General features: G+C 33.5%; 1 long non-coding RNA gene across 2 annotated transcripts; it reads right to left on the bottom strand.

Moving 5' to 3' along the window:
* Window positions 1–33,456: 33,456 nt before the first annotated feature.
* Window positions 33,457–65,975, bottom strand: LOC140700322 (uncharacterized). 2 transcript variants are annotated; one of them, XR_012078742.1, is made up of 8 exons: window positions 50,754–50,897; window positions 49,631–49,690; window positions 48,928–48,975; window positions 43,781–43,873; window positions 38,452–38,659; window positions 37,007–37,107; window positions 35,050–35,165; window positions 33,457–33,745 (listed from the first exon to the last, which is right to left on the bottom strand). It is a non-coding gene; the product is annotated as an uncharacterized lncRNA (long non-coding RNA). The 2 variants fall into 2 exon arrangements; XR_012078743.1 differs by lacking the exons at window positions 48,928–48,975; window positions 49,631–49,690; window positions 50,754–50,897 and adding an exon at window positions 65,889–65,975.
* Between the last annotated feature and the right edge of the window lie 6,114 nt (window positions 65,976–72,089).

Here is a 72,089-nt window from a genome sequence, read left to right as displayed (position 1 = left end):
AAATAAGGGTGAGTAAAGATTATTGTTTCTGCAAAGATCAAAACCAAGCAAAACTAATCATCATATTGTTAGACATTCTTAAATATGAGCTAAGCTATTTTCAAAATAAAGGAATAATAAAAATTAAAGGTGTGAGGGCAGTGTTGTAAGATCAGAAGAGTATTATCAGAGAGCAGCAGAGCATTCTCCTCAATGAAATGAGCAATTTGGGCAGAAGTTGCACAAGTATGGAAACTTGTGTTGCCCATAGCCACTACCTGCACCCAGATATTTAAACAGCCACATTTAAATGTTTATTAGCTACATGTGTCTAGTGGTCATTATATTGGACAGAACATTGATGACAGAACATTGTCATCATTGCAGAAAGTTGTATTAGACAACAATGTTTGCTGTAACTTACATGTCCATTAATATATTTTTCTATATCCAGTATTGCACAAATGTTTTAAATATACTATCTTTTAGCTTAATAATTCATTTATTTGAATGTACTATGAAAAAATACTCTGAAATACAGATAAATGTTTTTTGCACAAACATGATAATTGCAGTATTATTTAATTTTGAGAAAAGAAAAAAAGACCTAAGTATCTAACCAAAGACAATTTTGATTCCTTAAAAATCATTACTTGTAATAAATAAAAAGCTTTTTGAATGACTTGAGAGAAGTTTTGAAATAAATGCTAAGTTAAAAGTAAGGATACAGCTATGTAAAAGATAAAACACATTGGGAGAAAAAACAACAACAAAAATTATACAAATAATAGCATGAAAACAAACATCATAAACCTTGTTCCAATTGCTTTATAAAAATTAAATCCTATATTCCTCATATGAGCCCAATTTCATAGTTACTATTTATTCCCTTTTTCAGGTAAAGAAGGGAAGCAGATCAGTTATATAACTTGCCTCAAGTCACAAGGTAATGTGTTAGAGATGGGGTGCAAGTTAAGGCACTTTGGCTAGCAACTTCAGAAGGTTAAAACTGATACTAAGATTTATTGTGATTTTACTTTACTTTCTACTTTGCCATTGTGTGTGTGTGTATGTGTGTGGATGCGTGTGTAGTTTATGTAATCTACACAAATAATTTAGAAGTCTAGTAAGATTACAGAATAGTTGTAGTGTAGCAACTGAAGTGGAGACAATGGCCATATTAGAGGGACAATAAAGCACTGAGAATCCCGATGTAGAATTCAAGGCAATAAAACAACGTCAGACAAACCCGGAGCCTGTGAGGGCAGCCTAGCAGGGAGGTTAATGATGGGAGATTGGTTTCGGTCTATCAGGCAAGCAATCCAAGCTGATAGAAAGACAAGGCACATTTTAAAGATACAGACATCGTTAAGTTATGAATCAGTGGCTGAAATGACAAATTTCACATATGTTACATACGGAACCTTTGTTATGTCTTTGTACCAACAAGTGTGCATAACAGAATAACTGCAACAACAACAAAAATGACAATAAGAATTCTTTTAAGTGAAATAAGAATGTTGGAGTAAAGTAGCCATGATTTGTCACTGGAGATATTTCTCTTGCTCTTCCAATTGCTGCTGTTTAACTGAAATATTACAGAATTCTGTTCTTACTAAAGAAGAAAAATGTATATTAGAGAACTAGGAAATTTTAATTTCAAACCTAAACAAAATAATTTAATAATTACCTGTAATGTATAATTCACATACGTTTATTATTTTTTTGTTTCCCTTTTTAAGATTTTTTGTGAGTGCATATACATTTTCAAATGCTTCTTTTTACCTTCGAGTTCAAGAACCTGTGTTTTATCCTTTCTACACGGTTACAGTTAGTCACTCTGTATTCTGTTTTCTCTTTGAATTTTTATGGAAACAATATACTACTGAAAAGTGCAAAAATCATGTCAGCATAATTACAGTTCATAAATGGTGCATGCTATGTGACTACAAACCTGAGCAAAACAAAAAAAATCAGCATGTAAGGGACTCTCTCTCAGATACTACTCACCCTTCACTTATAGGTACTAACTATCATATATTCATCATGTATATATTTTAAATTTATATGAATAGAATCATGTAGTATATACATTTTTGTGTCTGGCTAATTTTGTTTAATATACTGCTTGTTAACAATCAATCATATTCTTGCATATAATATCAGTTCATTTATTCTGATTTCTTTATAGAATTATATAGCGTGAATACACAACCATTTATCTATTCTAGCTTTGATGGTTATTTGGGTAGTATCCAATTTTTTACTATTACAAGGAACACTGTTATGAAAATTTATGAACATGATTCTGGAGATCAGTTGTATGCATTTTGTTGAATATAATCCTTGGAGTAGAATTCCATATTCATAGGATATGCATATGTTTAGCTTCAGTAAATACTGACAGATCCAGGTATCCAAAGGAATGATAATGGTTTGAATTCCTACCAGTAGTGAATGATAGTTGCAAATGGTCCACATTTTGCCAACTTGTGGTATTGCTTTGTGTTTTATGTTGCATTTTCCTAAACCCAATAAAGTTGAACACTTTTCAATATATTTATCACTCACTTGGATATTCTTGTTTAAAGAAATGCTTAATTAAGAGTTTTTCTTTTGCTTTTTCAATTAGATTTTTCAGTCTTTTTGATATTGTTTAGTAGCTATTTTATTTATATGTTGGATATGTGTTCTTCATCAGCTGTATTAATATAGACATCTTCTACTTTGTATTGTTTTTTCACTGTCCTTGTGTTATCCTTTTATAAATATGAGTTCTTACTATAACTATAGTCTAATTTTAAAAAAATATCTTGTCTTCTTCATGGTCAATAATTTGCCCTCATGAGTTTCTTCTAAAATTTTCCTGTTCCTCTATTCAAATTTAGATTTGAAATTCATCTGGAAGAAATTTTCTCTTATAATACAAGTCTTATTGATCACAATACTCTTGGCTTTTATTCATTTGAAAATGTCTTTGTTTCACTTTCATTGTAAAAGACCATCTTTACTGGCTATAAACTTCTAGGTTTGCAGTTATATTCTCTCAGCAATTTTATAATGCATTCCATGCTTTACGGCTTTCATAGTTTTTGGTGAAAAAAAATTATCCCTTACTCTTCTTATTTCTCCTCCCAGAATATATTGTCTTTTTCTCTGGCTACTTTTAAGATTTTCACTTTGCCCTTATTCTTCAGTAGTTCACCTAGAATATAGCCAGATATGGTTTTCTTTGTATTAATTACGCATAAGCTTTGCTGAGCTTCCTGAATTTGTGATTTGGCGTCTTTTTTATGTTTTGAAAATTCTCAGACATTACAAGTTCAAATATTGCTTTTACCCGAATCTCTCCTTTGCTTATGTAACTCTGGTTACCTGTTACATTGTCAGTGTGCCCTAATTTCTTCTCATGCACCCATTTTATTTTTCTTTCTTATCTATTTCTGTGCTTCAATTTAGTATTTCCTATTAATGTGATTTCCAAGGTACTAAATTGTATTTTATTGTGACTAATCTGTGTAATGGACACAAAAATACCAACTTATCCTTCAAGCAATGACTTGTTGCCCCATATGTCAACAGACAGCTTACTATCAGTGCCCTTTGGCTTGACTCAGCTGCAAAGCTCTGCCATGCCCAAGAGAACACTCCTCTTGGGGCAGCATACAATCAGTGTCTGATGCGGGAGGTATAATGGCCCAGGCCATATTTTTCTGGGCCTGCATGGGCAAGTTGCTTTCTCACCATTCACAATCCTGCTTTTACCCCTCCATTTTACATGTGTGGATACCTAATAAATATTTGGTGTGCAAATGACTATCTCAGCATCTCCTTCTTGAGAAATCAATCTATGACCAGTGATACTGGGAGTGTTCAGAGAAAGCAGGTTATTAAGATGGGTTGGAGATGGATTGCTTGCTGTCAACCTGGCAATGAGGATTCCATTGATGGTAGTAGATGGAACATGGGAAGCCCCTGGAATAATAAAGCAGCCCCATTGTTAAAAACCACTCGTGGTGAATCAGGATGGCATACTCAATAGTAGAGAATACATTAGTTGTTGTAACTTACTGGGAGTTTGAAAAATACAGGGTGAATAATAATTATACAGATGGTGATCTTGGATGGATATTTCTAAACATTAATACTCTGGAAAAGATAATAAAATGGTAAGGAAACTAATAGATTATTGAGAGCTGAGTGTAAAAGCCAGAGGAACTTTCTAGCAAGTTGAAAAGAGGCTCTCATTTCTTACAATGGAGGAGGAAGAACTGAAGACTTATCCCAGGACTTAATAGAGTGATGGGATATGACAGAAGGTTAAACAAGATGGTCTCTCTCTATGGATCAAGGCTCAGTTTTGGAAGGAAAAAAAGTGAGGCAGGTGGGATGGGACATCTGGTGAATTTTATGGAATATTGTAATTCTCCCAGATCTCTTTTAATTTGATCCTGCTGAAGTGGCCCACTTCTTCCTATTAGAAGCGAGCACTGCCAGTTTTCTTGAAGACAGTGCAGAGACCTCTCACCTGCACGGTAACTTGTGATTTTCTCAGGATATGTCCATCACTCCCCTTCCAGAAACTAAACTAACCTATAAATAGGGTTAATTCACAGCATAACTCAGCCAAGCTCATGCTGAACTTAATAAGAGGGAAAAAGAGATTACACCTCAAATGAGCTGAGGATTCGGCTAGAATATGGTCTAAGGAACTGGGAAGGTCCTTAGTGTGTGAATAGATTCCAAAGGTTCCTGAACAAAGGAATAGAACCTAAGTTTGGATAAGGAAGAATTTATTGGTTTGGAAACACTTAATTAAGATATGTTTTAACACCATGGTAAGGACCTCAGAAGATGGTCCAAACCAGCTACTGAAATGGCTGGATCATAGAACCTAAAAAGAGAGATGACTCTGTTGAGCAAAAATGAAATGCCAGCACTGCTGTGGCAGACAGTGGACAAAGAGATCAAAGGCTCTGGGAAGTAGGCACACTGGAGTATATATACAATATAGGCCAAAACACCCAATAGATTGTGTTCCTTACTGGATTAGTAAGGCTCGGAGGCTACACTTTACCAAGGCCATAAATTATGTGCTGGTGAGAGGAGTATCAACATTTACTAAAACACTCAGTGATGAGTGACTGTTTTGAGGTCAGAGCTGAAGGAAAGATAAGCTGTTACATGACTAAGGTTACTGTCAGTAAGAGTAGTGACAGAGATGATAGGACCCTGAAAAACAGAGAACAGGTGGTGGTACCCAACTGCCTAGAACCAATATTCATGACTTACAGGATCAGATGGCATCTGAGGGAAACTGACCCACAGAGATGGTTAATACAAGGTAGTATCACAAAGGCCAGCCAATAAGGGTAGTGCTCAGCTTTTACCATCCAAGAATATCAAGGATAAAGGACTAAGGGCAGTTGTCCCCAGTTAGAAAGTCATATCCCTTGCCCATGTCCAGATCTGAGTCAGTTTTCAGTCTGGAAAATCCATATGCTAAAGAAGAAACTGGGATTTCCAGTAAGCATAGTGGACAACTTTTTACATGACTGTATGCAATGATCAAAATTCATAGATCACTGTGCCTGAAATGGGTGCATTGTATTGTGTATAAATTATATCACAATGCAACTTAAGAACACAGAAAATAATTCAAAGTATGCCCTACCCTCCTCCTACCATTCTTTTTAAACTCCTCCAGGGCTACACATTATTTTTAATGTATTCAACTGCTTTCTCTAGACTCTGCTTTACTCTTTTAGCCAATCTTGTGCCATTCTTCCCCTTGTGCTTTGGGTTACTGTCACTTTGACTCTTCAAATAGCCTGACCTTCATTATAGGGTTTATGTACTTGCTAATTAACTACCACACATCTAGAACATATCAATTTAATCATCGCAAATTTTAAAGAAACATTTTCTAAATTCTAAAATTTAAGTAAGTTTCTTTGTTACTAGGTTTCAGTGAATCATTCATCTTTGATGCAGAGCATTTATCTCAGTATATACTTAAATATTCGTAAGTACAATTATAGGATTGATACTTTTCTCCCCACAGTAATCCATCAAATTACTTAGAGCAGGGGTTCCATTTGCATTTCTACTCCATTTGATCTCAAAGACTTAGCACAAAGTCTGGAATGTACCATCTGTTGAGTAAATACATTTCAAATTATAGGATAAATAAATATGTTGGTCTATGATTGTCTATCTTCATTCTTAAAATGTATTAGGGATTTTTCCTTTATGTATTCATTCCATTATGCGTATTTCCATGGGCATTTTAACAGTTAGTATCAAATTTGCTGGATACTCCTGTATCTTATTGTGTTAAACAGTCAGTAAAAATGATTTTTAAACTAAATTCCTTTACAATAATCATAAATACCCTTTTGCACTTATTCTATAAGAATTGTTGAGTCAAATGAAATGTTAACATGATGTCCTATATAATTTGAGTCTTAAAGTACTACAAATATCAACTCTAAGTAGTTATCATTTAAAATATCTATTAAACTTTACATGTGGAATAATTGACATTTAAAAATCTGTATGGAATTAGCTATGGCCAACCTACGTAGTTTGGGGAAAGAATTAGATGGCTTAGATAAATGTGAAACACTAGTAAATAGCATTTCCTGCAAAGAAGCCATTGTTTATGTTTTCAGACCCTTCACTTGGTTTAGTAGATTTCTCATCTTATATGTTTCTCACAGCATAAAATCTAGATGGTTCAGTCATCTGCTACATTCCATTAATTTTTTTAAGTCTACTGTTATCTCTACCCCTGCATATATGGGTGTGTTTCTATTGTAACAAATAAAATATTCTGATTTTCTTCTCATATGAACCTTAAATATTACCAAGTAAAGCAAGGCAGCTTATAAAAGGCAAAATGGAACTAAACATCACAGTGAACTAATGATTGGTTACCAAAATTTGAGTCTAGTAATTCAATTTTAACTTACTATGTTGCTCACAGATATTTAATTGCTAATAAGACTAGAGATGTGTATGATATAAAATTTATGTTCATAGTGGTGAGATAAAACTAACTTCCTTTCAGAGTTTTAAATTTGGTTGCATCTACTTCTTTTATGGTGGTTATCATATAAATCAAATTGTATATGTGATGTCTATATAGAAGCCTCAAGGTGAAAGAAAAATAATATGTAACTGATAATTTCTGTCATCATCCCCTGGATACATTATCACTGTCTTATTTCCTGTGCTCACAGCTTGAAAAAAATAAACTCTAGATGTAGAGTAAGCCTGAGAAGGAATGAATCTTTAACTTAGATGTTGAATATAAAAACTCCATTGAACAGATGAGTATTGCCCTAAAGAAATAAGCAGGCATCTCTAACACATGGCAAGACCACTGATTCAATGTTTATTTAGAAATAAAATTAAATTACATGCCAATGTGTTTTCCAAGCACGTGCAGATCTCTGGATTAATAGTTAGCATATCAAGTCTTTTATTTTTTTTTCTTATGGCTATTATTTAATACATTTAAAATTGTTGCCCTGAACTAGTAGATCCAATTGTTTATGATATAGTGATGAATTCAAATTAGTTGAGATAATAACTTTCTTATGGCAAGATGTCAGGGTAATTAAGTTCCCATATCCACATTACCACCAAGCTGTATTATACAATACTCATATATTTAAGAAGACCAAAGGACTGATTCTGGCAAACTTCCACATATACCCTTTATCTCAGAGAGCTAGATTTTAATTTCATGATTAAAGAAAACTTTGTTTTCTTTCTCATCTCTGTATTCCAAATGCTTTGCACAGTGGCTATGATAATAAAATTTCAATAATTGCTTGTTAAATTAATCCATAAAGATGAGTAAGGACTGACATAATCAAAAGTGGGACTGAATGAGAGATGATCACTGACTGAAGAAACGCAAAAGCTGCATTGGAAAATAACAAATGGTAAAGAAGGATTATAAAGCTTAAAAAAAAAATTTCTACTTAAAATTCCTCAAACAGAAAAAGAGATTTACAGTAAGAGACGCCAAGGGGAAAAAAAAAAAAACCCTTCTCACAGGAATCATCCTAAATCAAGGGGAAAATGCTGGATTGTTCATTGAGCCTAGGATAGAGTTTATCTAGCCTAGAACAGTGTATCTATAGACATGATACTTCAAGGTGAAAAGAAAACAGAAATGGGAAAATGTGGAGAGATTTAGGTTACAGTGTCTTGGATTAATGTATTACTCACTGTCTATTATTCTGTTCATCCACCTGCCATCTTTCCATCTATCCAAGTAGCAATGTATGTAAAAATATTAAAAGAAAAAAACTCACAAATTATATAGTGTTTATCTCTGTGAGGTAAGATTAGGGTTATTATTTTATTTCACTATATTATTGAGCATTTTCCAAAGTATATAAAATTAAAGTGTCATGCTTTATAATCATACAGAAGTGCTCATGATTTTCTCAGATAAAAGAAATCAATAACTGTTACGTTTATAAAATAAGATTATTTCTGTGATGTAGACAAAAGTGAGCATGTGCTGTGGGGATAAACAACCCCCAGGAATAGTTGGCAAAAGAATGATCAGAATCCTACAAAGTTAGACTAAAAAGTCACATTTGATTTTGTTATTACTAATGAATCAGCAGTGACATATTGTTTTCCAAGATAAGAACACAAATATTTTCTAAGGTAGGTAACCTGTCTGGAAAAAAGAGTGAGATATGAACAAAAGGACTAGTCATGTGCACACATAGCTCACAGGCAGAGTTTCGTATGGATAGATCCATTTAGAAATGTCTTCTTATTCAACCACTGTTTCACTAATTTAAACATTTTCAACCTGTGTTCGTGCCTCACGTGAAGATGAGTAGTTTGGCTAAGTATGTATGGTTTAGGGCCACTTACAAGGTTGCAACAGAGCTCCTGTCTGGGACTACAGTTTCTGAAAACTTGACTGGAGCTGGAGAATGTATTCTCATCTCACTCACTTGGATGTTGGCAAGAGGCTCCAGTTACTCATCACATGAACCTTTTCATAGGGCTGATAGCAACATGAGAGCTAGATTCTCCCAGAGACAGTGCTCTAAGAGAGAAAACAAGAATGCATATAACAGAAAGAGCAGCCCAGTGCCTTTTATAACCTTATCTTGAAAGTGACATACCATCATTTATGCAAAATTCTATTGGTCACACAGGCACAGCCTGATGCAATGTGGGAAGGGATCATACAAAGTCTGAAATACAAGATGTGCGGGTCACTGGGACTGTCTTGGCATGTCTACCTCACTGCTTAAGTGCTTGCACCCTCTGTCTCTGCTTATGTTAAAAGCCAAGTTTAACTTAAAACACTAAGAGTGTCTTAGCTTATAATTTTGTAAGACTGATAAGACTCATTTCATGATGAGGATTTTGGATGTTTAAGTTACTTGGTGTCCCATGGTCAGCCATGCTGTCTTTCGGAACCAGTAGCATGTCAGGAGTTGTATTTCAAAAGCTTTAATCTTTCCACAGCAGATGTAATGGACTTGCTTCAGAACCCCAATATTCTCCCATGAATCTTGTCTCATAGTCCGTATAATATCCTTTCTCACCACTGATAGCACCAAAAGGGTTTGCCAGATTCAGTGGTCCAGGGTGCAGAGTTGCTTGCATCACAGCCTGGACCTGCCACAGAACCAACCTGCTCCAAGCTTCACACACAGCTGTTACCCCTTTGTAATGTGGGCCAGAACATTTTTCCTAGATGTGAAATATACTATATCTAAAACTCAGAGTGGCCCACCAGGAATTGAGCTTTTTTCTTCATGGTAGGAGACTTGAAGTGCAATAATTTGTCTTTTAATTTGGATAGGTCCCAGCATGCCGTTGACAACTTGCTCCCCAAATATTTTATGGCCATGACCTCTTCCATCATGGTTGTTTTGGGGAGAGAGGGAGACAATTTGTCTCTTTAGTTCATAGATTTCCAGATTGAAAGAAATATATTTGGGAGCTACCCTTAAAGAACAAAATCTGAAGAATTATATCTGCACCCAAACCTGAGGAGATTTTACACTTTGACCTGATTCTATAATGAGATGGAACTTCAGTAGTCTATGTGAATGAATAAATTAATCTTGCATGTGGGGAAGGACATGAATCTCCTTTGGGGGTCTGAGGGCATACTGTAGTGGTCAGGTTCCACTGTGGCTCTCAGTCATCCCTGCCTTTTGGTTTTACCAGTGTGTGACCCCTCCTCTCATTAAATAGGGCTAAGCTAAGTAATCACTAGGATAGCATGTAAATGATGGAGTGTGACTTCTGAGGCTCAGTCATGCGAGACACTGTTTTCTTCATCTTGCCCTGTTGAAACTAAGACCTCCTGCCAGCAGCAGAGTTCAATTGAGGCCTTATGCTAACAGCTACGTGAGTGACCCACTTTGGTAGTGCACCCTCCAGCCCCAGTCGAGCCTGTAGATGACACTAGCTCTGGCTGACATACCAACTGAAACTTTTGAGAAGATCCTGAACAAGAACCATGTGGCTAAGCCACTCCTGAATTTCTGATCCACAGAAACTTGAAATTATTCAGTTTATTGTTTAAAGCTGCTAAGTTTGTTAAACATCAGTAATTAACTAATAGAAACACCTAAACCTAGCCTGGGAAGAAAATGAATAGACTTTGCAATAAAATGGACCATCTGTGATGTTTGGCAGCATATCTAATTTGGAGATCTAGAGTTCAGCAAGGCTACTATAATACATGTCAATAAATATTGATCGAAGACTCTCCCAATAGGTTTATGAGTTATTTGATCTACTGCCATCATGGATGTTAGTTAAATCAGAACCAGAGCTGGAATTTTTTTTTTTTCTTGAGAGAGAGGTTTTTCCCCACATGAAATAGAGATAGGCAATACAGTTGCTTTTGACACAGCAGAATTTCTAGGGACTAATCATATGAGAACGAGTTGAATTTCAAAGGTTCCTTTTTTATCTTTAAGACAGAGGAAAAGAAAAGCCAATTCTCAAAACAGATTGATGGGAACAATATGGTGAGGTTTAGGCAAACAATTTTAACCATGTTAATAATGAATGTCTGTGTATATACAGTCCTGCTAGCAATACCATGTATGCTACTAAATTGCTCTGAATTTTTGCCCAGAATTCTCATAAGGAAAGTAGTTTGGAGACAGATAATTATGCAAATTGTCCCAAACTGCAAGGAATACTACTACAAGCTGTAATTGAGAATCATCAATCTTTTAAGTTTTATGCAGACAGATATCTGAAGGTGAGCTCAAAATCTGCAAAATTCCTCCAAAGGTTAATTCTGCCCAAACCACCTAGGTTTTTTTTTCCTTGCAGAATGACACGGGTCTTAACAAAAATGACTTTAGTTTGTTTATTTGAAGACAGAAGAAGTGATACAACTAAAATTCAATTTAAAGTATCTTGGAAAGGATCAGAGTTTTTTAAATAAGTATTTTATAACCAGGGCCAGAAAACAGTGAAGACTTGCCTGTTGTTTGCTTATATATGTACAACTAAAGGTAAACTTTTCTTTCCCTCGTTTTCACTCAAACAATAAAGCCTGAGGAAAGAACATATATTGCCTATATTCTGTATATTCCCAAGTGATGAGCTAGCCCACCTGTGTACAAGCCCTTCCATTTCTAGCTCACACTGAGGATTTAAGAAGGCTGTAGTTAAGAGAGAAGAATTTCTTTGGGAAGGGTTGTTTGTTGGACTGTGATCTTTTGCCTACCTCAAACATATAGGAGTGAAGAGGGGCACTTTCTCCTTCAGTCAGTACAAAAATGAAATTCATAACAATCACTTAGCTTATAATATGTCCTGTAACATATTTTGAGTTTGTCCCATGCCTGAGAAATATGAAGGCTAAGAGCTGCAGGCTTGGTGGAAAAGTGGAAAGAAATGGCTCTGCTGGGAGCTAGGTGTGCTTTCTTCCACTCATGAAAGGTGCCTTTTCACTTGTATACTGTGTGTCACAGAAGCCTCACTGGGGCCTTTTGAAATTAAGTCCAGCCATAGTATGCCTTGCATAAGGGACCTCGGCAATAAGATGCCAATTTGGGGTCACTGTATGTATTCGGGTGTGGGGGTGAGTTGAGGAAGAGATAAATGGCCAGCCAGAGAAGAGACACTGACCTGTCAAAGGGATCTACAAATAGAGGCACCTGGGGAAACTCTCTCTGAGAAAACCATAAAAAATTCCAGTTAATAAAAGACAGATCCACACGGAGATTCTGCTCTACCTGAAAGACATCTGAGCCAGATTATTTTGTGCTAATTAAGACTTTCATTTCCCTCTTCTCTATATCCTCAGTTCTAATCCTGGATATATAAGATACTGTTTGGCAAGAGGGGACGAGTAGGAGATAACTAAGAATCACTGAGAAGTCAACCACAGTCCCTTTCCCCACCATAGTTTGCACAGCCCAAAGGAATGTCAAACTGGCAGGAGGGAAAAGCTTTAATGTTAAATGAAGTTGAGTGTTGAGATGATTAAGCTGGTTTGGATATTTCCATTGTATTATCTAAGAATGAAAAAAAAAAGTCATAATCACCTGTATAACCAAACATCAGAAATTAAATAGCACAGTGAGTGCATTTGAAGATATATGAGGCAGAGTGGGAAAAATAAAGTTATTTTCTGATTCTACCTTATTGAGTTCTCATTACACAGAGAAAAATAATTAGCCAGTACCAGAGACATAGTATGTGCTCAAGAAAAATGTCCATGTTTTATACATTCTAAACTGCATTTTTCCTGCTTAACTGTATTTTTGTTCAAAAGGAAAAGTCATTTTTTGTGGGGATGGGGTTGGATTTGTTTCACAAAGTAAGCATTAAATTTTTCATGGGTGAAAAAGTTATAATTCATTGTAAAATTTGCTCTGATATTTTGTTTATTTACAGTAAATATAATGCAACAAAATGCAGTATATGCAAAATGTCTGTAGGCACTGAGAGAAAGGTACTGTAGCTCCTGGTGAAAATCCTATGTATGATTGTCCAGGCCCGACCATGAACAATTCTATGTTATTGCCTAGCAGGTCTCATGGGGGAAGATGACTGTCCACACACTGCCCTTGGCACATAGCCAGGATACTGCCGCCTCTGGAGGGAGTTTCAGTCAAGGACTCGGGCCTGCCAAGACCAGCCAAGCTCCTGTGTATATTTGCACTTCCAGTACAGGCACCTTCCTTGTGAGGCCTTTTTTTTTTTTTTTTTTTTTTTTTAATCAGGGACCTTGGCTAAGACACTTTTCTCCACTCCAGCTCTGCCTTTCTAGAGCTAGTCCTTCCCCCTCTCCACCCTCTGGCTCCTCAGGTCCATAAGGAGGCTTTACAAGCATCTTTGTTCAGTGCTTCTCAGCAGTGAGAAGATTACTCCAGCCGCTGCTGCATGTCACCTAATCCTCTCCCATAACCATTTTGTGGGGGGAAGTGAAACCCTGGGGAGCTGGTGCCTTTCTTTTTGGCCTCTTGCATATACTGTCACAGCAAATGAATAAAGGCTTGATCACAACTTTCAATTTAGTTCATTGTTCTAACTGACCACCTCCACACCTGGCAAGCTCAACAGGTGAAGCTTTCATTCGATTCTCAAAGGGGGCTGTTTCCCCAAAAATGTTAAAGGATCTTGCTTGGTGAGTTTCAGCCCATGTAGGAGTTTAGCTTTGTGACCAAGAATAAGAATGGATTTGATTAAGTCTCTCTCAAACATGATGCAATATATTTCTCAACTGTTTGTTGAAAGAGTCAAGGAGGCCACTGACATAATGAAGCAGATTAAGAAGCATAAATAATAAAAACTATGTTTCATATGGCAGTAAATATGTACAAAGCCCTGTACACATTTTTATCTTATTTAAGCAATAAAACAGACCTTAGAAGTAAACGCTATTATCCTCATTTTATTAAAAAAAAACCTAAAAACAAAGAATGATTAAGAAAACTTAACATTATACAACCAGTATGATGTTTGACTCCAAAGTCTGTTTTCTTGACCACACTATTACCTTCTATAGTGGAAATAAAACTTTCCTCATTCTTAGATCCTTAAAAAATTTTCCATAAGACCTAACTCAGTCAGAATATATCATTTATCTTATAATTTTTTAAGCACACAGGAAATAATAAAAACTAACCTAGGTTCAAGTATTCCTTACAGCTTTTGTTTCCTTAATCATCACCCACTCAACTGCCTTCATTCCGTAAGCTTTTACCCACTTTTCTGCTACACTTGATCATCAGCTTCAACTTTCCTCTACATTTTTATAGACATGTCGTATTTTCTAGGGAAGTGGGTCACTTTTCTTGCTCATTAAATCTGACAATTTGTTTTTCTGATACCGAATAATATTGTATACCCTATAAGATATCAATTACTTTCAAAATCACAGAGTTCTGTATTTCCATTCCCACATCCTGCTGTAACCACATAATAATCAATTTGTACAACACATTGATGTACACCATAAATCATCACTTTTTGAAAGTGGCACATCTCCTGCTGTATTCCATTATACTCCCTCTTCCCAATAATTTTTAAAACTGTAAAATTTTGGATATATGACTGCATATATAAATCACCAATAACTGCAGAAAGAAGTGGTATCTTGGTTTAATACATAAAACTGGGCTTTGGGATCAAACAGCGGTGCTAATCTTAACTCCAGCCTTGAAAAGCTACATGATTTTGGAGAGGTATTTCCTTCTCTGAGTCTGTCTCCTCACTGTGAAAGGAGGATTACTCTCACTTTGCAGTTATTGTGAAAAAATCTAGATAATGTACCAAAAATGCTTGGCTTACTGCTTGGCAGCTAATAATACAAAGATCAAACCATTTTGACAGCTAGGCTTGTGTTAAGAACTTTATAGTTTTTGTCTGGTTTGATTTAACCCTCACCAGAACATTATGATGCACAGACTTATTGCAACAAGAGCTGTCTTTCCCATTTCTTCATTTTCTGAAGAAAATCATATGCATACTCCATTTCTGGTGTTTTTGTTGAGAGCCATGCTACGGACTGAATTGGGCCCCTGATAAAATTCATATATTGAAACCCTAAATCGCAATGTAACTGTATTTAGAGATGGGACCTTTGAGAAATAATTAAGGTCAGATGAGGTCATAAGGGTAGAGTCCTCATGACGGCATTAGTGGCTTTATGAGAAGAGAGAAAGACTGCACTCTCTTTCCCGTTGAAGACACGGAGAGAAGGTGGCTGTCTGCAAACTGCAAAGAGGGCCTTTACCAGGTCCAATCTGCTGACACCTTGATCTTGGACTTCAAGATACTGATCTTAGTGTCCAGAACTCTGAGAAGTAAATGTCTTGTTTAAGCCACCCAGTCAGGTGTTTTGTTATAGCAGCCTAAGTAGATTAACACAAGCTGAGATGCAATATCTTTATATCACTGTTATTTAAACTAATAATCACTATCTGATTGCATGTGTTTATTCCAGCAATTGAATTTCACTTATCGAATTATATATATTTTTCAACACCTACATCAAAAAACCATTTCCTTTTTCTCTCATGCATTGTTCTTTCTTAACATTGCCATCTGAAAAATAATCCCCATATTCTTTCTTGTTTTCTTAAAAGAGACAGTGTATCCTTGTGGACAGAGACTATTTGTTTTTCAATCTGTAATCTTGTGTAACCTATAGCAGAAACTCACTGAATACTTCATTGAACTAATGCAATAACGTAATGGAAGGTGATTAAGTTTTGTTCTATATACTTTGAACTATTTGGTTATATTGATAAGGAGAAGCATGTATTTATTGGCAAAAAATCTCATAACAAATACTTCATATAGTTTGATCTCATTCACATATATATTCATAGGTATATATATAGAGAAATATGTATAAATACATCCATATTCATATATATTTATATAGATATATGCAGAAATATAATATGGACATACTAAAACGTCAGATATAGCACCCTGAATGTAAGTTTGAGGGTGACTTTTTCTCCTGCATATTATGTATATTTTTTCCAAAATGTACTACTTTCAACTCTGTAATAAAATATTAAAATTCAGACAATTTTTTAAAAATATTAAGTCACTTTTAATGAAGCTATAAAAAATAATAAAGCAATTAGATACATAGAATTTCAATTCCATGAAGTGAAAAAAATTCAGATTCCATGTCAAGCCAACTGCCAAATTCAATGACACTTTCTGAGTCATATTTTAGTCATATTTTGTCAAGTTTGGTAGAAATAAAAACTGAATGAAGCACGTTGAGGAGGTTTAAATTGCTTTGAGTTTTTATACATCAATAAAACTATAAGTGATCTCTCATCATGTTCTACTTTTTAAAAAATAAAGGAGAGATAAATAATTTGTATATCTAGGCCACACTTTAGGTTAGAAAAAGCAAAACACACTTGTTTTCGAGAATTATTTCTAGAGAATACAGTTTGAGGTCAGTGCCCTAAATATTAGTTTAAATTATTTAGGCCTTTAAAAATGTATTTTCTGTAGATATGTATTACTTAAACCAATAATTTAAAATCTGGGCAGTTAATTTAAAAGCAAAATAAGGGATTTTTAAAAAGTTCAATAATTAGCATACATATTCTGTTTTTACAATATAATATCATTTTAAAAGATGTATAAATAAATAAAAATGTCAAGACATTTATCATTCTTTGAGAATAATGTAACCTATAATGAAAAACAATATGAAAATGAATATATGTATGTATATGTATGACTGAAACACTATACTATACACCAGAAATTGACATATTATAACTGACTATGCTTCAATAAAAATAGAAATATATTAATTCATTAGTTTAAAGATACAGTATGGTATTTGGCTAAGAACACAAAATCTAACAGAAGTCTATCTAACAACAAATGTGAAAACAAGTACTTGTTGACTGTGTGATAGAACAAATTTTTTCCTCAACTTTTGTTGTTTTTGTTTGTTTTATTGAACAAGTTATTTAATTTGTCATTAACTCAGTTTCCTCATCTGTGAAGTGGAGATGATAATATTTAGCTCCTGGGTTAGTTTAGATGACTAATTAATTTAAATGTGAAAGCATTTAGAATAGTAGCTCCTATGTACTGTGTGACCTATACGCTTATCAGCTATCTTTGCTATTATCAATCCATCACTGTTTAAATCTGGGGTTAAACATCTCATCATTCTTGATTTTTGTGATTTTCAGAATCTTCATGCTAATTATGCCAGACATGTCCTGTTCTGGTTGTTTTCTCTGGGCTTTGCTATGAAGATTTGGTGTGAATAACTCATGCATGTGGTACTGAATTGAGATTTATGACACACTGAACCTTGTCAACCTCATTTGAATCTTACCAGTTCTTCTGTCTTTAAATATTGATACTTAAAATGGGTGGCTGACTAGTCAAAATTATCTGTATTTTATTTTTCTTGTAACTGGTTACAAATGAACTATGCAGCCTTAAAGATAATAATGCCAGCTTAACATCTCTTTCTGTGATGATTCTCTTCATTCCTCTTCAGTGTGGTGAGGAATACTAAAAAGCTTTTCTCTGATAACTTCTCCCAGTTCTTTAGTCTCTCTTTACCAATCTGTAATTTATTCAGCTATTCTGCTTTATTCTATTCAAAGCATTCTATAGCATTAACTTGGGGTAGTGGGACAGAGGCACCGCAAATGGTTCCATAATACCCACAAACACATCGAGCCTTGACATTTACTCTTCTCTGAACACAACATTCACTTTTCCATGTTGTTCTTTCAGAATGTTCTGACTCTTCACACATCCCTTGATGACATTTTTTCCCAACAAACGCTATCCATTTTGTAAGATTACATGTTGTTTCAACTTGTCTAATGAAGCTTTTCTATTTCTCTTAGCATTTTTTGCCTTTTTAAAATTCCTGTTTCAGTCTTTGGTCCATAACCTTATTTTAACACATAAATATTTTGTATAATTACAATTATAACTAGATATGTTTTAACAACTGTCCAGTCTCACCCAGGTACACTCGTTGGGTTACACAGATGTTCTTATCCTCCACTCGCTCTGTGAGTGTCAGAGAATTCTGTAGTAGTTTACTAGTTTTCTGGAAGTTTGGTTGGAAAGATTGACTGAATGGAAGAGTTCAACTAGACTGGCATTACTTTCAGAGTTGCTTTTTTTGCTCATTCTATAGAGTAAGAGTTGCCTTACCTTATGTACAAGCGCAGTGTTCATGTAAATGGTGTATGGATGTTAATGCAACTTCAACAAGACTTCTTGACTCTGGTCCCAGACAGCTTAGTCATCTGTTCCCTCAAGACTCTGTACCTCCAGTCTCTCCAGTTCACTTCTTGAGTTTTGTCCCATTTTGCCCCCTGTCTTTCAGCCCAGATGATGCATATTTATTTTCTAGGAAGTCTAGAACTGTATGCATTCTTGTCATAGCCCTGATTCACTTGGACATTCCTTTACTGTCCTGAAGAGCTCATACTGGAAGTAAAATACAAACAAATTAAAACTGAATATTGCCCTTGTCCTTTTTAGGATCCCCTATCTAAATCTTAATTTTCCTCAAGGAATAATGGATAACTGTGAATAACTGGAGAACAGCCAAATGGCTGAAAAATGAGGAAGAAAAGTTCAATGATTAATATGACAAAGTATTACCTGCTATACAGTGTTTTATGTATCTACCATCATGCCTGCACTGTGAACCTTCCACGTCAGAAGCCGTGTCATATTCATGCAGCACAATGCCTGGATGGCTCAGCGAAGACAAAACGATACCTGCATTCAATGAATAAAGTTAATCTGTGTTTCTCTAATTTTATACTTAAGTATGTATCCTTTTCAATTTGAACTTTAAAACATTTTTTAAAACTTTTAGAAATAAATAGAGCCCAGCTGTGTATGTAATAGCTTACCTTGTATCCTTATGACTCAAGGACAGGGACATCTTCATCAAACTCTATAATAAATAAAGCTTGGTAGAAAAGCCATTGTGTGCTCTCCTCTCCTGCATTTGCAAGCAGCCAAAAGCTTTAATTAGTCGAACATTTGGCAGCTGTTCTTTTCCATGTTGCTCTTCTTGGTGAAGTCTGATTGTCCTGTCCTCTCGTGCTTAGCTGACAGTGACATGGTCATTGTGTCACTGAGTGCACACAGAGCTTCCACTTCTCCCACTGGAGACTTCTGCTCATAATTTACTCATCATTTGTCTTCCTTCATATTCTTTCTCTCTCTGTCTCTGTCTCTCGGTCTCTCTCTCTTCAAACACACATGTCCTGTTAGTTCTGTTTCTATAGAGAACTCTAATACAGGAATAAAATAATCATTATAACGTAGAGAAACAACTGTGCTTTATCAGTATTATATATTTTGACTGATCTCTCAGCATATCTGAAATCATAGAATCTTGGAATGGGAGAGAAACTTTGAGCTAATTTGGCCAAAATCTCCACCTACATGTTGTTATAAAGTATAATAACAGAACCCAAATTATTCACATGTCTAATCTTCCAAAATCCAATATAATATTATCTAATTTTATATATAAGAGTATGAGGCTCAGAGAAGTAAATGACTTCTCCAGGACGACCTGGGTGGTAGTCACTGAGCCTCTGAATTCAATACCATTTGAATTCAAAGTTCATTGCATTTCTATTAGGTTAGACGGGTTTTCTTTAATGCTGCTTGTAAATACTTAGACATTTTTGGTAATGCAAAGGCCATTAACTGGAAACTGTATATATTTTAACATCTCTGTTAGGAAGGGCTTCCATGTTTTGAATGGGATCTTACCATGTGTCTTGCCTTCTAGACCTATGTTTTCAAACATTTGAAGCTAGCTATTTGACCCAAAATGTTTTCTCTCTCTCTTTCTCTCCCTCTCTCTCTCTCTTTTAAATGTTTGCCATGGGAATTATTCCTTCTCTCATTATTGTTTCTTACTGATGTTCTCTAGCTAAGCTGTTCATTGGTCTGTGGCTTCTTGTTTCTAAGACCAGTGTTAAGAGGGATCATTTTGCAGCAGCTTTGTACTGACTGAGGAAAGCTACTTAGGGGTTTCTAGTGCTTAGCTTGAAGAAAATGAAGAACAAGCTCAAGTCACCATCAGATGTTCCAGGACAGGTAGTTTTTGGAGACCAGTTCTACCAAATGGTCAGGGCAAACTCATCACCATCTTATATCAACTCTTCCAAACATATGAAAAGACGTGCAATTGTTCAACTCATTCTCCCAGGCTAACTATCTTTCAAAAAATATATGTGTATATATATACATGACTGGGGCATTATGCTGCACATCAAAAATTGACATATTGTAACTGACTATACGTCAATAAAAATAATAAATTAAAAAAAAGAGAATGAAGAACAATACATTTGATCATTGCCTTTCAAAAAAAAAAGGTACAGGGGAAATGTATTGCATTCAGGTTTTTCTGTTTCATTAAAAAAGGAGAGTCTAATGACTAGGGGAAGACTATGAGAATTTAACATGTATGACTACATTATAACAATAATTTAAAAAGAATAAAATAAAAAATAAAGTCATAAAATGTACTTATTATTTTCCATTCAAGGCAAAATTTCACTTTAATTTCTTGCGTAGAAAGAAAAGGAATATAAAATGTATTTTATAGTCCTTTTTTTCTTATAATCAATTTTATTGAGATAAATATAAGTTAAGATAAATAAGTTATATAACTTTTGCTGGAAAGTTTGTCAAATGTATACACTGGTATCATGATTACCTCAGTCGAGATAAAAACAGTTACCTCATGACTCTCTGCAGACAGTCTTACTCAGCCCTCTGCTCTTAGTAACTATTAATCTGATTTCTATCATTATAGATTAAGCAGTTCTAAATATTCATATAAACGGAACCATCATTATAGATTAAGCAGTTCTAAATATTCATATAAACGGAACCATTGGATTTCCATATGAATTTTCAGTAGCAATCTAACAGTTTATCCTAAAATATCTTTTCAGTCTGTCTCCTTTCAATCAGCATAATGAAGGTGAGATTCATTCTTGTGCACATTCTTTCTCATTACTGAGCAGTATTCTTTTGTGTTAATTAGCCATATTTTTTATTCACACAATAAATGAAATTTGAATTGTTTCCAGCTTTAGAATATTGTGAATAAAATTGTTATAAATATTCAGGTACTAGAGTTTTTGTAGACATATGTTTATAAGTCTCTTAAGTATATACTTGGCAGTGAAGTGGCTGGGTTTATATGATTACTGCTTGATTAACTTTATAATAAACTTTCAAACTCGGTTTCAAAGTAGTTGTATCATTTCACACCCCCATCAGCAATATAGGACAGACCAAATTGTTCCATTTCCTTGCCAATTATTTTTGTTTTAGCAATTTTAATCTGTGTGAAACGGATTGCATTGTGTTTTAACTTCATTTTTCTTATCTCTAATGGTTTTTAAAACCATTTTATTAAGGTATGATTGACATTCAAAAAGCTGTGTATATTTAATGTACACAACTTGATGAATTTGGAGATAGGTATACATCTGTAAAACTATTACCACAACCTATGCCATAAACATATTCATCATCTCTTATCTTCTTTATTATTATCAATATTAATATTATTATTAACAATAGGAACACTTAAGTTCTACCCTCCTAGCAAAATTTTAAGTGTACAGTACAATATTACTAACTACATGACATAAGGTGTAAAATAAACCTCTAGGACTTTTTAATCTTGCATAACTGAAACTTTGAAACTTCTGAACATCTTTTTCATCTTATTGGCCATTGATTTATCTTCTTGTGTCAACTGTCTATAGAAGTCATTAGTCTGGTATTTACTGGGTTGTTTGTCATTTTATTAATAATCTGTAGGAGTCTGTTGTATATTATAGACGTATGTCCTCTGTCTGGTACTTGCATTCTTAATATTTCCTCACTTGTACTTTACATTTATATTCTGTTGAAAAGAGAAAACATAATAATTTTTAGAAGTCTAATTCATCATTTAGTTTTGATAGTTTTTTTGTGATAAGAATTATTTTTCTACCCCAATTTTTAAAAATACTTTCTCATGTTTTTTTTCTAGAAGTATTTTGAATTTCATTTTTATATTTGGGTTTATTTATGATCAATTTAGAGTCAATTTTTGAGTATGGTATGAAGTTGGGATTGAGATTCTTTTACCATTGTTATGGACATCTGATTCTTTTATAACTGTTTGTTGGAAGGAGTATCCTTTCTCCTCTGAACTTCCTTAGCAGCTTTTTGGAAAATCAATTCTCCATAGACCTGTGATTCTGTTTCAAGGCACACTATTCTGTTCCATTGACCTTTATCTCCTTTTACCATTATATCACTGTCTTGATATCTGTAGCTTTATAGTTTTGAAATTAAGTTGTGTAAATCTTTTGACTTTGCTCTTTTCAAGATCATTTTGGCTCTTTCAGGTCCATTGGATTTTCATATGAATTTTCAGTAGCAATCTAACAATTTATCCTAAAATATCTTGCTATGTTTCTTTAGAATTTATAGACTACTTTGTGGAGAATTTATATCCTAAAACTATTTAGTTTTCCAATTTATGAGCATAGTATAATAATATTCAGTATCTTAACCTTCATATGATGCTAGCTGATACTTTAATAGATGTTCTATACAAACTTGAGAAGGTTACATTTTACTCTAATTTTCTCAGTGATGTTATCATGAATATTCAATTCATGTTGAATTATTTGTCATCCACTAAGATTATAATATGTTCTTATCTCTCTTGTTTTGTTAAAATGCTGAAATACATTGCTTAATTTTCAAAATTTTCACCAACTATTTTTCCTGGGATGAAACTCAGTGGGTCATAATATCAGTTTCATGTGTTGTTGGACTTGAATAAAATTTTGTTGAGGATTCGGCATCTAAATTCTGTAGCTATATAGGTCTCTATTTAACTTTTGTAATACATGTATCAATCTTTTAGTATCAGACTTATGCTGACTTCACAATGAATTAGAGAATATCCCTCCTCTGTTTTATGAAAGAGTTTGAGTAAAAGTTTACCTAAATTTTTCCTAAATTTTCTTCAGTATTCATCAGTGAAAATATTTGTGCCGTATATTTTCCTCATACGGAGGTTTTATTTTCTCATTTAAATAAAAATTCTATTTCTTTAACATATATATATATCTATTCATTTTTAAAATTCATTTTTGGATCATGCTTGCTAAATGTGTTTTTTAAAAAGAGATGTGTCCATTTCAATTAAGTTGTTGAACATATTTTTATAAATTGTTCATTATAATCCCCTAATTTTCATAGCATCTATGGTGATTATCACTATTCCATTCCTGACATTGATAATATGTGTTTTTTTTTCCCATCCATTTTTTTGATTATAATCTGTAAAGATGTATCAAATTTATTGATTTTTTTTCAGAAAAAAAACCAGCTTTGGACTGTAACATTTTTATAACTGTCTCTTTTTTTTTTATTATTTCATTGATTTCTGCCCCTCTCATTATTACATGTGGTCTGTAAATATCACATGTCAATCTGGTTGATAGTATTGATCAGATGTTCTACAGCCTTATTGGATTTTGTCTACTTGTTTTATTACTTACTTTGAAATGGATGTTAAAATCTCTGACCATGAGTTTTTTCCTTTTTCCTTTTCTCTATTTTGAAGCTTTTCTCATTTATGTCTTCCTGATGGATAGATGCATTTTTCATTATAACAAGGTTACTTTCTATTTCTCAAAATCAGCTTTGTATTACTTTACTGTAGCCACATAAACTTACACATCTTTTGTTCCACATTTTATATATCTTTATATTTTTTAATGTAATCCTATTTTCACTTTTACAATTTTAAGTACAAATGACAAACACTACCTTCTTGACCAGACGTTAGCCAGGGTCTTCTGGTCCCTCTTCTTGACTAGGCCTCAACTTTGGCAGCTTCCCTGCCCTTGACCTGCCCAGCCCAGTTTTAACAAAGAATGCTGCTAAGTCACTTTAACAAGAATCATCCCATCTTTGCTATTTGATTAATTTCCTCATCCTCACCACTGATGTCTAAGTCTTTGGCCTGCTTTTAGCAATAGTCCTGTGAAGACAGACTATCAAGAATCTTCCTACCCTTGATATATCTTCTTAGCAATTTTCCTCCTGCTGACTCCCTTGCTCTGCTAATTGGCTATAAATCCTCACCTATCTTTGCTGTATTCAGAGTTGAACTCAGTTCTATACTGAGTGTTTCTCCTGTATGCAACAGATCAAATAAAATGTGTTGTGCCATTTCTGGTATATATATTTTTTTCTCTTTTGTACCTCTCGTAGAAAACTTGTGGGGACTTGCTTTTAGGTGTAGTCTAATACTGTTGGCCTTCTAATTGGAGAATTTAGTCTATTTGTGATATAAGTATTATGTCTTACCGTTGATTTTCCATTTGACTGTACTGCTTTTATTTCTCAATTGCAACTTTACTTCTTTTTAGTCATTTTTTTTCCTTCAATATTCTAGAGAATTCTTTATGTTGGACTTTTTATATCTATCTTTCCTATCTATCTATCGATCGATTGATCTACCTATCTATCTATCTATCTAGTTATCTATCCATCCTTTTCCCTGATCACTCCAGGGGTGATGCATTTTTAACTTACTAGAATCTGATGCAGAATTAATAGTGTACCATTTGATCCCACATCTCACTTCACTTCTGAAACTATACATCTTATTTACTACTACATACTAAAATGTTCACATTTGTATCACTTACAAGACTATATATTTCCATCTCCCTTCATACTCTTCTTGCTGTTACAGTCATATAATTGTGCTCATTTTATAATGCCACTATTTGTATTTAAAGTTTAATTATCTTTAAGGAAAAATACATGAGGAAAAACACTGGTTTGATTTAAAAGTAAATTCTTGTCATTAAGACTTCTAAAAAGAAATCCAGAAACCCTTTTTTTCCTGCAAAAAACAAAGTTCAGAAGTATTTCTTATGCATTTGCTTTAAGATCCAGTTCTTAACTTTGTAAACCGCAACTAAGAGACTTAGCGCTTCTGTGTTTTTTGTGTGTATTTAGTTTATTTTTATTTTAACTTGGTTAAGAGGACAGTGAAAATGATTTTCTGGTATTCTTATTCATTTGGTTATATTTGTATAAAATTCTAATTGCCAGTTGCTCAGATAACAAGTGACAAGGCAGAATTCTTTAAAGTATTAAAGTTACTTAAACCTAAGGCTAAATCTTGAATACATTATTGAATTCTTTAATATTCTTACGGCTAGCAGATTGACAGCTGCACATTTGGCATGTTTTTAAATTTTTATTTTGCATTGCAGATTTATTTGGCAATGCGCAGTAAATTCTGTGAACTTGTATCAAGTTTGTGAATAAAGAACCACTTAAAAAACTTAAAAAAAAAAAAGTTTACCCACCTATGTACCTCTCCCAGTGCCTTTCTTTTCTTCCTTAAATCTGATATTTCATTTTATATCATTTCTTGTAATGAAGTTCTGCTGGTTACCAATTCTCTCAATTATCTGAAAATGTCTTTATTTTAAAATCATTTATAGGATATTTTTATTGGCTATAGACTTTTTTCCAGCACTTTGTCTTATCATGGTATTCTGGCCTCCACAGTTTCTGATGATAAACTTATGCATTGTCTTTTTAAACTCTGATTGGTTTCAATATTTTCTCTTTGTTATTGGTTTTAAGCAGTGTGAGAAGCATGTACCTATATGTAGCTCTTTTTATTTGTCTTCTGATGGGATTTGTAGAAGGTCTTGGATAATCAAATGTTCTTATACAGGTGAAGAATTCTTACTGTCTATAAGTGAGACTTCAAACTTTATTGTGCCACAATTATTTTGTTAAGGTCAAAAATTTCTATTCTTGTTTTCTAACACAAATTGTCTATAACGTTAGTTATCACAGTGAATATTTTTACTATTTACAGTGCAATAATTTGAATCGTGTATTTGAGTTCATTTTTATTTTTAATTGAAGTATATAGTTCATCACAATGTCGTGTTAGTTTCTGGTATACAGCATAGTGATTCAGCTTTATATATATATATTTCTCTTTCATATTCTTTTTCATTATAGGTTATTATAAGATATTGAATACAGTCCCCTGTGGTATACAGTGAGACCTTGTTATTTATCTGTTATGTATATAATAGTTTTTATCATCTAATCCCAAAGTTAGCTTTAATCACATTATTGATTAAGCAAAAGAAAGATGAATAATCCCCAGGACTGGACTAAGACTTGCTCCCCCTAGGTGTTCCCAGAGCCTCCACACTTAAACTGGTGACGGCATTTATGTGGAAATATATTCTTTATAGTTGCCTTGTTTCTGAATTCCATAGCAAAATAGTTACAATAAGAAGCTATGACTTTGTCTGTTACTGTTTTCTCATTCTGTAGATTGGAAGGTACATGAGGCATTCAGTAACATATTGTTGAATGAATAAGTAAATGGATGAATAGGATGTTACAGTCCTCTAACTCATAATTCTATAACTTAAGGCTATGCCACTACCAATGTGGGGAAATAAATTATAACCAGATATACAAACTCTATCTAAAGAAGTCCTTTATATTTCACCTTTCTGTCAAGGGTATTATACCTTCCCATTGATGCTTGCCCCTTTTGTGGAATTTTTTTTTCATTTCTTGTTAAGCTTTGTGCATAAGAGATAAACTAGCATTGGATTGTTATTGCTATTAAAATAGAAAGTAAGTAGCCTTTTGTGATTGATCTCTGGGTCCATTCTCTAGATTCTGGGAAGGGGTAAGTTCCCAGAATCTAGACTCAACAGGTGTTTTGTAGGCAGGAGTGTCACTAAGCCCCCTTATTAGTACTCTGTGTGACTTTTTAAAGAATCATGAAAATCTTATTTTCATACAAAGTAGTTTTGGGACTGTATCTTCAGGACATGTACCCTCGCCACATCCCCAACCACATTGCTGCTCTGAAGCCTTCCCCCATCCCCACCCAATAAAGTGATAAAGAAATTCTGGAGGAGCCTCTGGCAGAAAGCGAATTACTGCCTTCTCTGACCAAATTCCTAAGATATTACTAGAACTCCTTTCTCCACCCAAATCATTTTCTGAACCACTGGGGAGACAGGATGGAAAATTTTAGTAAAATGTCAAATTTAGTAGCTCAAAATTTTGCCTAAACTTTCTGAAAATGAAATTGCATTAAATTAATATACAATAAGATGATACTAAATAAGTGAGTTTTTCCTAAAGTGATATGCAATTAATGATCCATTTTGTTATGATACATTTGTGATGCATTTCTAATATTTTTATTAAAAGTAATTAGAAAAATATTCTTTGTAGTAAAAGAATCAAGGTTTTAAGTATTTATGGAAAATACTCCAATGTTGAAAAATTAAATTAAAAAGGTGAGTTAACTTGAAGGCAAATTCTAAAATTAGATTATCTCCTTTTAGATTTTATAGAAATAATTTTCAGAAAAGAAATTTGTTATATATGAGAGAATACAAAATATGTAATAATTTCTTTCATGAATTATAGTTATAGCTTCCAAAATAGGAAAACTGATATTACAATTTGAAATAAGTGAGTAAATCCTAAAATCCTTTGTTTCCTCTAATTAAGGACAGGTTGAATCTTAGAGATAAAACCTGCAGCACTATAGGCCAGAAGGATCAAGTCAAACTTTATTTGGGCAAATATCAAAAATTCAAGTTAAACATACTTCTGAAAGCTCAGTTACATGAAGCTGAGACTTCTAGAAAGATATGCCTAAAAAATTTTTTGTTGCACATTTTCTTCCATTTAAAAAATATACCTTACTAAGCAAAGAATTTTCTATGTATCCTAGTATCCTAAAGTATATTCTACTTAGTTCATTTTTAAATGCCAAAGATAAAATATAACTTTGGGGAAATAAGTAAAAAAAAAACTTAGGAAACATTTTAAAGATATTGGTCTTCTATACAAAATACTTTTGAATAGCTCTATTAATAAAAAGATGTACTTTGCAAAGACTATGTTTTCCAGTGCAGAAGTCATAACTCAGAATGAAAATCTGGATATTGGGGGAAAATAATAATCAACCATTATCTCACAAAAGAAAATCACTGTTACTGTTTCAAATCTTTTTACTATGTGGTTATAATATATTCCTGAGGATATCATAAAATATTTTGTAGCTTTTCTTTTGGTTAATATTACAAGTAAGCTTTATATAATTTATAAACTATTTCCAAATATTATTTTAATAATATTTAGTATTTTAATGCACATATTTAGTGACTACATATAATCACACACGCACACACTTACTATCATTTTTCAATACCCACTGTTTATGTGTGAGAGGACAGAACATTCCTTTCTTCAGAAAAAAAACGAAAATTGGAATTCACAAAGGAAAAAAAAGACTTTACTTTGCACTGTGATGGGTAAGGACATCCTTTTGTGCAGAGAATAAAGATGGTATAAATTCGAGAGATTCTGAGAAAACCTCCTTTTCTAGGTGTCTAGAGCTAATCAGATCTGGAAACAAGCAGTATAGTGTCCTATCTGAAGCTGGTTACTGGGGCCTTTAGTCTCTTGTCTCCCACTACATATTATTCTAGGCACACAGTGTGCGCATTTTCCCCCTTCATGTATTGTTTGGATTTAATGCCAGGCTTTCCATGGTCCTGGGAAATATTTCTATACAAAATTGCTGGCCAATTTTACTTACCCTTCATGTTTTATATCTTATACTACAGGCTTTATTGATAATGCTAATTCTATCAGAATTTTAATATGTAGCTAATAAAAATGATGATGGTAAAAAACACTTTTAATGTACATAACTCTTTAACTCTCCAAGGTACATTAATATGTAATTTTCATTTACTTCAACGATGGATGCCAAGTCTCATTTATCTTTGTAATTGATTTAGTGGACAAGCACATTGACTGCCACACTGTAGACTTAAACAGTAAATGTTGGGAAAATATTACTCACAGAAATCCTGTAAGGTAGGGAGGACAAATGTCATTATGCTGATTAGACAAAAGAGGAAAGTTTTATCAGAGATACTGAACTGATTTATTCAAGACCACACTATTTATTAATGGCAAAGTTCAGACAAAAAATTACTAAATTTCTATTTTCTAGCCTGAGAGATGCTTACATATGCCATCCTTATTGATAGAACTTCACGTAAAATTAGTTACAAATAAAGTGTATGTTGTTATTCAACATTTCTTCTTTTTTAAGAGAATGTAATGTAATTTTGGTTCTAGTTCTATCAATATTAATACCAAATGGTTTCATTTATTTTCAGTGGTGAATGAAAGTAACTGGGATTTTAAATAGGAATGGTTAAGCTGACAGACAGAGGCAGCTGCATTGAAAGAAGTTTATTTCCTACACTTCCCACCATGTAGAACTATGTGGGGAAGCTCTTGGACTGATCAGAAGGCAGAAGGAGCCAGGGAAAAGCCAGGACCAGATCCTTTACTGTGTTTTTCACTGGAAAGAATGGGCAAGTCAGGATAATCATGCTGGGTAAGGTTGTATGGGATACTTTGAATAATTTTAGTGGTTTTGGCCATAGAGGTGGTCTCTCCTTGTCTTTAGCTGACCCTGGGGTTATTTGGGGTGTGGGGAATATTGGCCTGTATGAGGTATTTGAAAAAGGCAGTGATGGGCCATCATGGGCTCTGGATTGGGTGATTTGCATATCATAGGCATGCTTCAAGCAAGTTGTAATTTCTTGGAATTATTTGCTCTGAGAGAAGCATAGTCTTCCTGGGTCTACAAGGCTCCAAAATATCAAAACATTATAGTAAACAGAAAAAAAAAATTAAATAAACAATGCGTGTGTGCAAAATACATTCTCTAAATTCTCAGATCACTTAGAAAATTGAAGATCTCCCTTCTTACATATAGCTCTTTGGATCTGTCTTGATGAGTAAGAAAAATGGCACAAACTAAATGGTATTAGTTTTCAAGGATTGTCATAATAAAGTACCACAAACTAGATGACTTAAAAGAACAGAAATTTATTATTTCACAGTTTAGGGTGCCACAGTCCAATATCAAGGTGTTTGCAGGGCAGCACTCCCTCTGAAAACTGTAGGGGAGTATCCTCCCTTGCCTTTTCTTAGCCTCTTGTGGTTTCCCAACAATCGCTGACTCCTTAGCTTGCAGGTGCCATGCTTCAGGCTCTGGGTCAATTGTCACTTAGTGTTCTCTTCTCATGCGTCTCTTTCTCTGGTTCTTCTCTTTTTAGAAGGACTAGAGTCCTGTTGGATTAAGGGCCCATCCTACTCCAAAATGACTTTATTTTAACTAGTTACATCTGCAGTAATCTCGTTTCCAAATAAAATCACATTCTGAAGTACTGGGGGTTAGGATTTCAATGTATCTTTTTGATGGACACAATTCAGCCCATAATAGACAGTATTCATTTATTTTTCTTTTTGCTGTTATAGAAAACTTGATTTAAATTGAAAATAAATAATATTTTTGTACTATACAATGCACCTTTTCTCAAAATAACACCAATCTGTGATTTATGAAAGAACATAAACTAAGGTTACAGCCAACAGTAAGAATGTAATTGGGGTGTGCATATAAACTAAATAAATTGCCTTCCTACCCAATGCTATTAGTTAATTCTTTTGCTTTAATGTAAAGATAAATTTTCTAACATTTTAAAAACTATACACTTTTCACTACTACTCCAATACTAGAGAAGAAATTAGTGTGACTATAATAACTAATATCAAAACTTATTTTGAAAACCATCGTTTAACAACATTGTTAAATGAAACGTTGTTTTTCCTAAAATAAGATTTAATCTTATTTCCTAAAATAAGATTTATTTAATTATTTAATTAAAATAATACTTAGTAAATTACCATAAAATGTATCTAAGCTTCTAATTTGTTGACAATATCCTTCAAGATACTGAAACAAATAAGCAACTGATAATTCAAATGTGATATATTTCTCTTAAGTTAAATGTATAAAAATATAGATAAGAACACTTCAGATCAATTAACTTCATGCTTTACTTACAAATACCATTCCAGTCTCTTCTCAAGTACTCTGAATAGCATGATTCCCAGCACAAAGATGATCACATATTAGTGAAGAGGGAGTACTGGCCTGAATTAGAGAACTTGGAATTTAGTTCTGATTTTTCCTCGACTAAGCATAACATCAAACAAATCATATGACTGTGGACTTTGATCTTTTTAAATGCTGATTAGAGGCATTAGCTCAATAGTCCCTAGAATTTCATTAAGTGCTTATAGTCTATGATTGTTTGTTCTTTGATTACCTCAGTTACTGTCTCTAATATAAGTTAACGTGGAATTATAATTATCCAAATACAATTTTGTACTTTTAAAATTCTTAACAAAACAGGACTTCTAAAACTGACTTGATATAAGAGCTCTCATGTCTTTGGTGAAGTGGGGGAATCAGCTGAGTTAAGAAAGCCCCCTAGCAGAGTCCTTATAACTGTGAGATATGAGCCTTTTTTAATTTGCGTTTCAAAGGACATCACTGCTACAATGGTATATATCTTAGAAGTCTGGAAGTTTCTGATTCTTAATGCGTGAATTTTGAAAATTAGCACATTAAAGTAGTGTTGTATTATATTAAAATAAGTGTGTATTGCATTTAAAATGGTTTAGCTCTGGAGTCAGGCTGGCCAACATGGATCCCCAAATCCACAACATTTTTGCAGTATAACCTTCAGCTAAATTAGAAATGCTTTTAAAATTCGTTAAATATTTAATCTTTTTATCAGTTAGTCTTCTCCAGGTCTAATTTACATACAGTAGAATTCATCCTTTTTAGATATGTGCTTCTATGAGTTTTGACAAGTGCCTGAATTCTGTATACTCCGTTATAATCAAGATACACATAATTCCTTCACCCCATTTATTTTCTCTGTGAAAGATTCCATTCATTTAGAATTCAAAAAAATTGCAAGCTAACTTTGTAGTGACGAAAAGAAATTCATTATTAGCATGGAAATATGATGTAGTAGTGGTTATAGAAGGAGAGAGGTTGATTTGCATAAAAAATTCTGGGGAATGGATATTTTTATTATCTTGATTGTGGTGTTGGTTTCACAGGTATAAGTATGTCAGAAAACTATCAGAATATGTGTTTTAAACATACGTGATTTATTATGAATGAAGGATGCCTCACTAAAACTGTTTTTTAAGAAGACCTAGATAATTGCCATGCTATAAATGGATATACTCCATGTAGCTGAAATCCGACATCCTGTCTATCTTCTAGGCTAAGGCCAAAGTTTTAAGAAATTTGTTTCTGAGAGAAATACTAGCACGATTCTGAAATTTACTGGTGGTTGTCCTCCCTAAGCCAGTGATGATGGTGAGAGGTTTTATTACAGACTGCGATCAGCTCCCTGATAGTTATGAGAATGATAGAAAACAGAAATCATGGATGCAGTGTGGGAGCAGTTCATTACCAAAAAGAAGATAGGTAAATTGTAAAGCAAGGGTGAGCAGCAGCTAGAAGGTTCTAACTCACAAAGACATACAGAGATATTTAAAAGAAAATGATATCCCCTAGGCAAGATGGATAAGCAGCCAGCAAGAGTGGTGCTGAATCCACAACATCAAAAGAAAGCAAGAATGGATGGTCAAGAAGATGAGGACGACTTCCCCCCAGAGGCAAAATCTATTGCCCAGTTTCAAGGGGTTGGTTTTCCGATGAAAAACCTGTCAACTGGAAGAGAATTCAGGTGCCAAAGAGAAAGACTACCATTCTATTGCAATATATATCATAATGGATTTCCAGCCTACAGCCATTTAGTTAGCTAAGCATACAAGAGGGCAGAGAGACACCACCACTTTAAAGACTGCTGGACTGTTGACATTAATGTCTGGTACCCAAAGCGTGATCTCCCTGTTAGAGTAGGAACATTTAGGGCACAAGTAAATGAAGTCCTGTACAAAGTCTAATGTGCTGTACATCCACTGGCACACCCACTGGTTATTTTTCCCATCTAGGAATATATAATAGAAAAAGAAATACTTGATATTTCTCAGAAACCTCACTATGGTTCACTTGCCAGTGAAGTAAGAGCTACTGTAGTCAGACATACTAAATAGGAGCCTCTAAAATGGACTCACTCTTTTGAAGATAAATACAAAAAATAAAATCTCCAAGAGAACTGAAGAAATTAGTGTCCTGTGTGAAGATGTAAGGGGTGAGGATGAGCAGTAGGGACTGCCATCATCCCATTTAAGACTCCCATTAAGTCTCCCAGTAGTGACTGCCCCCTTTAAAACCAAGATGAATCTGGATGATGATGGTCGACTACTGAAAACGCAAATAGTTTTTGTAAAGGAAGTTATCACAGTTTAAGGTACATTGTATTATTTTACATCTCTATCGGGAGGGAGGCTCAGAAACAGTTCAAATTCATATGTGATAGAAACCATATTTATTTACAGCCTGTGCTGGTACCATATTAACTGTCTCACCCTGCCGTAGTATAAGTCCACAGGACCTGGACTATGTGGATTTTCCATAGAACAGTCTGTTAGTCCACTGGCTCAGTGGTACCATGCCATTTGAACTGGATGAACTAGAAGAGTGGTCTATTAATTCTATAGATACTCCAAGACATATCACATTAATGAAGATTTTGATGCCTGGGGCTTGTGAGGACATCCAAAGCAAAGGACAAATTATTTCATCTCATTCCTCACACATCTAAGAAGGAAGCAAAATGCCTGTTAGTTTTCTTCAAGTTTTGGCAAAAGGCATCTATACTTGGAAATACAGCTCCAGTTCATAAAATGAGTGCCACAGAGAGCTTCTTGTTCTTTGTAGACCTCAGATTAAAAAAAAAAAAAAAGTTTTGTGTAGCAGCTCCATGCTCTGATGTAAACAATTCTGACTCTTGGCTTGTAACACCTGAAGAGCCCTGTGATAGTGGAGATGTATGTGGCAGGAAAAACTGTTATGTGAATTTTGAAAGAAACTTCAATAAGAGAAGCAAAATGAAGGTTTCTGAGGTGGTGGAGCAAACTCATGCCATTTGTAGCATGGAATTGTATAGGATTAGAAAAATCCTGTCTTGCTACTGGTAGAGATGGAGTTCCTGATCAGGGGACATAAACTAACAATGAGGCCCAAATTGTCCATGTACTGAGTTCTGTCAGGTTCACCAAGTCACAAGTTAGGATGGACCTACGAGAAATATATTATAAAAATGGAAGTGACAGATCTAGTATCAGGGATGAGCAGAGCCAGAAGTCACACAAAAGATAGGTAAGACTTCCATGTCATCTACGACTTTGGCTATGACCGTGGGATCCATTGTTTCTACCACATAGAAGAGAAGCCTCAGGAGTAACAGAGCAATAAAACAGTATTTCAAAGGTGCAGCTAAGGTACAGCTTAGAGCTGACACAATGCAAGATTGTGGCACTATCCCCTGGGATGTCAAAGCACCTTAAATTCACAATGTTATTGTTCTGTTTCTTCAATAAATAAAATACATGGGTCTAGGAACCAAGGATAGAGATATAAGTGACTCTGTTAACCATCACTCCACTGGTCCACTTGTAGAATTTTTGATGCCTATCTCCGCAACTCTGCAAGTTTAGAGGTCCCGATCCTTAGAACAGAAATACTTCTACTAGGGAAAATAGCTAGTTACTTAAACTTTGAACTCTAGCTACCAGTTGGTCACTTTAGGCGTCTAATACCAAAAGTCAAAAAGCAAGGAAGGTAATTCTTTCCTTATAAGGGGTGATTTACCCTGATCATTAGGAGGATGTACGTTCCCTCATATAAAATGGTGACAGATAAGCCTAAATTTGGCAAACAGGTGATCCATCAGAATATTTCTTGGCACTAAAAAGAGCATAAAAAGTAAAAAGAATATAGAACAGAACTGATACAAGTAATTTACAGAATTCAGTGGGGTCAAATAAAACCATATACATATATATATGTATATGAAAACTGTAAAGCACAATATAAATGTAAGATATTACCAACTTCCTCACCAGCTGCACCTTGAAAGACTAGTCTTTAACAATGAACTTCGCCAAATTCCTGCACAACACCAATCAAGGTTGTCAGTGAAAATAGCACAAGTCACAATGGTCTGTTGGTCAGTGATCTGAGGGAAAAAAAAGGATTTGAGGCTTTCGATGTAGAATGAGATAAATATTTGATTTAGACTGACATTGGTCATTGGGCTTTATAGGAGCAATAAAATTTGACAGCCAAGTCATATGTGTCAACTGAAATTATACCCAGAGTCTGTGAGTATAGCCTTCTGTCAAATCAAGCCATTCTTTCCACTGTCACATTTTCTTCCTATCTATAGAGTATGTAACTATTCATATTCATCATCGTCATCATCATCATTGCCCTTGTTATCACCATCATCATTAATGGATACCTAACTTTGCATATGCTTTGCATTGATTATATAGGTTCATTTCTACAATTCTAGAGTGACTATATGCCAGTTTCTTAAAGTTGCCACAGTTCAGCACATCTATATAAATCAGACTGTTTGAACCTTAATACCACTGACATTCTGGGGTGGATAATTCTTTTTGTTGTTTGGGGAGAGACTGTTCTGTGTCTATAGAATGTTTAACAGTATCCTTGTCCTTGACCCACTAAATGCTATTGGCACCTCTACCTAGGTTTTGAAAATCAGTGATGTCCACAGACATTGCCAAAAATCCTCTGGGAAGAGGGCATGTGAATTCACATGCTCCCACCCCTCCCCTAGTTGGGAACTGTTGCTGTACCTTAAAGTAGCCACAACCTAATGTCAATTAGGCTTCATGAACAATAATACATTCTACTTTTAGTCAAAAGATCTGGGCTTGAATTCCAATTTGCCATTATAGTAGCCATATGACCTAGGACAGATTATTCAATTAAGTCCTTGCTATTTTGACTATAAAGTGACAGTAATAGCACATTAGGTCTTCTTGTGAATATTTGTCATTTTTAAGTCTTAATACAAAAAAAAACTGTCCACATTACTTAAAGTAAGCCTTTACCTCACTTTACCTTATGACTTTATAATAAATTACAATGTCTGTTCTCTTTGTAAAACATTTCTCAGCAGCCATTAACTTGTCTTTGTTTGCTCATTTGTTTTTATTAACATCAAACACACTAGAATGTGTGTGTTAGGGAAGGAAAGGGAGCCCTGTCCATCTAGGGAAACACATTGTGCCCAGAACCTTACAAATAGAAAGGTGGTTACATGGAAAATGCTAAAAATGTATATATGTGTAATGGCTTCTTGTGATAATTTAAGGGAATGTAACAGATTACTTCTTATTACATGGCTGGTGCTCACTGAATGGCATTCTCTTCTTCCCTTGCATTATAAAGAAGAATGTGTCTCAAAATTATTTCCCTGGTGGGGTAACCATTGTGTTACAATCTGGAATAGGGTAAGTGTTAGGCAGAATAATGACTCCCTGAAGTTGTCCATGTCCTAATCCTTGGAACATGGGAATATGTTTCCTTAAATGGCAAAAAGGACACTGTAGATGTAGTTAGATTGAGGTGGGGAGAGTATCTTAGGTTATAAATTCAATCTAATCAGGACCTTAAAAAGAGTAGAAGAGGGAGGGAACAAAGTGGAAACTCAGACATATGACAACATGAAGAGAATTCAGCTCCAAACTTCTGGCTTTCAAAACGTAGGGAGAGGGCCACAGCAAAGGAAAAGGGGTGGCCTTGGGAAGCTGGAGAAGGCAAGAGAACATCTTCTCTCCTAGTGACCCCAGAAGGAGCAGAGCCCTCTCAACAGCTTGATTTTATTGCAGTGAGACCCATTTTGGACTTTCGACCTCAAGAACTGTAAGAATGCAAATTTGTGTTGTTTTAAACTGTCAACATTGTAGTGGTTTGTTATAGCAGCAGAATAAATCTAAATTAAAAATGTACCCTTCATATGTCTTTTAGCTTCTGTTTTCTTCTCACCTCTTTAACAGGAAATAACACAAGTTTTCACATTTCTTGTCCTTTAACTTTTCACTACTATGTGATAACTAGCTTCTTGATTTGAGGAAGGCAGTAGTTTCCTGGCATAAGAAAAACAGTTGTAGGATATAGAAAGGATAAATTAGTTTATAATTCAATTGTGTGATGTAATTATTCCATCCATTTAGTCAATAAATAAAGTTGAGCAACTGCTAAGGGCTATCATTCACTACTCACAGAGAATATAAAATATGTAACAGAGATTCCCTTTTGGTTACAAATTCAGACTCAATGGAGAGAGAAAAGGGGGAAGGACCCTTAAAGGGATATTTTTAAACACTATCAGACACAGTAACAGAAGTGTTCTGAAACCTCTATGAGGACATATAACTATTCCCCAGGACTTTCTTTTAGAGAAAATAGATACACACTGGCTGTCCCTTATAGTGCATCCTTTTTAAGCTCATTGAAATGCTGAATAAAATCTATTCATAAAGAATTAAATTAATTCAAACAATACAAGGAAAAGAAACATCTCTTTTCAAGAGGCATTAAATCTACTCTCCTTAATAGAGAAACTAAGATTAAAAGAGGTGAAAAATGATGAGAATGACCTTTTTAGTTCTAATCACACAAATAAATCAGTGCACTGGTGATGAATTCATTAATTTTGATTAAACACGGAACTATGAAGTCATTTGAATTAATTTGGTAATCACCATCAAGAAGAGATGCTTTAGAGCTTGATATTGAGTAGTTCCTTTAATTTGCACTATGACCCAGTCTTAGGGAAATGTGTACCTAGATTTTCAAGGGAGCTGATTTTATATACAGAAAGATTAAGTCACAGAAGTGAACACCCAAGGCCTATGGTTCTGAGAGGGGATGAGTTGTTGGTTAGGAGCCCTATCCATGATTATAAACCTATTCCCTTTAGGAAAATAACAAATGCTTTGGGGTTCAAATTTGCCTGAGCATACAGCTAGCAGTAGTAGCAGAAACTACTAGCCATTTCTCATGGAATTCTATCAATATAAATGAAAATAACTGTGCTCCTAAGTGATATGGCATTCCCAGTTACCTTGTTGGAAGGCACATGGCCTCATATATTAGGAGTGCCAGAGGGTCAGAGGAGCTCCATGACAAGTTCTTATGGCAAATCAGAATGGGAAAGATCTAAGCCATACGTGCAAAGTATGCATTTCTATCTCACTGTTAACTTCCTTTGGGTTCCATTGATAAATTATCATAACAGAAAATGGAAGAATAATTTTCACACAGAGCAGTGGGAGGTTTTCCATAGAGGAATAGTTCAAAAAAGCTCAGAGAAGTTATTGACTTTAATCATTTTTGCAAAAATCAACAAAACTTTTAATCAACTATGTCATGAAAAACGTTATTCATTATTAAAGTTACTTAATTGAATTAATCATTCCATGTGTTACCTGGTTCATAAGTAGGTTGAGATGAATTTGAACAGGGTATCTGAACACAATTCAAAATAACTGACCCCTTTGAAAACTATTGTTTTCAGGGTAGGATAAAAAGCATAAGAGGGCAGCGGCATTAGGGAGTAAAGCCTATTTTTCTCTCTCTTTCTGGAAACCAGAATTTTGACTGTGTTGCCAGGCAGAGATCATTCTGAGTAGGGCACTGTTGAAAAGAGCAAAAAGAGGGACTCTTTAATTCAGAATTTTAACTAAAGTCAAGTAGATTTTTTTAGAAGACAATTCCAACTCTAAAATTAAACATTCACATACACAGAGGACTGATTAGGAATGTATCCTGTTGATGTGCTGTGCAAGCATACTGTCTGCACCAGTTACAGAGGCTTTCTCATGGAAGTCCACTATGTACTTCCATTTCCTCAAACTGATGCACTCCATTAACCGGGGAGCCAAGCAACTAAGTAATCTCTTTTGTAGTGTAATCTGAGCTTCTGTTTTCTGCACCACTCTCATTCCATTTTGTTCTGGAACAAAATTATAGATGTATATTTTAGCACTCTTGTTGCCTGGAATTCATACACTTCAAATCCTCAGTCTTTGCCAACAGCTTGTATCAACTGCTTTCTATGAAAGGCTTTGTTAATACTTTTGCAAATTGTTTGTTTCTTCTTTTATTCAGTATCCCATGCATATATATATATATATATATTTTTTTTTTTTTTTTCTGTTTGCTTGGCCTTTGAACACACTCTTTAGGTTCAGAACTTTTTTTCTTCCTGTATTTTGCCAGTAGATTTCCCCTTGCTCAGCAATGGAGTGAACTTTATTATTTTTCTCTCTCTTTGAGGAGCATTCACTTCATGATTTAAATACATTTTGAAAATCAGACCCCCATTGTGGACCATCTCAATACTTCCTTTGTAACAATTACTTTCCCACTGGGAACAATCCTTAGAGCTCCACAATCCAGCAGCATTCAATCCAATATCTTTCTTTATAAGTGAGGTGAGCACTTGTCTTATTCAGCAATAAATATTTTTTAATATTATTGTTACATGATCACCTATATATATTAGCTTTTCAACTTAAAAACTTAAAAAAATATTTCTAATGTCAAGGAGAATACATGCTGCCAGGTTTAGCCACTGAGCCCTAAATAACCCAACACAAGCAGTTCCACTATTTTTTAAAATCACATTTTAAATTTTTCTCCATAGATTTGCATTGCTTTTATTGGGTTTTCATAGGCTATCTCTAGCTTTTTGAAGTCAGTATACACATTAACATTGATAATGACCCTGTTAAGGTAAAAATACTCTGACATATTGAACTAGTAAGGAAGGCTTTATTCAAATTTTGCAGTAGGTGTCAAGGTGTCACTAGAAGGGGGAGAGGTAGGGCTCCACTCCAAATACAGCAGAAACAGTGGGGATTTACAGTTAAGGGGCAGGTTGCAGGGGTCGGTGGATATAAAGTTACTAAGAGGAGACATCAGGGTTAGGGGGAGTTCTTGCTAAACTGATCTAACACAATTCTTGCTGGATGCAGGGCCGGAATGATCAGATATTACTTGGGGGATGGTCGGAAATGAGGAACTTGATCAGATACTGAGTGTGATCAGAAACTAAATGTGGGAGGATTCCCTTTAAACTGGCTTAGCAAACTTCTTGCTAAAACTGGACTTTGCAAGGACGAGGATAGACAAAGAAGCTCAAAGTTGAGGCCTGGTTGAGAAGACGGCTCAGAGAAGCCTGACTGAATTTTGGTCAACTGACTAAAAATTGACCAAAGCTTTTGTCAGTTTTAAAAATGTTTTACTTTACCTGGCTAACTATTTTATTATTTTGTTCCTCTCACACTGTTCAAAAAACACCGACTTTCTCATTTATTGGATGGATCAGGCATGATGCCTACTCTGATCCTTTGCACTTGCTCTTCATTTTCTTAGAATTTTCTTTTCCCACATATTTATGTATTTTCTTCCCTTACTTCTACTGAGCCCTTACGAAAACATCCCCTTTCTTAGATTAACCCAATCTAAACTTACAAAAACTTCACCTACTCCCTACACTTTCCCCTTTCTTCTGCTTTATTTTTCTCCTTAACATTTATCAGCTAAAATTTTGCATACATAATATACATACATGTAATACACACTTATTATGTGCCTTTGTCTCCCTTATTTTCTCACCCATTTGTGAGAAAACCTCTTAAGGGTGGAGATTTGGGGCTGTTTTATTCACTTGTGTAGTCCTAGCACTTAGACCAGTCCTTTAGTACAGTCTGATAGAGAAAGTGTTCCACAAATATTTGTTGATGAGTGAGCATAAACATCTTGAGTGTTTCACTTCTTCCACGGTAGTTACTTCACAATTTATGCTCTAATTCCTATTATGCTTCTTTTGCATAGAACTTGCTTTGGAGTTGCTGTCATAGACCATGCTCTATACTTCTAATATTGAATAGGGGGCAAGTCTTCATCTATGAAAATAAATATACTTTTATAGAAACATAAAATCTACAGCACCCATATCAGATAATGAATGTAGTTATTTCAGTTTATATCATTTGCAAAGAAAACTGAGCATAGTCATAAAGCATTGTGTAACTTAAAAATGAGTCATTGAGAGCTGGATCTACATGATTCATTTCATCTAAAGCTACCAAGTTTGTGATCACTGATTTAGAGTCATAATCCATTGCACTTTAAGTGACTAATACAATGATCTCCTGAAAGATGGACTCACATGTACCACTCTTAATTCCTGAAGAACGCAATACGGAGCCAATACTCAGAGTGTGGAAAATAAGAAGTTACACTGAAGTGTCGGTCTTTCAGCAAAAATTCAGCATATACTAGAAGTTTTGTGAATTCTATTTTGGCTTCTAGCAATGCACATAATAAAAATGTTTTCATAGAACTGTGATACTTATATTGTGGTCTCTCTGGAGGCCACAAGTAAATTGGTCATTATCTATTCATTAACTAGCAGAGATGGACTGAGCAGCATGAAGAGGCATCAAGGGCTAATCCTTCCAGAATTCATTTATTTATATAGGAATTCTTTCTTCTTTTCCAAATTAAAATAGAAAAAGTATGAATGAAGGTAATTATGTGTCCTCAAAATCATCTCCTATCACTCATATTTTTCCATAAAATTAACAATTTTCAAACTAATTAAATGGGCAAAAAATGTCATATATCTTTGGGGCTTAACATATTTTCTGATAAAATAAATTTGTATGATAGTTTTATGACATTTAAAGAGGCTTATTGATTTTAAAAGACTAAATTTCCCATTTATATATTTGAAATTATTAATTTTCTTACTCCTTTTTTCACACTTAGTGAAACCAAAATGTTAACTTTTTGTTGTTGTGTGAAATCCTATTTTTTGGATATTTACTATTTGAGAAACTGTGAGAAATGTTTTTAATATTTCCCTCGGTTTTCTTTTTAATTACAAAAATATTATGGGCTATTGTTACTAGGAAAACTACAAATATGCATATAAACATATTGTTAATTTTTGACTTGTACATATATTTATATATATTGATGGCAAATTCACAAACGTACAGTTAAAGAATATTAGTTGATTTTTAATATATGTTGCCACATTCCTTCCAAAGGGTGACATATAAACAGATACCCTCCTTTCATCAATGTGTGAAAATGTTTACTTCTCCCTAAAGCAATTAAGCAGAATATTTTCATAATTTTTTTATTAGTCTCAATTAATGTTGGTACTGTAGGCTGAGCTGGGAACCATTTTATTTATTTGCTACATGGACTTTAAATTTGAAATAATTTTCTAACTTACCAATATAGTTCAATTATATTTATAGATTATAGATTAGTTTTTAAACCATTTTAATATATTTAAATATCCTTATCTTTTTTTTTACATGGCTTCTTTTTTCTGCCTTGCTTAGAAAGATCACATATATCCCAAGGTAAGATATTTTGAAGTGTTTTTAATTTTATTGTGCTTTTACTTTTAAAACTGTAATCCATCTGAAAACTGTAATATGCTGCATATTACATCAGCATATGCTATATAATTACTATGGGGAAATTATTTGCATTTATTTATATCTACCCATCCATCCACCTGTCTGTCCCCTCTGAATTGATCTCTCCCTCAAACCCTTTGGGTCTCATAGGCTTTATTGAATCATCAAAATATATACTATAATAATGAGTAATCACTACTGGCTTTGATTCCAATTGTGCATGGAAAAATATTTCTAGAGAATGGTACATATGTAACATTCTTATCACATTCCTATGTAACTTACTTGTTTATCCTAGGCATACATTTAAAGAATTTTTAAGAATTATTACAAAATCTGATTATGACTTCAGTGACAGCTGCTTGACATATACTGGAGCAAACTAACAAAATCTCTGGCTCTGATAAGGATCTAACATCTGACAAGTGTTTTTTTTTTTTTCCTCCAAGTATCCCCTACGCCCAAGTTGCAAAGACCTTTAAATGTGGGCAAAGATTAAAGAGATTTAAAATCTCACCTGTTTTCTGCCATATTGTAGTCAATGAAAGTGTCATTATCCTGACGTTCCATAGACTGTCATGCTAATCTAGTTCATTGATAAAGTTATGCAAATTGGACCTAAGAAAGAGACAGTAGAAAAGGCCTACAATCCGTAGTAAGACCAGTTTGTCAGAATGTAGGAGGTGAGTGCTATGAAAGTTCTCCAAACTGAAAGTTTGTCCAAACCTCCAGTGAGATAAGTCACCTAGAGCTTTTTAGAATACTCCCTACAGAGTGAAAATGTTTGGCCAATTCATTAATAACTTACCACAGTAAAAGATACACAGAAAGTCTTTACATTCAAGAAGAAACATGTACTACAGTTGACTGTGGTGCTCTGATCCACTTACTAAATTGTAAGATTTCTGTCTCTGAGTAGGGCTCTCAGCAAGAGAAGGCTTTATCATGGGACCAGGCTATAGTTCAAGTGACTGCAATTTAGAATGTGTAACCCAACAGGTCAAATGCTAACAAAATTATGGCAAAAAAAAAAAGTTACTTGGAACTTCTGGCAAATTCAAGTAGAATTTTGGAGGAAGTTCATGCACTCCTCTTTAGATAATTGCTCTCCTTTCCAAAATAGCTCTGGAATTGTGACTTGGCCCTGATAACCATTGTGAACGTACAGCCTAAGCTATTCAATGGATGCAACAGCGATTCATCATTAATCCAGCTATATACTTACCCTCACTCACTCTATAGCTACAGATTAACTAATGGGGACTTATATATGAATAGATAACCAAACAACAACAATAACAAAACTGACCTGATTTATAGTTGGTTCTGTGTAATATGCCAACACCAAGCAGAAGTGGACTACAGGACTGCTGGAGGATTCAAGTCCAAATTAGGGGTATCTCTGAAAGACAATGAAGATAAATCCTCCTAGTAAATGGAATTCTAAGAGTTCATTTAGTTGCCTAATTTGCTGATGTGGTTTCTTTCCCTGTGCACGGAAATACTCTGTAACAGAAGCTGAAAACCCAAAGCATTGCCTGTTACCTGTCACCAGTGCAGAGACAGCAACCACTACTTCTCATGTGCTGATCTCTCCTGCTGCTAAGAGTTCAACCTGATTTATCTTTCAAATGTGATGTTGGGTGGGAAAAAACGGGGCTGAACTAAGCAGTATTTGGGTAACAAAAATAGTATTTGTGTTAGGTGTTCTGTTTCTTTATGTGTGACAACCCACTAAATTTTAAAGAAAGTGCTACTTCACCCAAAGCTAATAAAAATATATATATATACAAGTATGTTTCATTGATGTTTTCTTATTGATTATTGTATAATTATAGTTGTTTTTACTCAGTGCTCAAATTAAATAGTTTTTACAAAAAATAAAGACTAATTTTTAAGTAAGACTATTTTAGGGGGAAAAAGATAGACAGTTAATCCCAAGTGATGTTTATGTATATAAACATTTAAAAAATAATGCTCTGTATAAGTTATTTCTCCAACTAAACCTTGAAAGGGACTATTAAACATTCCTTCAGTTAATGAATTCCCATTTCCAAAGTTGTATAGCATACTTTTACTTGTTGAAGAGGACATATATAGGGCAAAATTTGTATTTATATCTTCTTTTGTGATGAAGTGTTCTCATGTCTTCTCTGCTAACTGCTAACATTCATTTAGTTCTTTCAAAATGAGACCATCACAACTGCCTTGACACTTCAAAAGACTAAATAAGGCTTCCATTAGAAATTTTGTAGTATCCATGTGGTCTACCATTCCTAGAAATGTTGTTATTAGGGATTGTATTTCTCTTACATATAAATGGAAGTTTAGAGATAAAGAGAGACTTCTTGGCTCCAGTTGTTTCTTGTCAATTAACAACAGCAACAAGAAGAACACAAACTAAAAAAGAACAGGTATTTGAGTCCCAGAATGGATACTTTTAACTGTATCAATTTGCTGTTCATTTGTATGCATTTACAGCAGATCAATCTGCTGTAAAAGTTTGTACAAGATATATGTCTAATCACCTCACTCAGAAGAAATCTCTTATTTAATGACCTCCCCCTCCATACTTAAAAACACCCTCATGTATCCTTGCCTTCACACATCTACTTTGATATAGATAGATAGGTAGATAGGTAATAGATAGATAGATCAATCTAGATCTGGATAAATACTTTTGCAAATAGTTTATAATGTATTGAAAACCTATATAATCTAATTCTTAATCACTCACTATTTCTTGAAGTCTGGCTTCTAATTGCAACGTTCCACCAAAATCTTCAACTTTTCAACTTCTTTCTGTATTTTTGATCTTTAAAAAATATATTTTATGGAATATTTTAAGCATATAAAAGTAGAGAGAGTAGTATAATAAACACCTATGTCCTGATAGCCCAGTTTCTACAACTATTAGTGTATACCATATTTCATCTATGCCCCAAACCACATCTTCAAGAGTGATTTAACAATTAGAAGTGCAAAGGAAGTGAAGATTAGGGATTGGAAAGATTAGGTACAAGTCAAAGTTAGTAAAGAAAAGGGCTAACTTTTCCTTTAAAACAAGTAGAAATAGGAAACATTGAGTGAAGACACTAAATATTTTCAAATGAAATGAATGCAATTTAAATAGTAACTTTGATCATAACATGAATATGATTTGAATATATCTTTTTGTAATATGGAAGAAGGGAGATTGGAGCTTTGTGGATTGTGGTAAAGGCTTATAATATGCCGAAGGGAATAAAGTTAGCTATTAAAAATAAACTAATCAAAAGATTCTGAGGAACATTGATACTAAAACTGTAGCCAATCAGAAAGAATTTCAAGTAGGTTTAGTGAACAAGCTATCCTGATCTTTTGAAAAATCTTAAATTCTAAAGTAAGAATTTAGGACACTGAATGTGGGAATGTGCCTGATACTGAGGTGCTTGTGGTACTTGCAAATGAACAATTATCCAAATATTAAGTGGCAGAGTCAGTCACTCAGTTGACTGTGATACATACCCGTTGCTTGGAGATCTCGATCCTTAATAACATACAAGTCATAGGCACCAATCAATCAGAAAAAGGTCAAAATGCTGGAGTAGGGGTCTGGGAATCATCCTCCCAAATTCATATGTTGAAATCCTAACTTCTAATATGATGGTATGAGAAGAATGGGCCTTTGGAAGGTGATTAGGTCATGAAGGTGGAGTCCTCATGAATGGGTTAGTGCCCTTATAAAAGTGGCCCCAGAGAGTTCCCTCACTCCTTCTGCCACATGGGGACAGATCAAGAAGACAGCCATGAACCAGGGAATGGTTCCTTATTAGACACCAAATCTTCTGACACCTTGATTTTGGACTTTCCAGCTTCCAAAACCGTGAGAAATAAATTTCTGTTTATAAGTCTATAATAATTACAGCAGCTCAAATGGACTAAGACAATAATTCTGATAGTGTTTTTACACTTCAGAATGTCAGAATATACTCTGCAATTTTAAAACCATAAGGAGTGTGTGTGTGTGTGTGTGTGTGTGTGTGTGTGTCTTATATATATAACATATTCTGTAGTACATCAGTTAACACCTATACAGGCAATATAGTTGAGGTTGGGAAATGGGGAGTTTAGGAGAGTGATGGAGTACTTTGTAGCCTGTGGTAACTGGATCAACTTATAGAAAAAGGAGTTGAGAAGGTCTTAAAGAAAAAAAGAAATTAAATAAGATACAGTCAATTCTATACATAGGAAATTAAGAATTTTGGAATGAAGATATGCATGCAGTATTAGTAGACACTGAGTAGGACAATCTGGTTAAGATCAAAATATCATTTCATAGAATAGCAAGTAATATATTTGGAAATTATAATTACAGCAAATTGTGTATGACTTTTAGTAGCAAATTAAGAAATTAATCTCTGTTTGTAATTTTTCCAAACTCTGTAATTTAAAGTATGTCCTGAAAATTGTGAAGTGTTTTGTAAGGGTTAGGACAATTAAGTTGTAAATTCTATGAAGAATCATTAAAGCATAGCTGTAAGTCATTAAAGAAATCCAGCAATATGATATTAGGATGTAAATCCAACAAAAGAGAATGTTTTCCTTTTGATTTCAGACCAGGATGACATAAAGCCATAGATAACTCTTAACTCTACCTATAATTGATCTAATTGTTATGACAGGATTGAGGCTAGAACACATAGAGTATTTCACTATCATCCTTATGCACTTCTTATCTTAGCTCTGTAGACTTTAATAACTTATGCTATAGAAATAATAGAAAACATTGGCAAATGTAAAGGAAAGCTGCCTTTGATATCTTAAGCCAGTTATGACATGTAACTGTAAGTAATGTTTATTCTATTATAAACAATCACTGCTATGTATCAATGATTATTAGTATGGTAATAATGGTAAAAATAAAAATGATAATTAATATTTTAAGCACTTACAATTTACTATGCACTGTCCTAAGGATTTTAATACATATAGTGATATACTAATTTTTATTATTCTATGAGGAAGATAATGAGCTCTTTTACTAGTGAGAACACTGAGGTAAAGAACATTTCAGTATTTAATTGTCCAGTGTTTCATAAGTTATAAGAAATAAGAAGCATATGACTAAAATGCTACTGATTCAAAATATCAGTGTATGAGAAAAATACTCAAATTGCCTTGAAATTCCAAGAACAGCCATTTTTTATCCTAGTAACACTATTATTAAAATAAATAAAATGTTACTTTAGATTAGTTAATATTTGATTAAGTGATATATTTCCTCCTAAATTCTTAAAGTTTCATAGCTGAATGTTAGCCCAGAGTAACAGACTATTTTTTTTGTCTAATTTTTTTGCCTAATTACACATTTAATGTTGCTACCAAAAAAAAACAAAATCAAAACAAAACAAAAGTCTCTCTGAATTTATGGCTCTCTAAATTATACTGTAAAACTTTTCAGATTTATTTTCAGATAAAACTAAAGAATGAATAAGAATATTATCTAGATTTCTAGGATGTTTCTTAATACCAAGCGTTGTAATATTTGTGTAGCTACAGTGATTCTCAGCTATAATAGGAATTTTAATATTAAATAATTGTGATATGAAAGATATATATATTCATATTGAATCTAATATTAAATATTTTATAAATATTTTATAATATTTAATATTAAACATTATAATATTAAAACAAAACATGCTTTATATTTTTTGTATTACATTGATCACATATTTTTCTTCCTAAAACTTTTATACAAGGCTTTTATAAAAGAAAAAAATTGCCCAAGTGGTTTCTTCAGAATAATATTATTAAAAAAGCCCAAATTTACCTCATCATTTTCTTACTCACTCATAAGTTAGTACTAACTTTTAAAGAGTACTAACTCTTTAAAATTATGGAGTACTAACTCTTAAAAATAATGGAAGTCAGATCTTTATAGTTTTCTCTTTTTCAGCATTTTCCCCACCTGCATTCTTGCAGTCTCTGACTCACTGAACTACAAACTTTCTCCTCGACACAGTGAGCCACTGTTTTGGTTACCTCACCTGTATGCTGTGGCTTGAACACCATCTTCAGATGGTAAACTAAGGCAGTAATAGGACTCAAATTGTTTGTTTCTCTTTTTCCAGGGATCACAATTGTATACATCCTATTGTCTAATGTCTAAAAACAATGTCTAAACATTTAGTTTATTTTTTTTCTGAATTTTCAGGTGTTAATGGCCTAAAGGCATTTGCCATGAGAGTTAAAGGAGTATCAGGAGGCAGAACAAAATAATTCTAATTCTAAACACGTTATTTTCAAAATAGAAGGTGAAGGAACACTAACTCAGTTACATGACTACCAATACCTGAAACCAAAAACAGACTAACACGTTATAAGAAAACATTATTCTCTATGAATGTAGATAGCAAGATACTTAGCAACATTAGCAAACTGAAGCCAACATATATAAAAAGGATAACTTACGATCATTAAATCGGTTTTATCCCAGAAATGCAAAATGCTGAATTAATACTGAAAAACAAATCAATATAATTTACCATATTACAGATTATAAAAATGAATAATTACAATAGATGTAAAAAAGAACATTTGACAAAATTCAACACCCATTCATGATTAAAACAAAAAAACCCTTCGACAAATGAGAAATAGAAATATACTTCTTCATCCTGATAAAGGACATATACAAAGTACCTACAGCTAAAATGATACTTAATGTTGAAAAACAGAGTGCTTTTTCTCTAAAACCAGTGTTTGCTCCCACCAGTTCCATTTAATATTGTATTAAGAGTCTAGTCAGTGTTTTAAATCAAGAAAAATAAATAAAATCCATACACATTAGAAAGGAGTATAAAGCTGTCTTTGTTTACAGACTACAGAATAGTTTATGTATAAAAATCCCTCAGGCTTTATAAAAAGCATATATGAGTTAATTGGGGGGTTATAAGTTAACAGAATACCAAATCAATATGTAAAGCTCGATGGTATGTCTGCATGCTAGCAAGGTATACTTAAAAATTGAAATTAAAAGTAAGTGCTCCTTACAAAAGAATTCAACAACATGAAACACTTTGTTAGATAATTTTATGAAAGTATTTATAAGACCTCTGCACTGAAAACTTACAAATTGCTGAAATAAATTAGAACGGCATAACCAGAGAAATACCTTGTGTGTACAGATCAGAACATCCAGCATTATAAACATGTCTGTTTCCTTCAAATTAACCTATAGATAAAACACAATGCCATTTAAATTTCCGGCAGGATTTTTGTAGAAATAAAGAAGCTGTTTCTAAATAGATCTTTTACTGATCTCTGCTTTTCAACCTGGATTTTGAATTAATCTATTTAAATCAAGATGCTTTTAAAAAACTCATGTCGCATTAGTAACAGAGCCTAACCTTCTGATAAAGAATAAACAGAGTAAAAGTAGCCTAATACCCATTATCCACAGGGTAGCTGTGTTAAAAAGTGCTTTACCACAAATACAATATACAAGAATAAAAAAAAAGTAGGCGTATAGTTTGCCCGGATGCTCATAAACATAAAAAGTTCTGCCAGATAGTGTCAGCAGGGGTAAGACCAAGATTCAATCAAGGAGTTCATATGCACCCTTCAAACCTAATTGCTAAAAGCTGAATAAACATAATGCTATGGCAAGGGGCAGGGTTCGTAATATAAAGCTCTACCTAAATATTTTAATATTTTGTGGTAGTTTCAGTTATCCTTTTGCTACGAAAAATATTTTACCTGTGGGAAAATGTGCAGAGGATCAGAAGAAAATATAGAGTAAAATATGATACCCCAAGTTTTATGGGAACAATATTAGAAAATGCACACTTATTCACAAGCACACTCACAAACACGTATATGTCAGATTATTTTCATGAAAAATTATTTTCATATTATAAGATTTAAAGTCTAAAGAAATATAATATATTTCACAGACTTAGAAACTTGACTTGATGGCACAGCCATAATTTGAACTTAATTGTTTCACTTTAACGATTTTAAGAGGATATATGTACGTATGATTTATGTAGACATATGTATACATGTATGTATGCATGTATGATTCAAATTTCACGGATTACTCAATAGCAATACCCATTACTTCTGCTATATTTCAATTAGCTAGTTTACATAATACAAATGCTACTTTTGTAAGAAAGTGAGTGTATATATCTTTAAAAATGAGGAAACCCTTCAGCAAAAATTTTAAGAAAATTATATCAGATATATTTTAGCAATCTAAGATGATGCAGTAATAATATTATTATTATACTTACTCAATATTAGGGCATCTGTTTTTTTCTTTTTTCAGGTAGCACTATTATAGAATGTTCATATGCTAAGAGTAATGAGCAGGAGGAATGAGAAGAGATGGGATATGGTCCACAGGTAGAGGAGCTGGCCTTAGAGAGAACCATGGCTTGTCCATCTGGAGTAATAGGAGGGAATGGAGAACATATAGGTATATAGACAATAATTTTGTAGATGTGCTTCTGGGAGTACATGACATTTGTCTTCATATTGTTCTCAGAAATTAAAGTAAGGAGAACATAGGAAACACATACAGTGCAGAAAATAGTTAAAATTGAAGACTTGAGACTGCTATTTTGAGAAAGATTTGCTTGCAAAGTTGGCTGCTTTTTAAAGATGTCTGGAAACTTATAATCATAGGAGCATGCCCACCATTCTCATAACTTGTGAGAGTGGCACACACTTTGTAAACTGTACAAAAATGTGGCTTTATGCTGAACACCTACTTTCCTACTGAATGTTTTAAAAGGTGGTGCATGCTATGCAGAGGGTGCCTACATGAATAACCCCCAACAAAAACTATGATCACTGAGTCTGTAATGAGCTTCCCACTCAGACAATATGTTATGTGTGTTGTCACACTGGTTACTGAAAGAATTAAGCACATCCTGTGTGATTCCACTGGGAGAGAACTCTTGAAAATTTACACTTATTACCTCTGGATTTTGCCCATGTGCCCTTTTCCTTTGCTGATTTTGCTTTGTATCTTTCATTGTCTTATGTCATAGTTATGAATATGAATATATGCAGAGTTTCATAAGGTTTCCTAGTGAAAAATCAAACCCAGGCTGGCTTTAGGGACCTGTTATCAAAACACACATGAACACACACACATACACACACACACACACACACATGCATCCACACACATCCTATATGTAGTTAAAATATTAAATAACTTGCGTCAATTATTTAATTATTTTTTAGTGGTAAGTCCCACTTTCTATCTCTGTTGGGAATTTTTATGAAGTGTTACTATATCTATCAATATAGGATAAATAATTATTTAAAATATGATAAAGTAGCCATAAGAATTGCAAATTTTATTTAACTTTCAAAATTTTTAGTAAGTTAAATAGATAGAGGATATGATGTTAGCAATTTAAAATTAGTGAGATCCTGAGGTTGGACTTGTGTAGTCTGTTTGGGGTTCTAATGTACTATCTGTTCAATTAGAAATAGAGCTGATTCAAAATGAAGTATTGGAAATATTGGGTGAGGAGTATAAAATAATATTTTGTAAAGAATATAAATATTGGAATAAAAACTAGAAAAAGAAAAGACATAGTTAAGGAAATAGAACTTTAATTAATGAAAACTATAAGCCTTATAGAATATAAGAGGAAAAAAGCTATTTATATTTTAAACAGCAGTATGCAGATACAGATAAAGAATCGATGAACTGTAAATTACACTTAAATACATGTCATAGAATTCAGGACATAAAGTCAGAGGTAGAATAAAATAAAAGATAAAAGGCATAGGATGAAATAATGTCTAATATATACGAAAAAAGAGTCCCAAATAATAGAATAGAAAGATTGTGAGAAGCAATATTTAAAGCAAACTGTATCCAGAAATCATGATAGACTTTAATAAACACTAAGCAGTATCAATAAAATGAGACCCATCATGAGCTACATAATAATAAAAACTATAGAATGATAAAATCAAAAATATCTTAAAACATCTACAGTGTATAGACATTTTACATATAAATAATAACAAATCAATACAAAAATTACCAATAGCAACAGTGAAAGCTAGAAGACAGTAGAATAATACCATTAAGTTTAAGAGAGAATGAAGTTATTATACTAAATTTTACCCCCAGTTTCATTCTAATTCAGAATAAAAGTGAAAAATAACATTTTATACTAAAAGAAACTAACAAAATTTACTATTAATGGACTTCACTAAAATAACTTTTAAAGGCTGTACATCAAGAAAATTGAAAATGATCCCTGAAAAAAAAAAGAAATGCAATAAATAATCAGAAGAAATTAATGTTAGTAATTATAAGGAAATACTTACTGTATAGAAATAATGATAATGTCTAAGTTTGGGAGGAAAAAAGGCAAAGCTAACCAAGATGATGGACAATCCTATCCGTGTCCATGAGAAAGAATAGATAAGAATGGTGTTATTGGGATTTAAGATACTTAAGAGGTGTATATTTATAGTTTTTCCTTAAGTATGTGTAGTACAGTTTTAAGAGCAATCAAAAAATGATAGGAATATAATAAACTGGTATGCAACTGTCATCCAGCAAGATAAAAAGTTTTTTCTATGCCTCTAACATTTGTTGAGTTTGACAAATTTAGATGGTGCATCAGTATCACTTGTATCATTATTTGAAGTGAGTTTCTTGTACCTATACATAACATATAGTTGAATTATGTTATTTTTTTTTAAATTCACTGTGCCAATCTCTTTTAATTGGTGTATTTATACATATACATTTAGTGTAATTATTGATATATTAGAGTTTGAGTTAGGCATTTTTTTATGGTGTTTGTTTCATTTGTTCTTCATTTCTTTATTTGTTTGTTTTCCTTTAGGTTATTTGTACCTTTAACAAAATTATTTTGATTTATCTATATATTTCTGAGTATATCTCTGTAGAATATTTTAGTAATTGCTTTAGATATTTCATTAAACATGTATAGTTTATCACAATCAAGTAATGTTCACTATTTTGAGAGAAGTGTAGAAAACTTATGTTCCTTTAGGTTCCTTTAGATTTTCCCATTTTAACATAATTGTCTAATATATTTCCTCTACATCCTCAAGAACCACATCAGATCATGTTACAATTTTTACTTCCATTTTCAAACATAATTTAGAAAACTCATGAATCTATTGCATTGACTCGGATTTCAGCTTTTTACATTGTGCTCTCATCTCTTTTGATGTTTCAAGTTTCCTTCTGTTATCCTTTCCTTTCTGCCTCAAGAATTTCCTTTAGCCATTTGTTTATGGTATATAGTTTGATAACAGATTTTCTTGTCCCAGACCTGAAAGTGAAATTATTGACATCTTTATTAATTAACTCATAGGCTTATTGTAGTTTTGAAGATCTGTTGTATTGTAAAACCAATAAACAATTATTCATCATTTTTTTTCTCTTTCCAAATTGAGCAAGTATCACAGAGACTGAACAAAATATGGGCACCTTGATGGGCAATCTCTTCTGAGTAGCCAATCTTCTATTTAAAGGTCTTTGGAGAAAACAGTATCTTTGGGAGCAGGTAAGAAGCCAATGTCTTTGAATTTTCAGGGAGAATTTTATTATTTATACAATTAGGATATCTCTCTTTAGTAGACCTAGATGCTATATTGAAGGAAATCCTCCTTTGTAATTTCCTTTACTGTTTTTTCACTTGAAGTTGTTTATTATCAGAATCATTCTAATGAGTAATCAGAGGCATTTGAATTGCTGTATTATTATAATCCCCATAATATGTTAATATATACAACATTAAACATATATTACTGTGTATTAATATATTAATACTTCTGTGATTTAAAATCCTATTTCAAAACACAGTTTCAAGAGTTTCATCACTGAAATCCCTATTGCTGCCAATTCAGTATGTCCCAATTTGATTGAATTTCCACTTTTATTTCTCAATCCTCAATCACCAGGTTGTTTGAATTTTACTTTTCAGTTATGTTCTGGCTGTTTTTTTTTTTTTTTATTTTAATGGTTTATCTGCTAGCTGGTCTTTGGTCATATTCTTCTTAAAGTCTGATCTTAATTTTTCTGTTATTTAATTATATAGAGAGAATGAAGTGATCTACAAATTAGGTGTAAATCATTTAATCTTTGTAATAAATACCTGGGAATAAGTGAAAGACATGAATCTTGACCAACGATAGATCGCTGTTCTCTACTCCTGTTCATAATAGACATCTTGTCTGGATCCCAGATTTCCTCAATACTTTTTTAACTTTAATTCTTCCTACAAAATAGCACGTTTTATGATATTAGGATTTTCTTTATTATTCTGGACCATCTTTTTTGAAAGCTGATATGTGAAGTATTGTTTTATTAGTTTCTATTATAAGTCCTCATAGCTTTTCTCTAGTTTAGATTAGCCTTGTCCAGAAATAGGTGATTCATACTTTTTTATGACCATATTTTAAAGTTCTAGACAAAAATCACAAAAAACTGCTAAATATTATCAATTAAACATGACTACTTAGACACAATGCCCTTTTAATTTAACATATTTATTTAGTTAATTTTATTTAACATATTTATATATTTAAATGCTGTAATATTCCATATTTGGCCAGTGCCTAGTTTCCTGACCTTGTCCTATTGTTCACCATTAACACGTACAAGTATTACCTAATACATTCCATGATGGCTCTTCCAATCTAATGGGAAAAAGAAATTTTCCTCTAGAATTTTCAAGTAGCTTTTTAAAAATACTTCATGTTTTAAATGTTAATCAAATACAAAAAGCATAGCAGAGATAATGCTATTAAACTATATTTTAACAATGAACCATCTATTCACAAAAAGGAAAACTTCAAAGTTACTCAACATTAGCCAGTAAATTATGAGTATTTTTCTTGAGGGTCAGTGACTGGAAATTTCAAAACTGTTAGATTTTGTTCTACATAGGATAAATTTAAGTACTAACGTTTTACCAGAATTTGTTTCTTATCTTTCTATTCACAAAATCTCTGGCCTTCAGAGAGTTTAAAGCTCTGAGAGAATAGAATATATGATGTATTAGAAAGTACACACAGGAAAAGCTTTGTGGATAGGCATGCTCAGTATTCCTTTATCTTAAGGTGGCCTATCTCCCTCTTTTGCACCGAGATAACTGATGTGGATAACACAATTGCAATTTCCTCCTTTAACTTAGATTTATAAGAAAAGAGTTTCTTTTATTTTCCAATAGAGATATAATGAAGGAGCAAGCAAAAAAATAATATTTTATTGCATAATTCAAAATACAGACTCAAGATAATATTATATATTTCTTTTATTTCCTTTTGAAAAATATTCTAATGGCTTTAATCTGTCATGCCTTCCAGCTTACATATTTAATTTTTTTTTCAACTGATAAATTTTAATTCCATTTGCTCCCAGATCAAGCAAGCAAATATCAAAGGTCCAAAGATTCTCACTAAGCTTGGTTTAGGGAACTTTCAATACTCACTACCCACATATTCCTTCTGCAGCACACTGGCCAAACAAAATTTGGCTATCAACTTACTTATAGCTAGAAAAAAAAAAGGGAAAATGAATATTAAGCATTTCTAATTAGAGAATTGTAATCTCTGGGGAGACATAATTTAAACACAATTTGGTTGTAAATGAATTTTCTCATTGTCATTGGGATCGTTTTCTTGTTTATTGGTTATACATTTGGAAATAATTTTATGTCAATTTTAAAATCAGTTTTCTTGCTTCCATTCCTTGTACTGATCAAAGAAAGTCAGGGTCTCACATTAGATATGGTTGCCATAAAATGATTCTATGAGGCTCTGTGCCAGAGTTCAGTGACGCACATTAGCTGAAGAATCTGCCTTTCAATAGGAAAGCACGGGAGGACTCTTTACCACCTTTACGCAGCCTTCTCTAAGTGTAAATTCTCTCTAAGCTTTAGATAGGTCCTAGAATGCAAGCAACTTGAGTTGTATTTTCTAACAAGTGTTGTAAGTGTTTTTTGTTCCTTTGATAAGCTATGATAGAATTATATGCTCCATAAAGGAGAGAAGTGTGTAGTATATTTGACATTTTTATATAAAAATCTAAAGACTTGTGGAGAGTTACAAAAATAGGCATTAAAAACCTCATAATAAAGTATGTCACATATGAAGGTATTTTCATGGGTTCAGACTTTGGCAAGTAATCACTAGCCGTTTTACTTTCTTTTAAATTCCAGTTAAAATGTTTATAAGTACCAAGAGAAAATGTGAATAGAAGTTGCTATAGCATTGGCAACTAAGAAAAAAAATAGATATCAAGTAAGCGTAACAAAAGGGAGCAGAATTACAATTCTAGCATCCATTGAATTAGTATTTAAGGCAAAACATGGCATATGAAAAAAGGATCATTGTATACTAATAAATGTTGCAATCCTAAGTGAAAATATAGTGCTCATGGACTTTTATGCACTGATTAGCTGAGTAGTAGTCTTTGGCACACTACTATCCATCTTTGTCAGATTAAGTACATGAAAAATTTAGTTAAGCCTTGCTTTGAAAGATTCAGATGAAAATTTGGATGATGGAAAGCAGACAAGATGTATGCATTATTTTCAATTAGTTAAAGGGTGATATATGAAGTTCAAATTATCTTTGCATGGTTAAAGTATAGACATAGATAAAGATAAAGCTCCTCAATTATTGAAGGGTTTTATTAGAGGCTTTAATTTGAGTGTATGGACATTTAGCAGGCAAATACACGTGTGAGGAACATTCACTCTGAACTAGAGAGAATGAATAGTAGAGAATAGAGGCTGAAAGGAAAATCAGGATTTGACTGTTGTGATGCTTTAAAGAGTGATGAGGACTGATACTGGGTTATAGAAGATCTGAACTATATTGTAAAAGGATCAGTGGTAGACTGCATGGACTACATGAGACTAACTGGCAAAACCTCATTAATCAATGGAAATTTTCAATGTAATTTTGGCTCATAATTGAGTCTATTTTATTATAATCAGCTCCCACCAAGTTCAGTTCTGATTCACTTGTAGGTTTGTTTCCCCCCAAATGCTGAAACATCTATGTCTGATTACTTTTTCCTATTAGAACTTATACAGGGATGAGGTTAGCCTGGCCAGTGAATTCTTCAGGGTCCAGTTCTTTTAATTGCTAGAAAAATACATGTTACAAGATGAAAAGCATTTCTCATAACTTGACACAGATATTTTTCAGATTATCCTGAAGATACAGCTTAACAAAGCTTTAGGTCCCTAGACAATAATTCATGAGTTTAGTATGTCAGAGGGAGCTAAAAATAACTGTAAAACACGTAATTAGATGGTAACTCTATGTTTATATATAACTGTGAGGAAATGCCAGACTGTTTTCCAAAGTGGTGGCACCATTTTACAGTCCTACCAGCAGTGTATGAGTTTTCTGATCAATTTAACCATAGTCTTGCTATAAAGTTTATCATATGACTTTTTGCTTATGTCCCTTCTAGTGTGTGATGTGGTATCTCATGGTTTTGATTTACATTTTCCTGATGAGTAACTATGTTAAACATCTTTTCATGTGCTTAGTGGCCATTTTACATATCTTTTTAGAGAAATACTTACTCATCTCCTTTGCCCACTTAAACATGTAGTTGTTTGTCCTTCTATTATTGAGTTGTAAGAGTTATTTATATATTCTAGATACAAGACCCTTATCAGATATGATTTGAAAATATTTTATCACATTCTGTGAATTGTCTCTTCATTTTATTCATCCCAGCCTTTGAAGCATTCTACTCCTAGGTATAAATGCAGAATAAATGAAAACATATTCCACACAAAACTTGCACATGAATGTCTGTAGTAGTATTTTCCATATTTCCGTATTTCCAATGTTATAGCATGCAGGAGGTCCTGGGTTCAATCTTGAGTACCTCCTGGGTTCAATCTTGAGTATATATATATATAATCAATGATAAAATTTTTTCAAGATAGTCAAGGAAGAAAACACAGTAATCTACAAAGAAATTCCCATTAGACTATAAGCAGATTTCTCAGCAGAAACTGTAGGTCAAGAGAGAGTGGAATGACATACTCAAAATATTGAAAGATAAAAACTGACAGCCGAGAATACTCTATACAGTAAAGTTATTCTTCAGATGTGAAAAATAAATAAAGGTTTTCCCAGTCAAGCAAAAGCTGAGGGATTCATTACAACTAGACTTGCCTTACAAAACATGTTGAAAGGAGCTCTTCTACCTGAAATGAAAAGAGAAAACCACTAAGGTGATCAATAGGTAGACAGAATAAGAAAATTGCAACACTACTCTATAGAAAAATAGGTTGTTAAACACTTAACTAAAAACATAAAAGTTAAAGGGAAAAATTAAAAATAACTATAGCTACTTCAATTTGATAACAGAATCAAAACATAAAAGGTATAATTTGTGATAACAGGAATGTAAAAGAGGAAGAGGTAAAGGATGGAACGTGTATAGGCAAATGAAGCTAAGATGCTATCAGCAGAAAAAGGACTATTTATCTTTGAGACATTTTATAGAAACCTCATGTAACCACAAATAAAAATCTACATCTGAGACACAAAACATAAAAAAGAGGAAACTGAGAAAAATATCATAGAAAATCATCAAACTAAAGTGGTGGACAGAAACACAAGTAAAAAAAGAAATAATACAGATATGGAGCAACCAGAAAACAAAAGATAAAATGGCAATACTAAGTCCCCATTTATCTAGAATCACCCTAAATGTAAATGGATTGAATTCATCAATCAAAAGACACAGAGTGGCTGGCTGGATTAAAAAATAAAAAACAACCATATGCTGCCTCTCAGGGACTGACTCGTCTTCATCTCTAAAGATAAATATAGACACAAAATGAAGGGATGAAAGATAATACTCCAAGCAAATGGCAGCCAAACAAAGCAGGTATAGCCATACTCATGTCAGACAAAATCAACTTGAAGCCAAAAAAGGCAAAAAGGACAAAGATGGACACTTTATAATGATAGAGGGGGAAATCCACTAAGAAGACATAAGGGGGAGCATATAGCTCAAGTGGCAGAGTGCATGCTTAGCATACACAAGGTCCTGGGTTCAATCCCCAGTGCCTCCTCTAAAAATAAATAAATAAGTAAACCTAATTGCCTCCCCCACAAAAAAAATAAAAAATAAATAAGAACAAAAAGAAAAAAATAAGACATCAGATTTATTAGTATATATGTACATACCATAGGGGCATTAAAATATATAAAGCAATTACTGAGAGACTTAAAGGTAGAAATTGACAGAAATACTACAGTAGGGGACTTTAACACCCCACTTACATCAGCGGCTCAATCATCCAGACATGATGTGAACTAGAAAACAATGACCTTAAATGAAACATTAGACCAGATGAACTTGAGACATATACAGAACATTTCATCCAAAAAACAGCAGAATTCTCCAGTGCACATAGAATATTTGCAAGGATAGCCATATGTTGGGACACAAGCAGATTTTAGTAAATTTAATATTGAAATCATTTCAAGCATCTTTTTTGATTACATGATATGAAACTAGAAATCTACTACAAGAAGAAAGCTGAAAAGAATCACAAATATGTAAACCTAAACAACATGCTACTGAACAACTATTGGCTCAAGGAAAAAAAAATTAAAGGAAAAATAAAAAGTACTTAAAGACAAATGAAAGTGAAATTACAACATACCAAAATCAATGGGATATGGCAAACCACTAGTAAGAGGGAAGTTTATAGCAATACAGTTCTACCTCAAGAAACAAGAAAAATCTCAAATAAACAATCTAACCTTATACCTAAAGGAACTAAAAAAGAAGAACAAATGAAGCTTAAAATTAGTAGAGAAAAGGAAATAATAAAGACTACAGTGAAAATAAATGAAACAGAGACTAAAAAGACTAGAAAAGATCAATGAAACTAAGAGCTGGTTCTTTGAAAAGAAAAGCAAAATTGACAAAACTTTAGCTAGCTTCACTAAGGGAAAAAAAAAAAAGAATGAAGGCTCAGATTAAAAAAAAAAAACTGAAACAAAAGAGAAGTTACAGTGGATACCCCAGAATTACAAAGGAGTATGAGACCATTATGAACAGCTATATACCAATAAATTGGGCAATCTAGAAGAAATGGATAAATTCTTAGAATCATAAAATCTTCCAAGACAGGATCATGAAGAAGTAGAAAATCTGAATGGACTGATCACTAGTAAGAAGGTTGAAACACTAATTAGAAACCTCCCAAAAAACAAAAGTCTAGGACCAGATGGCTTAACTGGTGAATTCTACCAAATATTCAGAGATTTACTACATAAACTTCTCAAACTCTTGTAAAATAATTGAAGAGGAGGGATGCTTCCAAACATAAAGCCAGCATTATTCTGATAACAAAACTAGACATGGACAACACACACACACACACAAATTACAGGCCAGCATCTCTGATAAACATAGATGCAAAAATTCCCAACAAATTATTAGCAAACCAAACACAACAATACATTAAAAGGATCATAACCATGGCATTTATTACAGGATGTAAGGATGGTTCAGCATCTTCAAATCAGTCAGTGTGATATACCACATTAATAAAATAAAGACCATATGATTATATCAATAGTTGCAGAAAAAGCATTTGACAAGACTCAGCATCCATGTATAATTAAAACTCTCAATAAAATGTGTATAGAAGGAATATACCTCAACATAATAAAGACCACACATGACAAATCTACAGCTAACATCATATTCAATATTGAAAAACTGAACGCTATCCCTTTAAGATCAGAAACAGCAAGGGTGCCCACTCTTGCCACTTTATTCAACTTAGTATTGGAAATCCTAGCCAGAGCGATTTGGCAAGTAAAAGAAATAAACAGCATCCATATTGGAAAGGAGGGCATAAAACTGCCAGTATGTGCAGATGACATAATATTATATGTAGAAAATGCTAAAGACTCCAACAAAAATTATTAGAAATAATAAACCAATACAGTAAAGTTGCAGGGTACAAAATTAATATACAACTATTTTACTTCTGTACATTAACAATAAGCTGGCAGAAAGAGAAATTAAGAGTGCAATCCATGTACAGTTGCAACAAAATAATAAAATATCAAGGGATAAATTTAAAGGGGTGAAAGACCTCTACGCTGAAAACTATAAGACATGCTGAAGGAAACTGAAGACGATGAAAAGAAATGGAAAGTTAATTTGTACTCATGGACTAGAATTAATATTATTAAAATATCCATATTACGTAAGCAATCTACAGATTCAGTGCAATCCTCATCAAAATACTAATGGCATTTTTCACAGAAATAGAACAAAAAATTCTAAAATTGATATGGAACCAAAAAGACCACAAATAGCCAGAGCAATCCTGGGAAAACAATAACAAAGTTAGAGGTATCATACTCCTTGATTTCAAATTTTAATACAAAGCTATAGTAATCAAAACAGCATGGCATTGGTAGAAAAAGATCAATGGAACAGCATTGAGAGCCGATAAATAAACCTAAATATGTATATAAAATTTACAACAAAGGAGCCAAGAACATACAATGGAGAAAGGAAAGTCTTCAATGCTTGATGTTGGGAAAAACAGATAGCCACATGCAAAAGAATGAAACTAGACCATTGTCTTAAACTATACACAAAAATAAACTGAAAAAATAAACTGAAACCACTTGAGTTTAAGACCTGAAATCATAAACCTCCAACAAGAAATCATAAGCAGTATGCTGTTTGACATCAGTCTTAGCAATATCTTTTGGGCTATGTCTCCTCAGGCAAGGGGAACAAGAGCAAAAAAAAAAAAAAAAAAACAAAGCCACAAATGGGACGGCATCCAACTAAAATGTTACTGTGCAGGAAAGGAGGAAAGCATCAACAAAACAAAGAGACAAACCACCAAATAGAAGATGTTTGCGAATTACATATCTGATAAGGAGTTACTATCCAAAAATATATAAAGAACTGATACAACTCAACAACAACAAAACACATAACTTGATTAAAAAATGGGAAGAAGATATGAATAGATATTTTTCCAAAAAAGACATACAGATGGCCAACAAGCATAGTGGTTCAAGACCACTAATTATTGGGTAAATGCAAATCAAAACCACAATAAATATCACTTCATATCTATTAGAATGGCTATTATCAAAAATACAAGAAATAACAAGTGTTGGAGAGGATGTGGAAAAAGGGAACAGTGGTATACTGTTGGTGGGAATGTAAATTGGTGTAACCACTATGAAAAAAAGTATGGAGAGTCCTCAAAAAATTAAGAATATAATACCATATATAAATACCATATGACCCAGCTGTTTCACTACTAGGTATTTTCTGAAGAATATGAAAACACTAATTTGTAAAGATACATGCATCTTATGTTCACTGCAGCATCATTTATAATAACCAAGATACAGAAACAACCTAAGTGTCCATTGATGGATCAATGGATAAAGAAGATGTGTATATATAATGGAATATTGCTCAAGCATAAAAAAGATGAAATCTTTCCATTTGCTTCAACATGAATGGACCTTTTATACTATTATGCTGTTAAATAAATCAGACAGAGAAAGACAAATGTCATGTGGTTTTACTCATGTGGAATATAAAAATAAATAAATAAACCAGCAAACAAAACAAAAGAAAACAAATACATAGATACAGGAAACAGACTGGTGGTTACTGAAGGAAAATGATGGTGGGAGGTGGGCAAAATGGGTGAAGGGAGTCAATTGTATGTTGATGGATGGAACCTCATCTTTTGGTGGTGAGCACACTGTAGTATATATAGAAGTCAAATTCTAATGCTGTATACATGAACTCTGTATAATGTTATAAACCAAGCTTACTCAATCAAAAAAAGAGAAATGTAATAAGGCAACTAAATAAAACAAAGCTAAAGAGAGGAGAAATGATTATGCCATGTGTCATGTCTCATTGAAAGTTGCTGCATTATTCAATTTATTTTTCCACTTTGTGCAGAGAAATCATAATGTGAGTGAGAGATTTTAATAAGACCGACTGAAAATGACCTAAGTTATTTTACAACACCTGAGGAATTAAAGGATTAAAATACCTTTAAATGGAATTTAGGTAATAGGAAAATCCTAATCCTATAATTAACGTGTTTAAAATGTTAAATTGAGGAATCATCTAGCTATACATGTTTTGGTATTTAATTTCTTTTTTTTAAAATTCATTTTACAAAGGCAATCCAAAATATAATTGGAGAGAGATTAGGTATATTAGAGCTTGACAGAAAAGGATCCTTGTGGGAAATACCAGATGTGTTGTTTTGTTTTGTTAGTTTATTTTATTTGACTTTGGTTTCAGAATTACTAAAATTTAACGTTTTGATATTCAGGATAAGCAATCATCAACTTCTTTGTAATTCAGTCCATGGATGACCCCTTAAAATAAACACATATGAACACAAATGATCTAGACAAAACCAGTGATTTAAAAATATGTTACTTGATCTATCTTCAACAAAGAAGCAGGTATTTATATACTATGACACCAAAAGCATGTTTAAAATATTGATAAACCAAAACACATTTAAAAAAACAGTTGCTTCTCAAAGCTGTTGCAATAATCTAACAATTGTTTTCAATTTTTTAACTTCCCAACATTCATCATATGTAAGTTTATTTTGTATAATTGTAATTATGTGTATGTGTTTGTATGAATAGGTTCTTTGATAGATTTTTTTCAAAGAATACATTATATGAAGATTTTAATTCCAATATCCTGTCTTCATATTTCTACTCCACAGAGGATTCATAAAATGACCTTGATGAAAGCATCTACTTTACAATTTAATGTACGATTTCCCAATGTTTAAATAGTGTCTGATTAGTGTTTTTATTATAAATAATTTTTAAGAACATCCTGAAACACAAGGAATGTTTTTTAATAGCTAAAATTCATTTTCCTCTAAGCATGTTTCAGACGTTGCTAAGTTTCAGTTATTTACACGTTTATTTTTCACAACAATCACATTGAACTGGTGCTGTTACAATATTCATTTTATAGATAAGATAACTGATGTCCACAGGTACCAAGTAACTTGCCCACAGTGACACAGCAGTACATATGGAGCTAAAATACAAACTAAGCGTGACTCCTGAATCTGTATATCTCAATTGTCAAGTTATAGTGTGTCTCCATATTGTACACAAAAAGGTAGAAATTATTATGATCTGATAAGCATTTACATACTATCTCCGAAAAATAATGACACAGCTTTGCACAGCTTCTAGCATTATTTGAATATACTATATCTTGTGAGGAGGTACTACCTGAGGACCTGAATAACATGTCAAAGAAAGGATTTAGATAAGTAAGATAGAATATTGACATACTTTGAGTTGCTGGATACACACAAAGAATAACATTTCTTATATACAGTTGGTATTATCAGTTAAATGAAGCTGTGCCATTAAAGAACCCATAAGTGACTGGTAAACAGATACTGTGATTTCTGAAGAGAACATTTTCAGTTGCTTCTAAGGCTGATGTGAAACTGAATTTTAAATATTAAAATGTCATAGTGGTATTAGAGGCTACAACTGGGATTGTTTTATGTGATGTTACTGGTGGGAAAGGAAAAGATATCTACTCAGAGGAACATAGCAAAGAAAAGACAGCAGTGTGATTCCTGAACTCTCACTTGAATTTACGCAAATTAAACTCTGTATTAGACATGTTTGGTTGAAAGTAACAGAACTCAACCCAAACTGATTTTTTTAAGTGCTGTTTAACTGCTTCTTCTCTTGAAAGCAGCAGTTTAGACAATATTTTCTGGACTAGTTTTTACTCACTTTTGTTTGCAGTTCTTTTTTTTTTTTTTTTTTTTTTTTTTTTTTCCTCATGGTTGTCTCTGTTCTCAAGCGACAGATAGCTCTGTTCTCATTGCCTCAGTTCATTCCTGGAGCTTCAGCTATAGCACAGATTGGCCTTGAGTCACAGGCCCACTGTTAGATAGCCACAAATTAACTCTGGCCAAAACGTAAGGACTGACAGTGATGGGTAGATAGTTCTCAGAAGTAAATTGCCAAACAAAAGTTTACATTGGAGAAACAAAAACAATGAGTGCATACCCTCTGGTCCTCCATACTTTGTTTTGCTTCCAGTACATTCCTTACATTGTTTTTCAGATGACAGTATTAATCATTTTATTTTGTTCTTCAAAATCCTTCACTCAATAAATCATTTTTATTCATTCACTAGATCATTTGTAATTCAGTAGATCTTTTCCTATGCTTTTAGATGGAAACCTAACATCCTTCAGAGAAGATGTCTAGCAATCATTCCAGATTCATTTTCAGCTGTACCTTGCTCTATATTCTATAATCAACACAACAGGACTTACTTGGCTACTATATGGCAGCTTGACCTGGTCTGCTCTTTTCACCAATTACACCTTACTTTTCTCCTAAGCTCCTCTAAAGTAAGGGTGCTTTCTCACCATTCATTCTGCATTCTGGAACAGAACAATGGATAAGCATTCTGTGAAATTACTGATTCAGAGAACGTTGCCCTTCCTTTCTGTCATTAATGAATATATAACGTTAAGTTTAAAATTTTAGCTCTTCAAAGGATTCAGAGAAAACTTTGTGCTGTCCGTTAGAATGATTGTGGACTGATGGCTCCAATGCTTTAGTCTTGTAGCCTTCTTTGGTTCTATCAGCTTTTGAACCTGGTCTGATCTCAGTCTTTCTGTTTTTGCAATTTCCTGTTTCTTATTTAAGCATTTTTATTTCAGTAGCCTGGCATCTGACTCAAGTCAAATCATGAATTTTACCTCTGCTCTGTGAAATGAGTATGCTTTCTCAAAATTTCAATTTAGATTTTAATATGGTAGATGATAGGATTTCAATGCTTTCGTAGGTTTTTAAATCTCTGAATTAAAATATTTATTATATTAAAGAATATTAGGTTGTTTAAAGTCAACTCTTTAACTATCCGAAAGCAATATATTCTTATGAAATCTGAATTTTAAAACCAGTTCTAACTCCAACATCCACTTTGTCTTTACCATAAATAATATATGATACCAAATCTTTATGACATATGTAATGAAATTGTATACATGCATATCATGTATGGTGGTACATATATATAGCTCATATATAATCTATACATCTGCTTATGTGTAGATATATGTTGAAATTAGGGAGGTAGCCTTATTTATACAGAGTCATAAAACAAGATAGTGTGGGAACTGGAAATAGAGTTTATGTCTCCAAATCCTTAGTCAAATATCCCTTTCATATTGTATATTGGTTTTCAATAATTTCAAATTTCATTTCAAAGAAATAATCAAAGGAGTCTATGTTCTTTAATAGGCAGCCATTTTAAATACCACTTGTTATTCTCTATTATGCTTTAATTTTATCTCTAAATATCAGTAGCTTTGAATTGGATAAACTGTGAAACCATGTACTTGTAGCTGAAATACAAGGCATAATCCAGAACAAAAGAGTTTGAAGATCCATAAGCACTCATACCTCCACACAATTGCCTTTGTTCTGTCACTCTTCTTTCTCTCAGACACACAAACACACAGATTTTTTTCATATCTAACACACACACATGCACTGTGACCATAAGAGCTAATCTTACTAGATATTTTAAAGGCAGTCCTTAATGTCCCTAAATTCTCATTTAAAATATTTTTCCTGCTTTGATTAATTAACTAACTGTGTGGCTTTGTATCATTTTACTGATTATAGTGACAATAATTATGATGACTGGCAAATATAACAAAAATAATGAAGATGACTCTGGAGATGACACTTCCGAAGTAAAATATAAGGGCTGTTTTGGGTTAGTTCAAAATAATATGTTAACTTGATATTAATTAATTCCCATCATTTTTAACAATCTCTAGTTATCTTTCCAGATGATTGTTTAAAAACTGTTACATACTTTTCAAGATAACACCCAGCTTTACCAGGTTGCAGCTTTATAAAACTTTATGTATGATTAGAGAGTAAAATATTTTAACATTAAAGAGTCAGATAATTAAAACCATTACTAATTTTTAAAATATTTTATTGATTATGAGATCATTTTTATCTAGCTGTAAAAATCTTTTGATCTTATAGAATTAAATTTTCATAAGAGAATTACATTTTTAGAACCAAATATATTAAGAATGGAAATCTATTTTAGTATGTAGCCATCATCCATCTATGTTATAGAGCAATTTAGGAAACTGATTTTTGAAATTCTTCCAATATTGTTTAAGGCATTCAACTTTTCTACTTTGTTCAGCATCCAGCATAATTGATATGTTTGAGGTTGTATTCTGAAACTCATTCTTTCTTATTGTATTGATTGCATATATAGATAGAGAGATTGGTAATCTATGTTTTTCTTGGAATCTAAGTAACAAAGAGGTTAAAAATTCTACCAGTGAAAATATATAATGGATTTTTATTATAAAAGGCATTCAAATTTCCATTTTAGGAAGCATGTTCATTTCTGTTCTACATTAATTTTATTTTGAAATGAGATATCCTTAGAGCCATCAATAACTTTGTTTTGATATATTTGTGCACAGAAAATGTCAAGTGCTCTTTTTATAAAAGAGTCAGCCAAAAAAAAAAAAAGACAAAACTTCTTTAGCCTAATCTTTCCTTTCATTACTTTTTTCATATGAAGAGTATCTTGAAAATAGCAAAATAGCAGAAATGTAAAATTAGAATCATAATACCAGGTTATACTAGAAGTTCCAGAGCTCTATTTAACATGCTTACCAAAGTGTTTGGGTTAGGTTGAGTTATACTGGTAATGCCAAAACAGGAAATCAAGGATCCACCCAAAGGATCACTAAATTAAAACTTGAATTACAATAGACCCAAATTTATGCTTATACAATGGTGATTATATTGCATGCAATTTATTTACATATGTGAAGTTGATAGTGATGGTAGTGGGTGTTGGCCTTTGGGTACTCTTGCCAGACTGCCATACCTAATACAAGTAAACATGGAAATACTTGAACTACTTCCAGTATTTAGAGTTGATTTCATAATAGAGTGTCCACAGGGGTTATATTCATCTTTAATTATATCTAAAATGGCTTGAATTGCTAATCCTACATGGAGAAACACAATTTAGCTGTAAGTCATTAGACCCTACACTGATAGTCTTTAAACCAGTCAGAAAATCCACATCCTCCTTCACACTTCATGTTTCTGAACTGAACTGGAGGAGAGTTAATACACATACACACATGCACACAAAAAGAATATTCACTGCATAAAAATCCTAATCAGTAGGTAATTAATAAAAAATAAGGTATAATTAGAGTGGAAGGTATAGAAAGCAAAAGATTTGCTTTGTTGAGGGGTTATGATGCCTCTTATGTCCAATATTATAAATATTAAATATGTCTCCAGGGGAGTGGGTATAGCTCAGTGGTAGAGAATATGCTTAGTATGCAAGAGGTCTTGGGTTAAATCCCCAGTATACCTTCATTAAAAAACATTTTGGTGCATTGTAACTGACTATACTTCAATAAAGAAAATTAAAAATGTTTTCTTATTAAATACCCACTCTTCTTTATACACACATGACTATACAGTACACCATTTGTTCTTCTATGTAACTTGCATTCAGTAATTATTTGTCTGATGTCTGCTATGTAAAACATAGACATTCATCTCACAGTGTTCAATTGTGCAGGGTAATAAGGCCAGATACCTTTTTGTGGCTTTGTATGAAACAGTGAAAACTGATAGAGATCCTGAAGACCTCCATGTTTATTGGACTGAGAATGTTAAGATTTGAGGGATCCAAGATACACTTCTTCTCCTAAAGGAACCCAGGTGCCAGCATTGTTAATGGTCAATCTCCAAAGTCACCAAAACAAAAACCTTCAAACTAAGGGGTTGTGTGCTCCCACCTCCCTCCTGCCAGGGTCCAGTGATCCTACATACAGGCAGCAGCTGACTACAGGGAGTCTTAGAGAGGTGGGAAGACAGAAAGAGAGGATCCCAACGTCAAAGTGGAACATGCTTGATCATCTTACAGCTAGAAGACCGGCAGCTCATAGACATGTATTTAAAGTAATAAGTTAAGAATATGAAAGTATTTGTTTCATCTCCTTGAACAAATGTAGGGGGAAAAAAAAAAACAGAACAGAACAGGACAAGACAAAGAAAGAAACCAAACACCTAGTCAAATTCACCCCACTAGTAAAATGGGAGGCAAGATTTATTTTCACCTGACTGAGCCATACTTCCTCTTTGGGGGAAGATTTTAAGAATAGGATGGAGAAGAAAAGCCAGAGCTAATCCCTAGCAAGCTCTCCATATGTGATGAGAAAAGGAAACTTTTGATCTCTATAAACTAAGGCTGAAAAATAAGGGAAGAAATGAAAATAGGTAATTCTCCTAAATGAAGTACATCAAGATTTCTTTAAACCTTCAGTAATTCTCCTTTAGAAAAGCTGAACATTTGACCAGTTGTGCATAATGACTGCTCCGCGCACCAGCGAACATCGTGGCTATGGCTGAGTCCCGCCTCTCTTCCTGGGAGAAGCGCCAGCAGGGATGCTGCAGGCCTCCAGAGGCTGGCACGGCCCAGCTGTGCTTTGCCCCTCCCACCAACGCGCACCCGCAGTGTTGCTTTTTCACTTTTTTTTTTTTTTTTAAATGTGGGACTCAAGCTGTTCTGTCCTACGTACACTCCCTGTCACGGCTCACAGCACACTGCAGCCCCCTGAAGCTGCCTCTAGGCAGTTGGCCTCAGCTCTCCACCCGGCTTGGGAATCCAGCCCTGGACGACCCCCACCAACTTGCGTCTAGGCCTGGGGATCGCAGGGACCCTTTGTGCCGATTTTTCTCAGTTATTTCAGCCAAATGGCCGCTGTGCACTCCTCTGAGCCTTGGCAGTTCCCCCTCAGTCCCGTTGACCTCTCCTCTGGAGAGGGGGCGTCCCAGCATAAGCGCACTATTCCTCCTTTGTCACTCCTTCCCCGTGTGACAGGTCTCGCACTAATTTCCTTTTTCTTTTTCTTCTTTTTTTTTTTTCTCCTACCAGAATTTGTGAGAAATTTTGTCTTTTGAAGAAGGTGATGTTCTGTCAAATTCAGCAGGTGTTCTGAGTGAATGGTGGGTCTGTGGACGTCTCTCTTGGTGTATTCATGGGAGAGAGTGAGCTAAGAGCCTCCTTCTACTCCGCTATCTTGGCTACTCCAGCACCTCACTTAATGTTAATTACATCTTTTTATATGTTCTCAGATGATACATTGTGTTACCACGGGTATCTGAGAAACCCGTGGGTATCATTAAAAGCAGTTGTTTTTTTCTTTCTTTGATGTATTGCTAAAGTCTGCACTGTCTAATACAGTAGCCACTAGCCGTGTGGCTAATCAGCATATAAAATATGACTTGTGTAAATTGAGATGTGCTGTAAAAAGAAAAGCAAAAGACAAACAGAAACACCAGGTTTCAAATGCTTGGTACAAAAAAAAACTGTATCTCATTCATACATTATATATTGGTATTTCATATAAAGTTTTGAATATAAGGACTGGTGTGTAAATGTCATTAAAATAGGCTCATCTGATTTTCTTTCCTTTTGTTTAAGCATAGTTACTAAAAATTATTTGGCTTACATTATACTCTCTTGTATAGGACTGCTCTAACAAAAGTTGATACTATCTTTTCTGTTTTGCACCCTTTAGAGAGATCCTTGTGGTAAAACATAATGCTCAATTCTGTATCTATGCATGTAGAAATTGTCTTTGCATAGAAAATAGCCAAGGAAATGTTATGATCTAAGCATATCTGCATTTATTTATGTCCTTAAATGGTACTGGTAGATTAGACAAGCATGATTTCCTTTACAGAAGCATTTGCAGTTCTTCAAGTAGGAAGCTTACTGAAGTGGACACAGATCTAAGTCTTATTATGCATTCTATAGCCTGTCATTTAAGGACATGATGCATACTGGTTTATAGTTCCCCAGGGCCTATTTCAGTCTTTCATTTAAAATGATTCAAATTAATCCAGACCAATCTAATACATATTGGTTACATTTTTCACAATTTTCAATGGCAATTTGCCAGACCCTGCTGAAGTGAGTTTCTCTTTTGCTTATTATCAATCAAGAATAAATGATGCAAAAGGTGCATAGGGATAAGGAATAAGTGAATAGAAATCGTTAGCTGGCATCTCCCTCGGTCCTTCAAGGAGGCAGAGTGGAAGCTAGCCAAGTACTAAGGCCATATCAGCTTTCATAGGTCTCAGAGATCTTCTTACAGATATGTGAGGCAACCCTATAGGAACTGATTTTCAAGTTCTATTTCTAGGATGCTATAAAGTTTATACATTTTGGAAAAATGTTCATATGTTCATAGCAAATATAAGCCCCTCTTTTGTATATGGCAATGTGGTAGATTAAAAACTACAGTTACGGAATTCACAAAAGTAAAAGTTCAATTGCAACATTAACCACATTTGTTCACTATATTCCTAGACTAGACTACTTAGGGCACTGTAGTTGTTTCAGATTGGCTTCTTTTGCTAAGTGATATGCATTAAAGATTCCTCCACGT

Source organism: Vicugna pacos, chromosome 2 (genome assembly GCF_048564905.1).
Source record: "Vicugna pacos chromosome 2, VicPac4, whole genome shotgun sequence".
Classification (NCBI taxonomy): domain Eukaryota; kingdom Metazoa; phylum Chordata; class Mammalia; order Artiodactyla; family Camelidae; genus Vicugna; species Vicugna pacos.
This window is presented reverse-complemented; position numbering and strand designations above follow the sequence as displayed.